The sequence below is a fragment of the Eleginops maclovinus genome, chromosome 13, assembly GCF_036324505.1.
Source record: "Eleginops maclovinus isolate JMC-PN-2008 ecotype Puerto Natales chromosome 13, JC_Emac_rtc_rv5, whole genome shotgun sequence".
In the NCBI taxonomy this organism is placed as follows: domain Eukaryota; kingdom Metazoa; phylum Chordata; class Actinopteri; order Perciformes; family Eleginopidae; genus Eleginops; species Eleginops maclovinus.
Genome location: NC_086361.1, coordinates 23,189,615 through 23,255,317, shown reverse-complemented (window position 1 = coordinate 23,255,317; position 65,703 = coordinate 23,189,615). Strand labels below are relative to the sequence as shown.

Below are 65,703 nucleotides of genomic sequence, written 5' to 3'. Positions count from 1 at the left end.
AACCTGTTGTTTATGTTGACATTTTGCTGGGTTTTTTGTGAGCACCTGCAAACACAACACTGCAGTTCCTTCTCCACATTCCTCCCAACGTGTCATGGTCTCAGGTGATTTCCTGTTTCTCCTGCATTCTGTTTACCTACTCCGATGGAAAACCAACAGAGAATAATGCATGTGTAGCTCTGAAGCCCAGGTATCAGCCTGTTGGTTACTGGTTCTGACCCCGGGACACATTTTATACGAGCACCCAACTCATCTCTCATTCATAGATTCACCTTCAGGTGCAGAGAGGGCACAGGTAACATGATTAAATTCATGAAGCACCAGCACACACACACACACACATTATCAGTTCTTAATACGGCTGGTTATAGCGTCCTGAGGGAGTTTTTAAGCAGCTTGTTATTGATGTAGTTTAGTGAAAAAGCAACTACATTTATGACATCCAGGCTAATATGAGCGATGTCACGCGCAGTACTTTCTAGTTTCTCCTTTTTATGTGTGTTTTTATTGTCAGTCGTCCCAAGCTGAACATCTTTCCCCAGGGGTCAGCATGACAGCTATAACTGCTATGCTGCACAACACTCTTTAAATCTTGTATCTCAGAGCAATTCAGGACCCTTTTATTCCCCAATAACAGTCCGTCTCTCGAGCTGTTTCTGTCTGCTGAATACCAAAATCTCACAAACTGCACGCCTCTAACGTGGGCTCATGATTTTATGTGCAATGCCTGCAGGCAAAGAAAACATGAGCATAGTAGGCCATACATTAAATGAAAGGCACAATAGAAGCATTTTGTACTCTTTGGATCCCGAGTGCTGCACATTAGCTTTGAAAAACATGCATGCTGTCTCTCTGAACACGCTTAAGTTTGTAGATTTAATAGATAGTTCAAAAGGTAAGCGTGCTAACAATTGCACTGTAGAATCAAATGCAAAAAAGGCCTGCAGGTTTATGGAAGTGTGCAAGTTTGACCCAATGATTGCACTTTGAAAAGTTAGTTTTGGAGAACAGAGGACATGGTTTGCTCACCATCTGACTCCCATAAAGTCCCGATTGTAATCGATACTGGAGAAAAAATCAAGCAGGGAGTTTCAGACAAGTACTTGGGTAATGATTGACCATCTGCTGTCATGGGAAGACCAAACTGAATATGCAATCTGTACGTTGTTGTGTCCTTGGGCAAGACACTTCACCCCAAATTGTTCCTGTGGGGACTGCGCACAGAAATGAGTGTATGTTAGTCGCTTCGGATAAAAGCATCTAACAAAAAGCATGTAATTAATATGATTGTCGCCATGAAATCGGAGATATAGGGTCCCTGGATTTAATCAAGTCAGAGTGAAGCTCGCCTGTGCACCTGTCAATCCTAACAGTAAATACAGATCAAGATCAAAAGCACACAAGAGGGTCTTTGAGCTGGTTCCTCTCATTGATCGTGATGTAATGTTGTTTTTCTTGCATTGTCTCTTAATATCTGTCCACCTACAAATCCTCCTAATGGTCTACAGAGCCATCAATCACACTGGCCCCACTTTCCTCCAGGATCTGCTTACCGAACAAGAATCCAACCCCCCACTCACGCTCAGGTCTGGCTGCTCCAGCGTGGGAGACGATGCTTTCCCCTCCCTGGGTCTGGATGTAAAGACCTCTGACCACGCTGGGTTTTTAAGAGAAGCCTTAAGACCCTCCTGATCCGCACCACGTTTCACTGACTGTCCTGGTTTTCTTTTCACTTTGTATGTTCTGTTTTTAAAATCATTTTTAACTATACTATCAACGACTTGTGAAGCACCTTGAGATGACGTGGTTTTTGTAGTGTGCCGTACAAATGAAATGCATTATTATTCTGTGTGATGGTGTAAATGGAGCAGGTGTGATGTGATGCAAGTCAAATTTCAGACTTGATCTGAGCATTTAGGTAATATCGTATCGTGCTCAAGTTAAAAAAGGAATGCCAGACTGTCACTTTCAACAAAGACTTTGCTAACACCATCTTGTTCTCTGACAGGAAGACAGATGTGACGCAGTGAAGACATCATGGATCTCAGAGAGGATCTGAATGAGCCGGATCAGAATGCATTTTGCTTTTAGGTGAGGAAGATATAAATAACACGTGTTGCTGTCGGACTAAAGGCAGAGAGATTGATGGCTCTGGATCCGGGCTTTAATGAGACTGCACTAACTGGATTAGCAGATTGGAACAGGAGATTCTTGTTCCTACTACCGGCGCCTTGCTTTTGCCAGGTTAATGGATTGGTCACGTCTCCAGGTCAGATACGTGGGAACGTAGAGATTAACTTTACACGAGAAACCATCGCAAGCCACCGCAGCCTTTAGCGTGACCCTAATAATAACTAGGTATAGGAGAAAAATCAATATCAGGCTCCCTGGAGAGTTTCCTGCAGCAACACGAACATACAGCTTCTGTTTCAGGTCAGCGGGGAAGCCACAAAAAAACTAGAGTAAAGATCCCTTTCAGAGGGGAATTACTCCGTGCAGCCATGAGTGCTTTGGAGGCTGCAATCCAACCAGTTGAGGTCGCTTTCAGGGAATATTTCAGGCATTTTTACAGAAGAAATATTGATATTGTTGTTTTTCTGCTGCTTTTTGACAACCTGACATGATGCTTATAGCTATAGAAGGGTGGTACCAATCACATGTCCCTGTAAGTATCATCGTAGACCGTACTCACGTTTAATTAAATACACATTTTATCCTAGGCCCAGAGAAGTGAGTAAAACAAAACCTCAGACACACTGCGACCATGTCTGAAGACGCTCACTATTGGTCAGCAGTTCAGATCAGCTTTTGATTTCCGTTTTCTTGAATAATCTAAAACCATTTGTACCGCACACACACGTTATTCAAACGGTCTTCATTGCTATAGGACAACTTAACACATCTGTAACGTTAGGAAGGGATGGACCAACATGCATGTGAAATGTGACCAAATTAATCGCGTTGTTCCAAAATATTTTGTTGTGTTAAAAAGGATAATGTATCATCTAAAGATCACTCACGCTTTGTCAAATACAAGTATTATCCAAGACAAGAGAAGAGAGTAAAACAAAACCCTTTAACCACAGTTAAAGCCACAAAATACAGACATTAAAGATCACCCTCCTACGGGAATCACTCTGTGAACCACAAGCGCTATGGAGGCTAGAGGTGGCTTTCAGGAAATATTGCAGGCATTGTTGAAGAATAATACTCTTGATATCATCGTTTTTCTGCTATTTGATAACTCAACATCGCTTTAAACACAAGAGAAAATAATCTATCCCACAACATTGTACTCTACTCTGAAATGCATTTAATTAGTACCATAAATGTCTCCGTGTGTGTTATATCTTACCCCAATGTTCGGACTTAGCACTGTAATGTTTTGGGACCACAGATTAAATTAAATTCGGTATCACATAAACTCTCTTCCATTACATACTTAAAAGTATATTACCTTGTAAATACTTTGTTTAATGTCTACTCTAAGGCTTCATCACATGTCTCTGTGTTATAAAACTAAAGGAAAGAAGTGAAATAATATTGAAAAGTTGAAGCCTCTCTTTAATAAGACATTTTAAATGCTTCAACTGTGCAAAACTCCCATCATCGATCACCATCCTGCAGAGAAGTCGTTTATAAGCTGTACACCAAGTATGACAAGTCAACTTTTAACTGCATTTTAATGTGTTAATTGTAATAAAAGGCAAATCATTAGTTAGTGTATCCCGTCCCTGATTCCTTTTTAATAACACCATAAATGCTATTTCGATTTTTGTGCACAGCTTGCATTTTCTTTATCTGTTGGATATTAGAACTACTTACTACTAAAGTTGTGTTGCATGTTATTAGGATAACTACTTTAACCTTTACAGAAAGCTGGTTGAAGATTCACTCGGGCACTGCACAGGGTAAAAGAAAGAGTACAACAATATGAGACATACATACAGTATGCATGGAGCTAAACTCACCTAAAATGAACTGTAAAAATGGTAGGTATACAGGCCTGGAAAAAAACAAGAGACCACTTCAGCATTATCATTGTCTCTTGTTCTATTATTTATGTCTTTGAGTTAAATTACTTTTTAAATAGTTTTATTGTATTCTCTAAACTACTGACATTTTTCTCTGTGTTGGAATTCAACAGACTCCGGAATGGCTGCATGTAGAGATAAAGGTTATAGAATATCTGGAGTGGTCTGTTGTTGTGTTCCGGAGCTGTATTGTGAGTATAGTAGGCCTACAGGGTTAATAAGTGTCACCCTCCCACATTTCTTTATTTGTACGTGTCTTAAAAATAATTTCAAATGTCTCCGCAGTATAAAGGAAAACAGTGCTACAGATGGGTTGTGATTAACTGCTGTGTTTATGATCGAGAGGTTGTTGCATGTTTGTGTATAGGAAACTGCAATGTCACGTTAGCGGCTAACGGCTAGCGGGAGCTTATGCTAATGTGACGGTAAAACACAGTTCAATATGCTTAATAGTTCGCGGTTTTGATCAATGTGTAATGTTAACTGGCTGTGAGATGTAAAGAGAAAGTGTAGGCATACAGTATACGCCACATTTGGTTTAATATGCTTCTGTAGAGTGTTTATTATGTTAGCAAAAACGCTAACAAACATTAGCAAAAGCGCTAACTGACTTTGGAGTTAGCTAACGTTGTAAAGTTAATGGCTTCTCCCTGTAGCTTTGTATGCTATTTCTGATTACTTATCCGACAATACTGTTACCTTGTGTTGGAATAATGCGTCTGGGTACTTCTGTTGTGGATTGTTGTCATGATTTGGAGAATAAATACTGCAGTCGAGCTGAACAGAAGCTAACGTTTTGGGCCTCTTTAAATACAGAGGGGTTGGGGCTGCTGCCGGCCCAGCAACACCACTCACAACTTATAAAATGATAGCAAGATGAAGTCCATTGTTAGGACATGTGACTCTATTATATGTCAGTGACCACAAGTCTTTGACCCAAAACTGAAGGAACATTATATATAAGCAAAGCAATTTGTAAATCCTGCCTCTAATTTGTGATCCTCAGACCTTTCCATTGATGCAGAATGAGTTCGGCTTTGTCTCACATGACTTGCATCTCCCCCCTATTTAATTCATCAAACTATCTTTAACCTTTAGATTTGAGTTTTGCCATTTCCTGAGCACATGCAGCAGAGTTCATAATGTAAGAGATGACTTTCTAAAGTGTATTTGAGAGTCAGGCAGCCTAGCTTACACAATCCATCACGAGTGACTGGACTCTAAGGGAGTAACCTTTTGTTCTGCAGAGGATCACCAGTAATTGCTTGTTGAATGTACCAAACCCGGTTTATATGTCCCATAGGTTGCCATAAATCAAATGTAAATGACAATGCAGTACAGTAATGACTGACTTCATGTTGGTTGCGGGTCTTTGTGCAAAGCACTTACTGTATATGAACCACTTAGTGCTGAAGCGGGGGTCCCATTCAAACTGTTTAACTGCAAAGAAATCATTTTCCTGCCCATCACCTTAACAATAAGACCCCTGGTAAGATAAGATAAGATAAAAATCAGTTTATTAAGATGATGCAACACAAAGCATGTTCATCCCCTTTTTTCACACAGATTGATGCGTTACACCATTCAGTATCCACTTTAGATTGAAAGAGAAGATGAAGTTATATGTAACTAACATTCACTGACTGATACAGTACAGAACGACACAGATAAGAGTTGTCAAATAAATCCCACAATGCTTTTGTGCAATCTAAAAACTATTTTTGAGTGTACAACAGTTCAAAGGTTTTGGAGTCAAGAGGTCGGCATAGTATTTGATATCAGAGGAGTTCAGATACCATCTCTCTTTCAAATATCATATTGCTAAACAATGATTCCTCTCTTCTATAGAAGCGCTCTTCACTGGATTGACTGCTGTCCAAAACATCTTTAATCACACAGTAGAAATCTCCACATTATTGATTCATTTATGGAAACCTTCCTTTCATAATAACCTCAGAACTGTGGCATCTAAGGTCCATCTTCTTCTTCTACAATGTTAAAGGGGAAACATTTGAGGCGATTAAAAGAGCTGCTCACCTGGTTATAGCTTTCTTAATACAAAATATGATTGAATATACTCACAACTTGATGTATGGAAAGAAAATGAGGAGATGATTCAATGTCAAACTGTACGATCAGTGTGATGTCAAAATATGTGTATCCCATGTTCAGTATTTACTACGACAAACTGATCAACCCTGACAGGTGTAGTATCGCAGTACTGTCAATGTGTAGATTTAATTAACACCCTTTTTTGCCAGGTTTATAGTAATTCAAAAATATTGATTTAAACAGTAAATGCTGCAAGAGAGAGGAATAAGAAGAGGGGGGTGTGAATAGGACGTGATGCAAAAACAATTAGCCGTTAAAAATGAAAGCAGGATTTATTATGAGTTGTGTACACACAATAAATGCGTCTCTGTTTGAGAGGTGAAATTACTCTGAGGTGTTGCACAGTTCCAAGACCTTCATTTATCATTGCTTGCTCGCTACAGCATCAGCAGAATATACATTTAGGAGTATTGGAAACACACACGCCTACACACACACACACACACACACACACACACACACACACACACACACACACACACACACACACACACACACACACACACACTGACACACACTGGAAACAGAGCCAACAAATTCATTAACATCACCGGTATTAAAAATGACATCCAGGGCGCAATTTTACAAGCAGGATGGCAGCAGAGGAATGACTTAGGATATTGTAAAACCTCGCCCGTCTGTAAATTGATTTCTACTGCTGCCATCACAAAGAGAGACAGTCTGAACTCAAAATGAATGGATGAATATGTTTTCTGACAACTAAACTAAATGAAAAATGGAGAACAGAATATGTAATATTCAACCTCGCTGTCTCCTCCGAGGGGAAAGTGAATTAAAGACCTATTTATGAAAGAGTTTTGATAGTGCCTGCCGTGATTTTACACGAGGAACAAACACTTTGATGGTGTGGTGGACATTTAATCTAAATGGTTTCATAAAGAAGAAACTTTGTTGACTAAATGTGGCTTTCGGAAAGATGGGCAAGAGTCCATGCTTTTTCTGCTGTTCTCTTGAGTGTTTACTTCATGTCTGTCTTCTTCTGCTGCTCCCTTGAGTGTTTACTTCATGTCTGTCTTCTTCTGCTGTTCCCTTGGTGTTTACTTCCTGTCTGTCTTCTTCTGCTGTTCCCTTGAGTGTTTACTTCCTGCTGTCTTCTTCTGCTGTTCCCTTTAGTGTTCACTTCCTGTCTGTCTTCTTCTGCTGTTCCCTTGAGTGTTTACTTCCTGCCTGTCTTCTTCTGCTGTTCCCGTTGGTGTTTACTTCCTGTCTGTCTTCTTCTGCTGTTCCCTTGAGTGTTTACTTCCTGCTGTCTTCTTCTGCTGTTCCCTTGAGTGTTTACTTCCTGTCTGTCTTCTTCTGCTGTTCCCTTGAGTGTTTACTTCCTGTCTGTCTTCTTCTGTTGTTCCCTTTAGTGTTTACTTCCTGTCTGTCTTCTCCTGCTGTTCCCTTTAGTGTTTACTTCCTGTCTGTCTTCTTCTGCTGTTCCCTTGAGTGTTTACTTCCTGTCTGTCTTCTTCTGCTGTTCCCTTTAGTGTTTACTTCCTGTCTGTCTTCTTCTGCTGTTCCCTTTAGTGTTTACTTCCTGTCTGTCTTCTTCTGCTGTTCCCTTGAGTGTTTACTTCCTGTCTGTCTTCTTCTGCTGTTCCCTTTAGTGTTTACTTCCTGTCTGTCTTCTTCTGCTGTTCCCTTGAGTGTTTACTTCCTGTCTGTCTTCTTCTGCTGTTTTGTCTGTTCTCCTTAGCAACGGTCTGTTAGCGAGAATTAACAACCTCTGGGATGTCGAAATTGACCAATCAGAATTGAGTATTCCATTAAAGCATGTGATAAAGGAAAAGCCAATCTGATTTCTCTTACCAGTTTGTCACTCAGTCACAATTCTGGTGCTATTTTTACAAACTTTTACTAATTAGTTAAAAACGTTTTTTGAAGAAAATATTAAAGACGGAAGTCTGCAGTTACAGGTGAGAGATGCAGAGAAAGGAAAGTGAGCTAAGGACCAATTTGTGTAGCAGTGTCTGTGGTTGATGCCATGAAAATGGGCAGCGTCTCATTAGCAGAGTGAGTTCGCGTCACTAAAGTCCAGAGGGCTGGACCATCAAAGACCGAATCTGCTCTCATTACAGGGATGAGATGCTGCTCTCTGAAACCTTACAGGAGGAAAAATGAGCGGCTCAGAAAAATCAGTCAACGCTATATATTAAATACTAAGTTTGCCCTGAGGGAGATGAAGTGTGAGAGTGGAGAAAGCTGAATTTGATTAGAAAAATGAACTCTATGAATAATACAGTAGACAACTTTATCAAAGTGTTATTTACACAAGGAGGAGGAGTCAAAGAGAAGGTGCTGGTGTAATTCATCTACGGAGGAATGCATAAATCTTGCATGAGCTTTTACAAGAGTGCACACATGAGTAATATAAAACTTCATTTGAACTCTTATGTCATTTATTGACTCAAGGGATTGTTTAACAACTTGCCTTTCATTTACAGAGAAAGGGGGTGTAGCTACGTTGCCATAACAGGGGCTAATTCAAAGCTAACGTAATGTAGTAATGGAAAGGCAATATTTCTCCTTGGAAACTACACTACAGTAGATCAACCAAATAGGGTGTCTAGTATAGCTACCAAGATTCTATGGCGCAATGCAAGTTTAATTGTGAGGCTGTTCGGAGTCACACTGCGGCTCCAGGGTAAATGCTAACATTAGCTTAGCTCGGGCTTAATTCACACGCACTTTGCTTTTATTAAATGTTAAAGAGGACATATTTTGCTCTCTTTCAGGTTCACATTTCTGAAACTCCCTCTGGAGGAAATAGGGATTCAAGCCTTTGAAACCATTTACATGCACTAAAACCTATAGAACACTAATGGAAAGGGAGAACCGCAAAGAGCAAAATAGATCCTCTTTATCAGTGAGTTTGCACTACAGCTCTCTACTATTTAGCAGGGAAACATCAGAGACCTATTGACATTATTGCCATTGCTTGCCTCTGTGCATGGTGTTTGTATCCGGGCAGAGTTAAAAAGAAAAGCCCAGGGAAGCAGCAGCTGTGTTTGCGCAGTGCGTTTTCTGGTGGGGCGTCTTAATTAAACTCATTGTGGTGTGCCTCAGTATATGAAAAGCAATGGGGGGCAAAATATGGATCCCCAAATGGCTTTAAATGTACAGTCTGGTGTGTGTTCTGTTGTTTAAATGTATTTAGAAATACCAAACAAAGCCTCAGTCAATACTGCAGGAGCCACAACATGAAGAAGTTTGATAAATGAGGCTAAAAAAGAAGAAGGTGAAGCGACCCTTGAGACTTTTAGACCAGCTGAATTTTAAAAGGAAAAGTCCAGTTAAGCAACACACAGGTGGGAGGTGAATGGAAAAGACCAATTACCTTTCTTTCTCTGGATCCAGACAGTTTAACTACAAAAGGAAACCTGGCAGGAGAGGAGGATGAGAGGAGAGTTTCTTTTGGCATACAGAGCTCTGTTTATATTGCAGTTTAGATCACTGGAATAATCTCTCATCACACTTCATTACAAGTTCATTTATCAGCTAATGACTGAGTGCTGCGTCAGGAGAGGTGATGGGAATATTTTGAAAGTGTTGCAGAAGTTTGTGATTTGATTGCTTCGGTGGGATCTTATGTACTTACAATTGTGTAATTTTGAGGTACTTTATACTTTAAAATCCACTACTTGCATCTGACTGCTTTAGTTACTTTACAAATTCAAACAACATTGAGATTTGAGACTTTGAAGACCATTTTCATGCACCAAAACCAATCAAACACACTACAGGAAGGGGAAACCCACAAAAAGCAGAATAGGGCCTCTTTAAGAAGTGTCCTGGATCAGATGAACAATGTTTGAGACAGATGTCTGACAGAAAGGCAGGATTTGCCCCGGGTTATCCCCCCCACCTACAGCGACTGAAGTCTCGTCCAAATGACTGGTTTCCATGACTTCTGCTGGGCGTGTGTGTGTGGGGGGGGGGGGGTCAGGGACAGACTGCATACAGGAGTGCCAAATTAGAGACCCAAAGGGCTGGACACACACTGCCAAGATCTATCCCAACTCTAAACAGAGCCAGGAAGAAATGGTGCAGAGTCTCTCCATCATCAGGGTTTGATTCAACTATGAAGAACTCTATGTATAAGAGGCTTTAAATCAAGAGGGACCTTTAAGACAAGTGCGTATTTCACCACCAAACTTGAAAGCCAGAAGGTTGACTGTAGTAATGACGTATAGATATGTTTTATCTGCTTTTATTACCCAGAGAAATGTAGAACTGGAGCTCGTAAGTGCCTGATTTCTTCCTTCAGACTGCATCAACTCCAACAAGGACAGAGCAGAAAATATGGCGGGATGGGGAGGAAATAAAACACCCAATTTAATTTGGGTAACATTGTTTTTCTGCTCTCACATTTTGAGAGATGTTCCAGCGATATGTTTACCTCTTTGTTTATGTATCTGTACGGGAATGGTTACACTTTCCGGTATCTTGATTACGTAATTCGGTACTTCCTGAATTGACCCTGTATAATTGTAACACTCGTGCTGCAGCGTCAACACCATTGGCTGTGGTCTCCGGTCCCTCCCGACAGAAGGCCCAAGGTTCCAGATTAGAGCCTGCCTGGCCCGACCCTCCAATCTCAGGACCCATCCTTCATCTGAGAATATTTAAACTGTGCTCAGCGATCAGGGGCTCTGACTTTGTCCGTGTCAAAGCCTCGTACCTCTACGAACTGTGATTCATTTTGAGCTTTTCTTCATCAAACAATTTTAATTGACCAAATCCAACTGGGTTTATGTTGCTTTCCCTTCTCCCCACGAGCTTAGACGTAGCTTTTAAAACAAACGGTGATCTAATGTGAGAATTCAACAGTGCACATTTCTCCAGCTAGCATCTGTGTGAAACAGCATCAGATTTCTCTCCAGGGGGTAAAACGAGTCGATGACAATCGATGCGACCGCCACATTTTTCTTCCTGTCAATCGACTCTTGATTTTGAGCTAATTCTCTAAAAGAATGTGCTCATGCAGAAGCTAATCCTGAATATGAAAGGTTCTTGGAGAGGACTTTTTAAGAAAAGGTTTTGGTGTTGATAATGTTTTAACTAAACCAAGACATCGGGCTAATTGGCTCCATTAGTGATCAGAGAGCTGCCTGCTCATTATGGATGTTTGGCAGCAATCAATTCCCCCCCCCCCCCCCCCCCCCCCCACACACACACAGCCTCCTCTCACAGGGCGTTTGTGTTTCCCTCCAGCAGCAGCAGATCAGTCACATAATGCTACAGAGCAAAACAAGCGACGGAAATCTGAGCTTTTGTTGTTTCCCAGTGTTTCAAACCACACCTACATCCACCTCAGGAGCACAACATATTTCAGAGTTGCCTGTAAGTTCACACTCAGGGAGGGAAAGCACTTTTTATGGTGGTGAATTATACTTTATACTAACTTCAATTCTGTAGTGTTTTTCAGTGTTTAAATTGACTCACTCTTTTATTTTTAATGAATGTGCAGTGCCTTGTTTACATGACAAAACTATTTCTGCGTATTTGTACTTCGTATTATGTAATTAGAAGTATTTCAATGTGTACGCAACTTTTACTCAACTACATTTAATTGACATTTTTAAACGGCTTAGTTGAATACTCGATGTTGATTGGTCAATTTAGACATTCCTGAGGTTGTTAATTCTTGCTTACAGACCGTTGCTAAGGAGAACAGACCGTTGCTAAGGAGAACAGACTGTTGCTAAGGAGAACAGACCGTTACTAAGGAGAACAGACTGTTGCTAAGGAGAACAGACCGTTGCTAAGGAGAACAGACCGTTGCTGAGGAGAACAGACCGTTGCTGAGGAGAACAGACCGTTGCTGAGGAGAACAGAGCGTTGCTGAGGAGAACAGACCGTTGCTAAGGAGAACAGACTGTTGCTAAGGAGAACAGACCGTTGCTGAGGAGATCAGACCGTTGCTAAGGAGAACAGACCGTTGCTGAGGAGAACAGACCGTTGCTAAGGAGAACAGACTGTTGCTAAGGAGAACAGACCGTTGCTGAGGAGATCAGACCGTTGCTAAGGAGAGCAGACCGTTGCTGAGGAGAACAGACCGTTGCTGAGGAGAACAGACCGTTGCTAAGGAGAACAGACCGTTGCTAAGGAGAACAGACTGTTGCTGAGGAGAACAGACCGTTGCTAAGGAGAACAGACCGTTGCTGAGGAGAACAGACCGTTGCTAAGGAGAACAGACCGTTGCTGAGGAGAACAGACCGTTGCTGAGGAGAACAGACCGTTGCTAAGGAGATCAGACCGTTGCTAAGGAGATCAGACTGTTGCTAAGGAGAACAGACCGTTGCTGAGGAGAACAGACCGTTGCTAAGGAGATCAGACCGTTGCTAAGGAGATCAGACTGTTGCTAAGGAGAACAGACCGTTGCTGAGGAGAACAGACCGTTGCTGAGGAGAACAGACCGTTGCTGAGGAGAACAGACCGTTGCTAAGGAGATCAGACCGTTGCTAAGGAGATCAGACTGTTGCTAAGGAGAACAGACCGTTGCTGAGGAGAACAGACCGTTGCTAAGGAGATCAGACTGTTGCTAAGGAGAACAGACCGTTGCTGAGGAGAACAGACCGTTGCTAAGGAGATCAGACCGTTGCTAAGGAGATCAGACCGTTGCTAAGGAGAACAGACCGTTGCTAAGGAGAACAGACCGTTGCTGAGGAGAACAGACCGTTGCTGAGGAGATCAGACCGTTGCTAAGGAGAACAGACCGTTGCTAAGGAGACTATGTGCAGTGATATCAATCCACAGAAAGAAGTCCGGTCAATTTAACGTCAGCTGTGGACAACAAACATTAGTTTTCCCAAATGCATTATGGGTAGTATAAATGAAGAGTATAACACACTTAGCTTAGCGTTGCATCACTGCTGTGAAGGAGTGTGTGAGTCTGCACAATAAAGGAGCCATGAGATGGAGCAGGTTGCAAACAGGAGCAGAACACAGGGATATTATTTGTGTTCAATCCCAGTCCTCTCGAGCAGCCTCTCCACCGCTGAAGCCGTCTGAGAGAGAAGAGAGGCTGGGGGAAAGTAAGATGAATGTGAAACACAAAGACATGTTGCCCCCGTTCATATTGAGAGTAACACCGCTGATTGATGGTGTGAAGAGGCTGCAGTGGAGAAGACCTCGTCTACCTGTCTGTTTCCATTCCTATCGAGGGCTTTTCCGTGAAAACCCTCATGGAGAATTTCTACAACGTGCAAGGCTGAGAGGAATTTGGAAAGTTGGTGGAACAACAGTTCTCTGCACTTCAAAGCTCCATCCATCTTCGGTGTTTGGGCTCTTGTGTGCTTCTGCTGTTCCCTTCAGTGTTTTATCCGTCCGTCTTCTCCTGTTGATTTCTCTGACGTCCAGCTTCTCTTTCTCTCTCTTTTAGACATCATGAGTCCAAAGTTTTGTGCGCTCAAATGTAAAAATGAATATTCGTAAAGGATCCACAGAGTTTTCTGATGGATGAACTGCTGCTACTTTCACTGCTAAGACCCTAAGTTCTGCTAATACTATTTAATGTGGTCCCTCTGTTCACACACAACTGTCACATTTTCAACTTAAGATAATATGGCGAACATTACAGTTACCATAAACAGCGAATAGTCCCTAAGACGTCTCCCGTTGGTTTGTGGACTACCGTTATGAAGCCTCGAAAAGGACATTCAAGACGTCGCCATCTTGGTTTTGCAGCTGTTGCTATCTTTGTTCTTGGGAAACAAAAAGTGAACCAAAAGGATGGAGCTAATTACAACCAGACGCATCCAAAACAACAACAACAGAAATACTGAGTGACTGTCAACCTTTTACTGCCCTGCTCATCTAACTATATCCAGTGAGTGGCTTCAAGATATAGAGGGTTTGTTCACTTCCTGTTCCAACTGCACATATAACCACCCTCTTCTCACTGTAAGAATCATCTGAAGTGCGAAGGAGAGATGTTTTTCCTCTGATTTCTGAGCGACCAGCCCTTCCTCTTTGACCGTTATTTAAACCCTGAGGACGGTGTGGAGCTCAGACTGAAAGACCCAGCCCTCCTCCGGTGTTTCTCGGTGCTCCAGCGTCATATTTTATGCCAAACAGTTTTGAGAGCAGATGTGAGCTTGGCAACACAATCAATGAGGTGACGAAGCCAGAAATCTGTGTGACTATCATCAAACGACAAGAGGGCGAGGGCAGAGCAGAGGGAACAGCGGGCGCCGGGCCGAGCACCGCTTAATGTTCCTGCAGAGCGACGGCTGTGATTTCCTCTCCCAAAACTCCCTGCCTGTCATTGTAACGGCCGGCCACTCTCTGATTATTACAGGGAATGGAACGTGTGGTTCAGACGTAGAACGTGGAGACACTGCAGACATATCTGAGCTCAGACGGAGGGCAAGCAACAACTGTATCAATATATATTTAGACTGATTAAACTCAGAGGAGGCAGAGTGTGTTGAAAGTTGCAGGAAATCAAAACAGACATGTTGTTTCCTCAAATCAACGAGCGGGAAAAATCCTTCAGCCATCCCATAAGGGTTTAGAACAGTACTGTACTTTGTACTTCACTACACTTATCCAGAGGTGGCAGAAGTACTCAGATCAGGTGCGTGAGTAAAAGTAGAAGTACTCAGGTCTTGTACTTGAGTAAAGTAGAAGTACTCAGGTCTTGTACTTCAGTAAAGGAGAAGTACTCAGGTCTTGTACTTGAATAAAGTAGAAGTACTCAGATCTTGTACTGAGTAAAGTAGAAGTACTCAGATCTTGTACTTGAGTAAAGTAGAAGTACTCAGGTCTTGTACTGAGTAAAGTAGAAGTACTCAGGTCTTGTACTTGAGTAAAGTAGAAGTACTCAGATCTTGTACTTGAGTAAAGTAGAAGTACTCAGATCTTGTACTTGAGTAAAGTAGAAGTACTCAGATCTTGTACTTGAGTAAAGTAGAAGTACTCAGGTCTTGTACTTGAGTAAAATAGAAGTACTCAGGTCTTGTACTTGAGTAAAAGTAGAAGTACTCAGATCTTGTACTTGAGTAAAGTAGAAGTACTCAGGTCTTGTACTTGAGTAAAAGTAGAAGTACTCAGATCTTGTACTTGAGTAAAAGTAGAAGTACTCAGGTCTTGTACTTGAGTAAAGTAGAAGTACTCAGGTCTTGTTCTTGAGTAAAGTAGAAGTACTCAGATCTAGGACTTGAGTAAAGTAGAAGTACTCAGGTCTTGTACTTGAGTGAAGTAGAAGTACTCAGGTATTGTACTTGAGTAAAGTAGAAGTACTCAGGTCTTGTACTTGAGTAAAGTAGAAGTACTCAGGTCTTGTACTTGAGTAAAGTAGAAGTACTCAGATCTTGTACTTGAGTAAAGTAGAAGTACTCAGATCTTGTACTTGAGTGAAAGCAGAAGTACTCAGATCAGGTGCTTGAGTAAAGTAGAAGTACTCAGGTCTTGTACTTGAGTAAAGTAGAAGTACTCAGGTCTTGTACTTGAGTAAAGTAGAAGTACTCAGGTCTTGTACTTGAGTAAAGTAGAAGTACTCAGGTCTTGTACTTGAGTAAAGTAGAAGTACTCAGATCTTGTACTTGAGTAAAGTAGAAGTACTCAGGTCTTGTACTTGAGTAAAGTAGAAGTACTCAGATCTTGTACTTGAGTAAAGTAGAAGTACTCAGATCTTGTACTTGAGTAAAGTAGAAGTACTCAGATCTTGTACTTGAAAAAAGTAGAAGTACTCAGGTCTTGTACTTGAGTAAAGTAGAAGTACTCAGGTCTTGTACTTGAGTAAAGTAGAAGTACTCAGGTCTTGTACTTGAGTAAAGTAGAAGTACTCAGGTCTTGTACTTGAGTAAAGTAGAAGTACTCAGATCTTGTACTTGAGTAAAGTAGAAGTACTCAGGTCTTGTACTTGAGTAAAGTAGAAGTACTCAGATCTTGTACTTGAGTAAAGTAGAAGTACTCAGGTCTTGTACTTGAGTAAAGTAGAAGTACTCAGATCTTGTACTTGAGTAAAGTAGAAGTACTCAGATCTTGTACTTGAGTAAAGTAGAAGTACTCAGATCTTGTACTTGAGTAAAGTAGAAGTACTCAGATCTTGTACTTGAGTAAAGTAGAAGTACTCAGGTCTTGTACTTGAGTAAAGTAGAAGTACTCAGGTCTTGTACTTGAGTAAAGTAGAAGTACTCAGATCTTGTACTTGAGTAAAGTAGAAGTACTCAGATCTTGTACTTGAGTAAAGTAGAAGTACTCAGGTCTTGTACTTGAGTAAAGTAGAAGTACTCAGGTCTTGTACTTGAGTAAAGTAGAAGTACTCAGGTCTTGTACTTGAGTAAAGTAGAAGTACTCAGGTCTTGTACTTGAGTAAAGTAGAAGTACTCAGATCTTGTACTTGAGTAAAGTAGAAGTACTCAGGTCTTGTACTTGAGTAAAGTAGAAGTACTCAGATCTTGTACTTGAGTAAAGTAGAAGTACTCAGATCTTGTACTTGAGTAAAGTAGAAGTACTCAGATCTTGTACTTGAGAAAAGTAGAAGTACTCAGGTATTGTACTTGAGTAAAGTAGAAGTACTCAGGTCTTGTACTTGAGTAAAGTAGAAGTACTCAGGTCTTGTACTTGAGTAAAGTAGAAGTACTCAGGTCTTGTACTTGAGTAAAGTAGAAGTACTCAGATCTTGTACTTGAGTAAAGTAGAAGTACTCAGGTCTTGTACTTGAGTAAAGTAGAAGTACTCAGATCTTGTACTTGAGTAAAGTAGAAGTACTCAGATCTTGTACTTGAGTAAAGTAGAAGTACTCAGATCTTGTACTTGAGTGAAAGTAGAAGTACTCAGATCAGGTGCTTGAGTAAAGTAGAAGTACTCAGATCTTGTACTTGAGTAAAGTAGAAGTACTCAGGTCTTGTACTTGAGTAAAGTAGAAGTACTCAGGTCTTGTACTTGAGTAAAGTAGAAGTACTCAGATCTTGTACTTGAGTAAAGTAGAAGTAATCAGGTCTTGTACTTGAGTAAAGTAGAAGTACTCAGATCTTGTACTTGAGTAAAGTAGAAGTACTCAGATCTTGTACTTGAGTAAAGTAGAAGTACTCAGATCTTGTACTTGAGTAAAGTAGAAGTACTCAGATCTTGTCCTTGAGTAAAGTAGAAGTACTCAGATCTTGTACTTGAGTAAAGTAGAAGTACTCAGATCTTGTACTTGAGTAAAGTAGAAGTACTCAGATCTTGTACTTGAGTAAAGTAGAAGTACTCAGATCTTGTACTTGAGTAAAGTAGAAGTACTCAGATCTTGTACTTGAGTAAAGTAGAAGTACTCAGATCTTGTACTTGAGTAAAGTAGAAGTACTCAGGTCTTGTACTTGAGTAAAGTAGAAGTACTCAGATCTTGTACTTGAGTAAAGTAGAAGTACTCAGGTCTTGTACTTGAGTAAAGTAGAAGTACTCAGGTCTTGTACTTGAGTAAAGTAGAAGTACCAGAGTGTAGGAATACTCTGTCACAGTAAAGTATTCTAAATGTTCCTCCAGTGAAAGTAGAAAGTACTCTCCTCTAAATGTACTTAAGGTAGCGACAGTAAAAGTAGTCATTGTCTGATTGGTCCATTTCAGAATAATATCTCTGATATGTTTTATAATGATTGATCATTAAAGTGTTCTCAGAGCTGGTAAAGGTGCAGCTAGTTTGAATGGCTTTGTATACTGCAGGGTAGCTGCTGGATTTACTGCAGGTGAACTACAGTCTGATTTAAGGGAGATTATATTTACCATCAGTAATCCTAATCTGCCTAGCAACTAAGGGATCAAATACATGTAGTGGAGTAAAAGTACACCATTTACCTCTGACTTGTAGAGGAGTAGAAGTACACAGTAACATAACATTGAAATACTCAAGTAAAGTACAAGTACCTCAAAATTGTACTTAAATACTTGAGTAAATAGCCGCTCAGCTGGACAGAGTAGAGCGTGAGTCCAGCAGCAGGGACCATATGTCCCGGCACTAAACAGATCCAGCTCCTCTGAGAGTGTGAGGGGAAACCAGGCAGCAGATGATGTGTCTGGACGCCTCCCTCCTCAGCCTCCATCTGCCACCTGCCGATGAAGACGCTTCCAGGAAGAGAGAGGAGAGCTCTCGATCTGCAGCTGAACAGCAGAGAGGGAGAAGAGCACCTGCTGCACCATGAAGGGGGGGGGGGGGTTATATCCAGGGTATTTTACAGAGAGAGGAGTAACGGCTAGAGGAGATGTGTTCAGAGACATGCATCCCATACTGAATCAACACATCCAAGGGGCTGTATGCAGATGCATTACAGATGAAGTGTCTTTAGTCCACTGCCTCTCCAATAAATAATAGAGAGTATACTTTTTAAAAATATATATAATATTTAAATATATTTGGATAGCAAAAGGATTTATTTAAAAAAATAGGGATAATACTTAGACATGATTAAGAAGTAAAATAAATGATAAGAAATAATACAACTTTTAAACAAAATTAAATAAAAAATTGAAATTACAATAAAAGTAAATTCATATTAAATGAAACACTGAAATACAATAGTGCTAGGGAAATAATTGGGTATATAAAATGTAAGTGGTAAATAAATCGAAAACAGAATATTAAATGAAATAAAAACCTCACTTGATTTGACATAAACAACCAGGAGTTACATTATGTCAAACATGTTGAACCGTATTTAGAGTAACAAATCAGTTTTGGAATCTCAACCAGAAAACACAATCAGTGACATTAAATGAAACCTAGTCATACTTACATATGTATTCAGTAGAACACAGGATAGCAATCCGGTGTTCTTCAGGAACCAGCCGACCAGAATCCACTCCCCTCATTTGAGGTGAACACCTATAGAGCGTTGAACAGCCGGAGCTCCGGTTAATTGCCTGCAGTGTTTCTGCTCTGTGAATCAACAATGATGTATTCAGTAAACAGAGAGAGAGAGAGCAGCTCAGCTTTACCGCCGCTGAACTAAAAATCCAGTCATTGATTTAAAATAAATGCCCTGTTCCTGCAGCGAGACAGTCAACAGCAGCCGAGATCACAGCTCACAGAAATACTAACTATTCAGCAGTTCCAAAAACTTCCAGGACAGGGGGGGGGGGGGGATTCTTCCCAGACGTCTCCTTTATCTGTCTCTTACTGCCTATGCTGCAGCATCGCTTTTCACCCTCTGTCTGAAACCAGAGGCCAGGCAAGGCTCGTTTTAAAGTGACTTGTTCAGGTTTTCTGTGGTACAGTCATCTGGTCCCAAACAGCCTGGGTGAAAATGACTGACACACTATAGACATTGTAAAATGCTTTCCTTTACTCCATTGGAACTTTACCCAATTGACATTGTATGTTTTAGTGCATATAGGATCAAATTTGACACACTGACTTTCTGTGTATTAACAGGAATGAAGTAAAAAGTCTGAATTTAAAGAGTTTTATAAAAAAAGAAAAGTATTCTACAAGAACAAGTGTGTTTTGTTTTTAATCTGAGAAAGAAGGTGAAATTATTTAGTTAAAATATATATATATATTCTCAAAATCCTGAGAAAAAAGACAAAATGTTGAGAATTTCAGAAACGAAAATGTTTTGTGAGAAATGTCCGGATTTTAAGAATTTCAGAAAAAAATGAAAATCTATTTTTTTAGTTCTGAGAAAGAATTGTGAATCAGGAGTATGTTATTTCCACATAACTTATGCAGCTTCACACATTAATTATTGACGCTGAAGTCTACAGGTGCAGGATTAGCCTCAGGTTGGCAGCTCTCCCCCTTTGACCGAGACAGTGTGGGGAAAAGACTGATGCCACCAGGGCTGAGATGCACCCTGACATTCAACAGTCCAGAGTGTTCCTCAGGAATCAGCACACTCTGTTTTCATCTGGGGTTTCTTTTCCCTGCAGGGGCAACAGAGGAACTGTGGTAGGCTGAACTCTAACAACTGCGTGTTGGAGTGCTTGCTTTTTTAATTATCCATGCCTCTTTTCAGCGACTCCATGCTGCATGTATTGGTTCAGGAACTGAAGTTGCCCAGTGAAAAGCCACTGAGTAACTTTCATGCAGAGCAGCTACATGATCAGGGGTTAAGTGTCCTTTAATCAAGCTAGATAATTACACATTGATTATAAAAAGACTCCATTACAAGTTATAATTAAGAACACTCATCCTTTTTGGCCATTAAAGCATGGAAACATGTCGCAGTAGAGGCTCCAAATACTCCTAAATAAACCTGGAAATTAGCTCAATATGGCCCCTTTAAACTGTGGCCTGTCCTCCATTTATTGCTGGGATTGAGTCCCATTGTTGTGCAGCTTGGCAGAGAATGCAGAGCGACTGAAAGAACCTGTGGATTGTCCAACACAGAGAATAATTAATCAGAGTTTGGAGGAAATTTCTCCTCCAAGAAGTAATTAAGAACTGCAAGGTGGAATATCTTCAGAGGGGCTGCAGAAAGAATAAAGCAAACGCAAAGTGAACTTCAGAGAGAGACTAATTAAATGTCAGAGAGGCTTTCTGGACAAACAGATGAATTACACAAAGAAGGAGAAGTTATCTCACGCTCTGAAAGGAGGTGAAGTGTGGTGGACAATAAAGATCCAAAGGATGTGTGTGTGTGTGTGTGTGTGTGTGTGTGTGTGTGTGTGGGCGGTGGGGTTAAGGTGAGTGATCTGAACCTCCTAATGACACGTGTGGTTTCGAGCGGAGGAAGTAATTGTCTGCTAAGCATTTCATTTCCCAGGAGGCACTTGGGATCCGCGTGGATGAGCGGGAGAAGGGCGTTCAGGATCAATGCCGCTTTTGTTCGCCTGAGAGACAATCCTCAAATCCTCCACGCTCACCTTGATCAACCCTGAGGACGGAGAGGGAAGGAGGCATGATGTGTGAAGACACTCGGGGTGTTAGGAAGTGCAGCAGCTAATGAGAGACGGCCGACAGAGGCTGCTTTTAATTGGATGTTCACTAACGAGAATAACATGTACAGAAATAAGATGAATGTCAATTAAAACTGAATCTGTAATGTTGAATATAACTTTCTATTTCTGTTGGTCTTCTGTGAGCGTGCCCCCTCAAACCAAAATGCAGATTCTCCCCGTAAAATGTTAAAGTGATAGGAAACAATATCTCTGCTGGTCAGAAAGGGTTTACTGAGTCCAGAGATATGGAGATGGGGTCAGATGTCTGGTCAGACGGCAGAGACAGCTTACGGAGAATAAATAGGGGATGGATGTCACTGAGATTTCTGACCCCTTTCTTTTACTCTCCTTTTTTCTGGAGAGGAAGTAAAGGAACCTGAGCTCTGGATTTATTTGTTGCTAGAGGTGCAATATATGACTCAGCAGCTTTAAGACGTGAAGACACTATTATTTTCAGCTTCGCTCTGATGCAGGATTTTCACCGGAATGTCTGACAACCCCCCAAACAATTCGCTAATGGGCAAAACCTCCTCAGGCTATTGTGACACAGAGAGAGAAATGGAAATGTAAGAAGAATAAATGGCAAGAGAGTAAAAAGCATCCATTAGAGGAGTTAAGATAACAGCATTTATTGATGGAGTGAGATGTGATCCCACAATCTGCACACATTTTTCGGACAGAAATGAATCAACTTTGGTTTCTTTCGCACAAATATGGGGTACCTTTCTCAGGTTGTGTCTTACGTGCATTTGCTAACAGGCGTGTTCCCTATATGCCTCCTGTGTCTCTTCACTATACCTGTCTGATAACTCCTGCAGAATCACACAACCCTGTTCCCTTTGCCCTCCTCTTACCTCAAACACATGGGACAAATCAAAGCTGCATGGTGAATGGAGCTGCTCGAGCTGCTTCAATAACAATGGCGCTGATTAAGTGGCTGAAGTAAAGGAACAAATGGATTCAAAGATTCAACCTCCAGTGGGGGGAGTAGAACGTGCACGTCTGCTTCAACATGCCAGCACTGATGAACATAAAGGAAATATAGCAGAGTTCATCTACAGACACAGGATCACAGCAGCAAGCAAATGAGACGAGACGGATAGCAGAGCTAAAGGTGGAACCCTGCAAACCCATTCCTACAGGAGACCTTCTGAGATTTACCTCTGATAAAGACATCTAAGTGCAGCAGGCCGAGTGCACACCACAACTCAGCCGTGTGATCGCTCCGTGCATGTTCAAAAGACTATTTGTTTTGGAGTTCAAAGTGAATACTTGTTTCACTGGAACAATCTACGAAATAAAAGGCTTGTTTCCCCAACCGGATGTTATCAATAATCCATCGTGCTGTTTTATTCAGCAGGGAAATATAGTATGATTATCACAGCCTGGCATCGCAGAGGACGAAAGGAAGTAGCTCTAGATAGAAGTACTTTATTGATCCCAGTTTCAGATTGCTAACACTAGCATGTTAGCAATCTGAAAGTCTGCATTTAAAGAATTTTTGAAAAAAAAATCAATTATATTTTTGGGATTTGGAGAAAAATGTAAAAATCTGAGAATTCCTAGAAAAACATATTCTATGTGAAAAACAACATTTGTTTTAAATCTGAGAAAAAAGCCAAAATGTTGAGATTTTCAGAAACAAAAATATTTTCTGAGAAATTTCCCAATTTAAAAAATGTCAGGAAAAAATAAGAAACATTTTTTATTTCTGAGAAAAATTCTGAAATTTATAGAAAAAAATCTGGATTCTGAGATTACTAAAAACTATTCAGAGAAAAATGATATTTACAAAATAAACTTTGTTTCATAAGACATGTAATGGAAGCAAAACCCTCCAAATGGATCTTTGCATAAAAATAAATCAAACCTGATATTTCTGCATGAAGTCTCTCACCACTCTGCATCCCTCGCTCGACTCTCAGTTTGACGCACATCAACGCGCAGCTTTGACGTTGAGGCGCGGGTATAAAAGGCGGTGGGGGTCTCGTGGAGTATAAGAGGTGAACACACAGTGAGTGCACTCACACACACACTCACACACTCTGAACTGACCTGCCTCTTTAACTGGATAGAAACACTGGAAACCCTCTCAACCCTTTTTACGCACAGCCTGATTCTTCTGCGCGTTTTGGGGGGGAACTCATCCACTCCTCCACCTGTCATCCTCCTTTCGGACCTTTCCCCTTCTTTTTCAATTGTGAAAGTACGTTTCCAGCAGCATGGAGCCGTACACGGTCCCCGGGGCGCAGCTCTCCCTGTCCGACCTCTACTCGGTCATCCCCTACAATGTCACCTTCCCGGACGAGGGTTTCCTGCCGAACAACGACACCGAGCCTCCGGTTGCCGGGCCACGCAGCGCCGCGGGGCTGATCATCGCCATCTCCATCACGGCTCTGTACTCCGTCATCTGCGTGGTGGGGCTGCTGGGAAACGTGCTCGTGATGTACGGGGTGGTCAGGTAATAAACTCTGTGTTTCATTACAGGCATTAGAAGCGCGGACATTGATTGGAAGCACCAGTTAGAGCAACATCTGATGGGAAATCTGAAAGCACTGGTTTTAATGTCATTTTAGTGTAATTAAGTGTGACTGTCAGACAATACCATGCATAGTATGATGTGCATGTTGGGCTGCAAGTGTTGACAGTTGCTTTATTTTCCAGTGCCAAAGACAGATTCCAGTTTTATGCAAATGTAATGGAGAATAAAGTAGAGTGTGAAGCAGAAGGGTTCAGGAGGATTCCTCAGGACAGGTTTACTCATTTAAAATGCTATCATAAGTTTCAAGCTTGTTTTGTCTGTTGCTATTTGCACCATTTATGAAAGTATTCTCAAAATGATGCTTTAAATATACAAAATATCTCTGATGTAGGGGCAGCAACTTAGAATTATTATTAGTCTGCTGATTATGAACATAGATGTGTCTTTTGACGTATAAGATGTCAGAAAATCGTAAAAAATGACCTCCCAGTCCGAGGTGACGCCGTTTGTCGATGCAAAATCATAATATCCACTTTAATTTGATACAAAAGAAAGAAAAGCATTACATTTAAACTTTACAAGGCTCAACATTGTTTTTATTAATGCATAATGATTTAATACCAAAGCAATTTCCTATTACTTCTTAGTCTTTTAACTAATTAACTAATCAATAAATCAATTAATCCTTGCGGCTTGACACTGAGATTTTCTACACCATTTGCTCAAAGAAATAGGTCATTATTGTTATACTTTTCTGCAGGAACCTGTATGAATGTAATGCATATACATATATGTACACCTTAGGATGGGGTCTGAATGTTGCATTAGCACTGGTCTCCCCATCGTCAGCCTGGTTGATTGCACATTAGTCTCTACCAGTGTGAGTTGGGAAGGTGGAGCCATGCTTGCTTGCAAACCAGTCTGCAGTGTGTGTGAACTGCGTGCATCACAAACAAGCCTCCCTGCATAAAGCATGAGATTGTCCTGTCATTATTTCCACACGGAGGAACAACATGGGCAAGTCTTCAGCTAAAAGGGTTAGTGACAGTCCCAGAATCAGCTGGGATTAGAGTGCTTAAAACAACATTTAGTGTTTAAATATGTAAAGTAAGTTATTTGAGGCCAAAACACTGAACAGATGTTGTGCATTAGTGCATGTTCTCAGTAGGATTGTCAGGTCCCAGCTTCAGCTCTAAAGGCATTATAATAAAGCTGACACTCACATTGTCACCAGATAAAACCCCCCCTGTCATTTTCCCTGAAGCCATCCAGCCCTGACCTGTTTGCTTATCAGGAAAAAAAGCGTCTCGAGGCGGCAGGAGCTCTCATCATGTTAATTATACTAATCTCAAACACTCTCCGTATACGTGTTCTCCCCGCCAATATCAACTGGAGCATTAATTGCTGCAGCTGGGCCGGCAAATTAAAAAAGCAGGTCATTTGGGAAGGAAAACAGAAAGGGATAAACAGCCTGACACTACAGGGTAAAAGGTAAGGTGGTCAACAGGTGCAAACACTTCCCTCAGGAAGAACGAACTTCAGCTTCAGAAACGATGCAGAAACATCTGCAGCAGCTCTTCAACACATGCAGCATCTAGAGAACTTTCAGCAGAGGAAACATGAGCAGTTTACTGAAAGCTGCAGAAACCAAACGCTGCAAGAAGCTCCAACACAACGGAGACCAGGGGACACTAAAGAGAGACGCACACAGCTGGAGACCAGGGGACACTCAAGAGAGACGCACACAGCTGGAGACCAGGGGACACTAAAGAGAGACACACACGGCTAGGGACACTAGTCTCCAGCTGTGTGCATCTTTCTTTAGTGTCCCCTGGTCTCCAGCTGTGTGCGTCTTTCTTTAGTGTCCCCTGGTCTCCAGCTGTGTGCGTCTCTCTTTAGTGTCCCCTGGTCTCCAGCTGTGTGCGTCTCTCTTTAGTGTCCCCTGGTCTCCAGCTGTGTGCGTCTCTCTTTAGTGTCCTCTGGTCTCCAGCTGTGTGCGTCTCTCTATAGTGTCCCCTGGTCTCCAGCTGTGTGCGTCTTTCTTTAGTGTCCCCTGGTCTCCAGCTGTGTGCGTCTCTCTTTAGTGTCCCCTGGTCTCCAGCTGTGTGCGTCTCTCTTTAGTGTTCCCTGGTCTCCAGCTGTGTGCGTCTCTCTTTAGTGTCCCCTGGTCTCCAGCTGTGTGCGTCTCTCTTTAGTGTCCCCTGGTCTCCAGCTGTGTGCGTCTCTCTTTAGTGTCCCCTGGTCTCCAGCTGTGTGCGTCTCTCTTTAGTGTCCCCTGGTCTCCAGCTGTGTGCGTCTCTCTTTAGTGTCCCCTGGTCTCCGGCTGTGTGCGTCTCTCTTTAGTGTCCCCTGGGCTCCAGCTGTGTGCGTCTCTCTTTAGTGTCCCCTGGTCTCCAGCTGTGTGCGTCTCTCTTTAGTGTCCCCTGGTCTCCAGCGGTGTGCGTCTCTCTTTAGTGTCCCCTGGTCTCCAGCTGTGTGCGTCTCTCTTTAGTGTCCCCTGGTCTCCAGCTGTGTGCGTCTCTCTTTAGTGTCCCCTGGTCTCCGGCTGTGTGCGTCTCTCTTTAGTGTCCCCTGGGCTCCGGCTGTGTGCGTCTCTCTTAAGTGTCCCCTGGTCTCCAGCTGTGTGCATCTCTCTTTAGTGTCCCCTGGGCTCCGGCTGTGTGCATCTCTCTTTAGTGTCCCCTGGGCTCCGGCTGTGTGCGTCTCTCTTTAGTGTCCCCTGGTCTCCAGCTGTGTGCGTCTCTCTTTAGTGTCCCCTGGTCTCCAGCTGTCCAGCTGTGTGCGTCTCTCTTTAGTGTCCCCTGGTCTCCAGCTGTGTGCGTCTCTCTTTAGTGTCCCCTGGGCTCCGGCTGTGTGCGTCTCTCTTTAGTGTCCCCTGGTCTCCGTTGTTTTTTAAGCTTCTTACAGAGTTGTGTATTTGCAGTTTTTGGATAGTAAATGCTGCAATCTAAACGGTTGCTTTACTTTAAAATACGCAATGAAATGGAGAGAGAAGAGACTGGTGTATTAAATCTGTTCATATGCAAAGTAAGGTACTCTCTGAGGTCATAGGTTGGGTAGGAAGAATGTTGGGTAACAGGAGGTTGCATAACAACATCTGGATACGTCAGGGGGCCTTAGGAACGGATACGTGTCACTTTAGTGGGGCATACATTGTCATTGATCACCTCCTGTGAGCACCCACACTTTGGACACGCACACACATTTTCTCCTATAAAGTGTATGCACAAAGAGAGTTCGGGCGACTTCCACAATTGGCTCAGGGAACCTGGTATTGCCCGTGTTGGTGTATGATACTATGCTGTTTGTAATAAACCTTATTATATACAAGCTGGTGTCTCCGGGGACTTCTTCATCATCTTCACAAACATCGCTACAAGATAAACCTCAAGACGACTCAATATATGCAACATGGAAAGAGCCACAAGCAAGCTGCAAGTTTTGGCCATTAAACCAAGAAAGAAAGTCATAAATATTTACAACGCTGCATATCATTTTCCATACAGGACTTGGGAGTGAAAATAATTGGCCAAACAAGGAGAAAGACAAGTAAAAGAAGGCAGGGAGGGAAATAAGGACGCAGGGAGGAGATGGATGGGAGCTCGGGGACGAGGCAGTGAATCAAACAGCCATCCTTCGTCTGGTGAGTGTTTGTGAGTGAGAGGACTCATCACTGATGCAAGGCGAACAGAGACGAGGCGGAGGAGAGACTGAGAGCATTAACCATCCAAGACAGAATACATAATCTCCTGCGGAACATCTGCACACTCTGGAGGGAGCGCACTCAGAGAAGAACAAAGATCTAGAGCTGTAATTCACTTCATTTAGTCCTCGTTCATATTTCTGTAGCTTTTCAACCTTTCTGTGATCCACCGAACAATGATCTACATTAATGTAGAGTCTGTACTTTAAAGAGTCCTCTCCTGCTGATGTTCAGGTGTATATCAGTATGTAGTGTCTCTACTTTAAAGAGTCCTCTCCTGCTGATGTTCAGGTGTATATCAGTATGTAGAGTCTCTACTTTAAAGAGTCCTCTCCTGCTGATGTTCAGGTGTATATCAGTATGTAGTGTCTCTACTTTAAAGAGTCCTCTCCTGCTGATGTTCAGGTGTATATCAGTATGTAGAGTCTCTACTTTAAAGAGTCCTCTCCTGCTGATGTTCAGGTGTGTATCAGTATGTAGAGTCTCTACTTTAAAGAGTCCTCTCCTGCTGATGTTCAGGTGTATATCAGTATGTAGCGTCTCTACTTTAAAGAGTCCTCTCCTGCTGATGTTCAGGTGTATATCAGTATGTAGTGTCTCTACTTTAAAGAGTACTCTCCTGCTGATGTTCAGGTGTATATCAGTATGTAGTGTCTCTACTTTAAAGAGTCCTCTCCTGCTGATGTTCAGGTGTATATCAGTATGTAGAGTCTCTACTTTAAAGAGTCCTCTCCTGCTGATGTTCAGGTGTATATCAGTATGTAGTGTCTCTACTTTAAAGAGTCCTCTCCTGCTGATGTTCAGGTGTATATCAGTATGTAGAGTCTCTACTTTAAAGAGTCCTCTCCTGCTGATGTTCAGGTGTATATCAGTATGTAGTGTCTCTACTTTAAAGAGTCCTCTCCTGCTGATGTTCAGGTGTATATCAGTATGTAGGGTCTCTACTTTAAAGAGTCCTCTCCTGCTGATGTTCAGGTGTATATCAGTATGTAGAGTCTCTACTTTAAAGAGTCCTCTCCTGCTGATGTTCAGGTGTATATCAGTATGTAGTGTCTCTACTTTAAAGAGTCCTCTCCTGCTGATGTTCAGGTGTATACCAGTATGTAGGGTCTCTACTTTAAAGAGTTCTCTCCTGCTGATGTTCAGGTGTATATCAGTATGTAGTCTCTACTTTAAAGAGTCCTCTCCTGCTGATGTTCTGGTGTATATCAGTATGTAGCGTCTCTACTTTAAAGAGTCCTCTCCTGCTGATGTTCAGGTGTATATCAGTATGTAGCGTCTCTACTTTAAAGAGTCCTCTCCTGCTGATGTTCAGGTGTATATCAGTATGTAGAGTCTCTACTTTAAAGAGTCCTCTCCTGCTGTTGTGCAGGTGTATATCAGTATGTAGAGTCTCTACTTTAAAGAGTCCTCTCCTAACAGAGGCAGACTGAGATGTGGGTGCTCGATGACCTTGAGTCTAGATTTTCTAGCTCCTCTTTCCAATATCACCAGTGAATCAGCCTGCCTGAGTTTCGACAGAGCCGGTTTGGTATTTAACAAATTATAACTCACCCTTGTATACATTCAAAGATCGCCAAATAACAAAGCAACTGTGTTTGCAGTAAATAACCTCCGTCACAAGGACAGACACAGGAAACATTCCTGCTGCAATAACACGCTCTCTGGCAGAGAGCTCTGCCAGCCAGAGAGCTCTCTGCCAGCCAGCCAGCTCTCCGCTCCATCGCTTCTCTTTCTTTATTTCTACTCTTTTAATTTCTACTGATGTGTAATGCCTTGTTTTGATTCATGCTGCTGCCACGCAAACATATTCCAGTTTAGGATCAATAAAGTACTTCTTATCTTGTCTTATCTTGAGACAGAACTAGTGGAACCTGTCTCACAAAACACCCATTTATATTTAATACTCTGATGATATTGAACAGAGAAAATCATCAAACCTGTACATTGTTAAAGCTGACAACAGAAATTGTGTGATATGTTTGTTCCCAATATATAACTTGAAGTGATGACTGGTTGCAACAGGTGACAGGTGTCGATTGCCTGATCATTCTAGCATTGAATACCAACCAAAAGCCCATTTTAAAGCACCTAAACACATCCGGTAGACTTAACAAGCTATTATTTGATTCTTATTCTCAAAGAAAAACCCTTGAATGATCTCTGGGTTTCCCCAATCATTTCAACACTGATTACAACCCAAAGGCCCATTCAGAGATATACAATTCATGATGTTATCTGCTGGAAACACCTTACTTGACCACTGTTTTCAGCAGGTATTAAAGCCCATCTGAAATCACCCCTGTATGATTTATGCATTCCTTCAACATCGCTCAGCTTACGGATGGAGCAAACCCTCCCCTCAGATTCCTGGATAGAGGCGCTCGCATGGACACAGGCTGCATAGCTCATCTCTCCGCTGTGGAGTGACAGAGACACTTCGGTCCGGAGAGGACGGGGCTTCAACTCCTCTTATCTTCCTCTTCCTCAGATCCCCCGTCCTGCTGCCTCACCTGTCAGATAACACCTGCCTCAGTGCTCTCGATGTATTATCAGGTGGCCTCCATTTCTGCTCCGAGTCAAACGATGGTTTATGGGGGATTTTGGTTCCATATCTTGGACACATTTCCTGTATAGTGTTTGATGGTATTTTATGTGTGTGTGTGTGTGTGTGTGTGTGTTTGTGAGAGAGAGAGAGAGAGAGAGAGAGAGAGAGAGGGGGGGGGGGGATTCTTAACACAGCTTCTTATCTTGAGTTATTGTTCTGTTCTTAATTAAGGAATTATTAGGTAACAAAAACATAAAACTGCAGGACTTATATTTAGTTTGTATTCGTTTCCTTACGGAGGAGAAATTCGGCTGAAAATATGAGCCTGTTGCCATTGTTACAAATCTATCTGTTGGTGTTTTATTCAGATTTTCAAGGATTATGATTCCATTTATACCAAGAAAGCAGATCTTGGACCAAAATCTCATTGTTTATATCGGTATTTTGTGGAAAAAAACACAACCTGTAATTCTAATATTTGAGGAATTACATTTGTATTTAAGTGTTGTGTTTTGGTAAACATGCAGAGAAGCATCAGTTTTTGGACCAAATCATCTTCCGAATAGATCACATGACATCGGATTATATCCCGTTATTCTGTACACTCATTCTGATGATGTATGCCGGGAGGCAGGAGGAGTTATTAGGGATAAAGGTGGCTATAAAGAGGATACGCCTGTGACTTCAGACAGGATTCTCATGCTGTAAATAGTCTGAAATAATAACATGATTCAACATAATGTAGTGTACATGTTTTGGTGAAGACAGAAGGATAAATCAGTCGTCACAGCTTGAGGAATATTGAACATTTGGCTGAAAAAATCGTAGCCAGTTGCCATTAGCATGTGTGTGTGTGTGTGTGTGTGTGTGTGTGTGTGTGTGTGTGTGTGTGTGTGTGTGTGTGTGTGTGTGTGTGTGTGTGTCAGTCTGTTTTTTTCCTGGGCTGAGTCAACATGGCTGCAGTGTCTCACAGCTTGTCTTCTGTCTCACCCAGCAGTGTTTGTCAGAGTCAGTGTGTGAGTGTATGTGTGTGTGTGTGTGTGTGTGTGTGTGGGTGTGGGTGTGGGTGTGGGTGTGGGTGTGTGTGTGTGTGTGTGTGTGTAGCATATTTTCTCGAAAACAATAGTAGCTTAACAACCATAGCCTTCCAGCGAGCTCAATCAAGCTATCTGTATTGATAAAACTACACTTGCTAGTAAAAGTCCGAATACATATTTAAACGTATAGCACTTTTCAAACCCTCAAAGATGAAGGTAATAAAATCCATCCATCCCATAAACTGTGTACCACTGTAACAGTATAAGCTTCGGCTATCACTGAAAAATGTGGCCTCCTACCCATTAATCGAGCTAAGTTTTGAGTATGGTATAACTGTATGTGTGTTTACTTCTAACTATCATTAGCCAGCTAGCTTCGTTGGCTAGCTACAGTTGCAGGAGTTGAATTGCTAGGCAGTGTTGAATTGCTAGGCAGTGTCCAATAGATGAAACATATCCTGTAGTTGATGTACCTTTATGGCTAAATGTAGCATGTAGCTGGTTACATGCTGCTATTCTGACATACCTCTACTCCGACATTGACGTCTAATTGTCGGAGTAGCGGCCCTTTACTTTTTTTTCAAACATCCCGACATGGTGCGTTGGGTCTGCATAGCTCCACTTAAGTAGAAGCATTCAGAGCGGTAGTTGACACTGTCAGACACGCAGGGCTCCCCTCCTCCGTCATGGACGCTTCTGATAGCCCTCCCGAATCCACCGCCACTGCCCCTCCAAGTCTCTCCATCGTCATCCCGTCAGCTCCGGCCTACAGCTCCGCAGAATTGGGAGCAGCCTCGATGGCTTGCATAGCTTTAGCTGTCTTTGAGCGACTCCCTTGCAGATCGGATGCAGGGCGATCGGACAACAACGAAATTGAGTGTCAACCAGTCAGTGCATCCATTACAACAACAGGCTGTATTATATTATACAAAATAAACTGAATATGTTCAAAAGACACACAAACAAAAATGAAAGACAGACGATGCCCCGACGCGCCTGTGTAGACTGTCGGAATAGGAAGATGTCAGAATAGGGAGATGTCAGAATAGGGAGATGTAGCTATCAGTGATTTCTGTTATTTCACCTTTCATATCAGGTTGTGTTACCTAGCTAGTTAGCTTTTCAGAGGGCTTAAATGTCAGAGTCAGGTGTATTGAATGTATTCATTGTTAGCTATCGCCTGTACAGAGGAACAAACTTACTTAGAAAATGCTAAGCTACGATGCTAGGAAAGGACTACATTCAGGTCTTTACGCATATTAACAGTTTTACTTACTGATGCATTAAATCCATTCTTACTGCCTTCACAGCTCTATAGATCTGGTCAACACTCAGTGAAGTCCCTTCTATGTAACTATGCTAATTACATGGGATTTACATTGTGCTGAGCTAGCATCGTTAGATCAACGACACCAGGTGATCAATGGTAATCTATCTAGGTTCCCTGCCAAAAAAATAATTGAAATGGTGTACAAAACCCAAGAGGTCAAGATGGTCAATACTCGCGTCCATCAGAGGAGGCTACACATCACAGCTGCTTTGAGTCTTTATTTCCTTCTGACGTGGCACTAAACGACTCGTGTGAGGAGGAGAGGATTCGACAGCCATGTCTACGCTGCCGGGAAAACCAACATTAAGAGAGAAAGTGGACAAGTGTGAAAACCGTTGCTCACAGCAACGAGAAAAAGGACGTTCTTGACACATAATTGCTTCTGCCAGCCGAGCTAAACAGATGTGTATTTCCTGCTTTATCTGAATCGTACACGAATCAATTAACCAGAACATGAACCTCAGGATGAGCTGTGCGATGGAAATGGCAGAACAAGTTTTGCTGTCACAGTTTCTGTCACTGCTCGGTGTGAAAAGAAAGACTTGTAATGCGGTTGTCAGCTCCTGAGAAGAGGAGCTCCGGGTTCCTGCATGATGGCATTAAAAACAGCGTCCAAGTAAAGGAACTGTTTGCCTTCTTTAAGGCCCACTGGTTCTTTGGCATGCTCATAATCCAACCATCTTGATATATATTATCTTGGGGCCATAAAAGCTACACCTACCTTCTTCCTTTTCCAATTATTTCTGATGATTTGCAGCACTTTTCTGCACAAACAAACCCCGAGAGACTGCAGACTTGCTTTATTTTGACTCCCCTTTAAACCGTTTTGTTTCTAGTCCCCAGATTGTTGTACAAATTGCTGTAAATTGTGGGCTTTAAGAGCCAGTTGGGAGGAGGTGCAGGAGTCATTGTGTGCGGGCCTTTCTTGTCAGTTCAGATCACAAGACTTATTTTGAATCACACTTCAATTCTCAAAGTGACTCCGGCGGTAAACACACACTAATCCTCGGCCCATGTGGAAAGCCAGGCTTAAGGTGCTTAATCAAAGGCTTCAAACAGACTGAGCTGCAGAAGCAAACGGATAACTGTTTGGTAACTTGATCAGAATACTAGCCCTCTATGAGTGGTGCAGTTCTACATCATCACAGTGATATTATGCTTTCTTGCACAAACAGCGAAACTAATACATGAAACGGATTACGATGATCAAAGGTCTGAGGGGAAGATCAAAACCAAAGCGGCTGACTTCGCCGTTTCCTTTTGCTAGATTATGAAATGTGTGCAACAGAGTCAAGACCACCTGTGTGTTGCAGACTGACAAAGCTAGACCTTAGACAGACAATAGGAAAGGGTAGACATGTTTGACACAAGCAGAAAACGCTTTGATGACAATACCAAGCACCAACAGGAGGTGAGGAATCAATGGATCCTTCAGGGATTTAACTCATCATTCAAGAGGGTATTAATACCATCTGGAAATTACAGACGTAGACACTGCAGGAACCAAAGTCCTTCACCTTCTCAGAGTCATTTCTACATCAAAATACATGAAAGACATGCAGTATGTGTCCGTCACTGGTCCGTCACTGGTCCGGCAGTGGCTCGGTCAGTCGTGGCTTGGACTGGGAATCGTAATCGCCGAACAGATGCATAATAAAGAGCTTCTTATCCTCTAATTCTACTTATTAAAATATGTGACTTAAACCTAAGGCTGATATCCTTATATGCGATATCCATCACCCATGATCCTGCTAAGAAACAGAAGAAAAAGAGGCTTCAGAAGTTGCCTAACAGTCTTGCCTTTAGCATCGAAGTAATTCAGTGATCCGTTCGCACTGCTAATGGCTAATTCATCTTACTTTTAATGACGCCAATCCATCAAAAAGTGTTCAAATGTCAGCTAAAAGGACAGAGCGGAAAAGAGAAAGGCAGTCCGTTGGTAGCGCCCACATTACAGAGCTAAACATTTGATTTGCTGTCCATGGCTCTTGCTCCCTGACAGCTTAAATTTGATTTCATGTTGGTGTTAGCACGTGACCATCAGCTTAGCAAAAAAACAGTGGCTATTCATCAACCCCCCCCCCCCCAGAGATCCAATTTTGAAATACAAGGAGGTTGCTCCTGGTGGGATTATGTTAGAACCCCCCCACCTTCCTTATATATCAGTAAATCAGATCCTGATGGGGCTCAAGGTCCTTTAAGTGTCCCAATAACACCAGTCATATTATGGATCCTGCAGCTCCCTGGTAACGGGTTCCTAGCAGCCAATAAACTGACGGTGAATAACGGCAGAGGGTCTTCGTCAGCAGTGGGGGTTATACTTTCTGAGTCCTCATCAAACTGATTTAATAGATGAGACAAAATGTCAGCACACAGTTTGATCGCTAATAAAACACCAGGGTACCAACTCTCCTAATTGTCAAATGATAGACGTCAACATTTAACCAAGGTGTGGCATGAGTTGAGAATTCACAAATACAACACATTTGCACAACAGGGTCACATTAGAACAGGGTAGAGCCACTTATCTCTGACTAAATCCACTGCTGTTTATATTGTAAGTCTTCCATAAAGTGACTTGTTAGAGAATCTGCTGCTCTGCTCTTCTGATAGGATCACATTTTATCAATTGAAGACATGGTACTACTGCTTTAAGGCAAAGTCAAAGGATATTGAGACCGAGACAATAACCAACTTTGAGGATTTGAGAGATATTCAAATCCCACACTTCATTACACACTTAAAAATGAACCATGCTAAGCATTGGGTTTCTGCCAATTGATCGGCAAATCCCTCTTAAACTAAACGCCGACAGAAAACCAAAGATCTCCCTCAGTTTTCCTCTCTCTCTGGACCATTTACTATACACAGTACATGTATTTATGTCTTATTGTATGACGAGAAATGTCTTAAAATGTCATGCAGACGTGAATTTAGTGTGAGAATTGTCCAAACATGAAATTGATTGCTTGCATTTGAAGCAGGGAGTCTGACATCCAATCAAAGACAAAGCACGCTTAAACGGATTGAGTAAGATCCACGCAATCTTAGTCGTGACCGGGCAAAATCAAATCCAGGACAGGACCTTAAAAAAGACTGAGACCAACCTTTGGTGTTCTCTCTAATCTCTAGTGCTTACAGCTCTCAAGCATGTAATCCAGTCCACCGACGAGATGCATTGTGTTAAGATAGAAGTCAGCCTCTCAGTGGTGGCCTGGCTCCATTAAGACCAATAACTTTATCCTTAGAAGGGTATGAAAAGTGTCTCTGTGTCCTTCGAGAGGCTTGGGGTTTATTCTAATGAAACAGAGCAAAGATTAAAACACTGAAATGAATTCTCATTTTCTTTTTTGCCATTCCAATGTGAAACATGGGGTGTTGCGCAATCTACCATTCATTCAGCCACTTCTTTAAAATTGGAAACATAATCATGAAGTGTATTCAACATTATATCTTAATGAAATGTTGGTTCTCTTCTGCTGCCATTGCATGTTATATTGTGTATATCTTCTAGGAAAATCAGCCAAGCTTTTTTTTTTATTTTTTTATTTTACCTTTATTTTACCAGGCAGATCATTAAGAACAAGTTCTTATTTACAAAGATGGCCTGACATAAAACAAAAATAGGTGACACTTAAAAAACATACAAAGACATAGAAAACAAGGATTGGTTATACAAAATCATTAAAACCATTAAATCAGCGGGCCTAGGTGCACAAATGGGAGACTGAGCTGAAGGATTAGACGGAGGGGAAACACTTGCAGGGATCAGTGAGATGGTGTGAGATGGAGTGTTTGAAGGCCGGAATGGAAATGAAAGTGACCAGTTTGAGGTGTGTTTGTAGTGCGTTCCAGTCTGTGGCAGCAGCTGACTGGAATGATGCAAGGCCGAGTGAGGATCTAGTTTGAGGGGTTGTTAGCAGGATGCGAAGAGAGGACCGAGTGTTATATGTGGTAGGTAGACGATGCAGCAGGCGGGACAAATAGGGGGGTGTCTGATGAAGGATGGTCTTGTAAATGAGAGTGAGCCAGTGAATATGACGACGAGTATGAAGCGATGGCCAATTTACCAGAGAGTAAAGACTGCAGTGATGAGTATTTAGGGGGGCGTTTGTAGCAAAACGGATGGCAGAGTGATAGAGTGTGTCCAGTTTAGCAAGAGTGCCCTTAGAGGCAGTTCTATAGATAGTGTCACCGAAATCAAGTGTGGGGAGAATAGTCATTTTTATAAGCGTGAGTTTAGAAGAGGAAGTGAAAGAGTGGCGGTGGCGGTAAAGGAAACCAAGTTTAGCCCGCACCTTAGACTGTAACTGGGAGATGTGATGTGAAAAACATATTGTAGTGTCTAACCAGATACCCAGGTATTTGTAGGTGGAGACTTGCTCCAAGATTGCCCCCTCACAGGTGGAGATGTTTAAGGGAGACGGAGAGGGTACACCCTTCCGATGAAACCACATGGCTTTTGTCTTAGTTGTGTTGAGTGACAGTTTCAGTTGTGTAAAGGCATGTTGTACCTGGAGAAAGCTATCCTGGAGCGTGGATTGGACAGAGGAGGGAGAAGGACCAGAGGCATATAAGATGGTGTCATCGGCATAAAGGTGAATGAGTGAATTGCCAGCAGCTAGGGGAATGTTATTGATATAGATGGAGAACAGTGATGGGCCAAGTATAGAACCTTGAGGAACACCCTTTGTGACAGAGAGGGAGTGAGAGAGTGAGTTATCGAACCTTACGCGTTGCACCCGGTGAGATAGATAGTGAGAGAACCAAGCCAGCGAGTGACCTATGACCCCAATACTACTCAGCCTGCTGATGAGGGTGGGATGGTCAACAGTGTCAAAGGCCTTTGCAAGGTCAATGAAAATAGCAGCACAATGTTGTTTGGTGTCTAGCGTGGATGTAATGTCATTTAATACCTTTAAAGTGGCTGTTGTGCACCCATACCCAGCGCGGAACCCAGACTGTGCGTCAGAGAGTATACCAAAAGTATTAAGATAGTTAGTGAGCTGATTGTTCACAAGCTTCTCAAATACCTTGGACACACAGGGCAGGATGGAGATGGGTCTGTAGCTATTTGGATCTGACTGCTCACCACCTTTAAACAAGGGCAGGACGATGGCTTCTTTCCAGTCAAAGGGTATTTCAGCCGTATGGAATGAGTGATTGAAGAGTTTGGTTATGGGTGCTGCAATGATGGGAGCTGCAGTTTTAATAAAAAATGCGGGAAGGTTGTCAGACCCAGCTGATTTTTTGGGGTCTAGAGCAGACAGTTCCTTTAAAACCTCCCCCTCTGTAAGAGGCCGAAAGGAGAAGCTGTGTGTGGGAGGGTGCAGGTGTGGGGGGCTTAGAAGACTATGGGCTGTGGAAGGCGATATAGTAGGGCCTTTGGACAGTGTGTTCTCAAAGACAAAGCCAGACTTTACAAAGTGACTATTGAAAGTATCTGCCATTGCAGTCTTATCTGAGATGACAAGATCATTGACTTTGAGTGAAACAGGCATGGCTGAGGGCTTGTTCTGAAGTTTTCTTACTGTTTTCCAGAAAGCACTGGGATCGGAGCTACATTGTGTGAATTGAGCCTTGAAGTAACCAGATTTGGCCTGGCGTACGGCTTGTGTAGCCTTATTGCGGAGTTGCCGGAATCTGAGGAAGTCTGTGGGAGACTTTGATAGACGGGCTTTTCTCCATGCAGCATTCTTTTGATGGAGAAGAGATGTGAGCTCTTGTGTGAACCAGGGGCTGTGACGATTTTTCAACCGTTGTTTCTTGAGGGGGGCATGCTTATTGACCACAGCACTAAGCTGGTCTTTGAACAGAGACCACGCATCATTCACAGAGGGAACCAGGCTGACTCTGTGCCAGTTAATATTGGCCAGGTCATGGAGGAAAGCTTGGGTGTTAAAATGCTTTAGACAGCGCTTAATGCTGATGGTAATGGGCTGTTTGGTGGCGATGTTTTTGCGAATGCAGGCTATAAAACAGTGGTCACTGAGGTCGCTGCAGAACACACCAGATTGATACATATGGGGAGTGTTAGTAAGAATTACATCCAGCAAGGTAGCTTTCTCCGGACAGTTGGAGTTGAGCCTGGTTGGTTGGGTGATGATTTGCTGGAGATTAAGGGAGTCTAACTGCTGTATGACTTTCTCAGGAGGCCTAAGCATGTCCCAATTGAGATCACCAAGCAGAACAAGCTCAGACTTAGTGAAAGGTGCCAGTGCTCTACTAAGAGCCTCAAGAGTACATGCAGGGGCTGAGGGGGGGCGATAACAGCCGGCCACTGTAATACAAAAATTATTCGATAGCCTTATCTGAATGATCAAGAGATCAAACTGTTTCGGAATAGACTTGGCAAGTACCACTGAGCAGTGTAGTTGTTCTTTAGAGTAGATTGCTACTCCTCCACCTTTAGATGATCTGTCTTGGCGGAATAGATTATAGCCATTAATGTTGGTATCAGGATAGGAGACAGAATTACGGAGCCATGTCTCAGTCAGGACAAGGACATGGGGATTGGAGGATTCCACCCAGACTTTAAGTTGGTCCATTTTTGGCACCAAGCTTCTTACATTTACATGCAGAAAACCCATATTGTTTCTAACACAAAAATCATGGAAACAGAGATCATGTGACTGAAAACCATTGAGGGGGGGAACAGTATCAAAAGGACCAGGGTTAACATGAACATTACCAGAGATTATGAGTAGTAACACAATCAGAGCACGGCAAAGGGAGGATGAGTCATTGTGTTTACATTTGTCAAGTGTAGGAAGATTAGAAGGTAAAATAATCATATTGCTGAGAAGACTCATAACATAACATGAAGACAGAGGAGGAATAGTAATGTTTACAATTGATGGTGACCCCAGAGACAGTGTAAACAGCAGGGAAGCCAAGTCTCTATTATAGATGTTGACTGAGTCAGTTTGATGGTCAGGCAAATGAGGGGGGTCGAAGAATATCAACTTCCCCATGTGCGCAACTGATGAGGGGGGCGAGACAGTAAGGAGGAAAGCAAGGAGAAGGAGGACATTGAATAGTTTGAGGCAGGCCATGCTAGGTTCGAGGAAAAAAAAAGTTGCTGCTAACAGTTAGCACAGTTAGCTGGATAAGTTAGGTCACACTCACCCACAAGTTGTATATCCACAGTCACGGACTTGTTAGTCCATAGTCTACATGAGTGTTAGAGCAGTGTAGCAGCACGCTATAGGCAGCAAGCAGCAGTGAAGCAGCAGATAGAATTACCACAGAGCAGTGTAGCAGCAGGCCTCAGGCAACAGTGAGGCAGCAGGTAGGATTACCACAGAGCAGTGTAGCAGAGCAGTGCAGCAGCAGGCCTCAGGCAGCAGTGAGGCAGCAGGTAGGATTACCACAGAGCAGTGTAGCAGAGCAGTGCAGCAGCAGGCCTCAGGCAGCAGTGAGGCAGCAGGTAGGATTACCACAGAGCAGTGTAGCAGAGCAGTGCAGCAGCAGGCCTCAGGCAGCAGTGAGGCAGCAGGTAGGATTACCACAGAGCAGTGTAGCAGAGCAGTGCAGCAGCAGGCCTCAGGCAGCAGTGATCAGATGACTTTGGTCTTGGTGTACGCAGCCTGGGTCTCTGCGATGGTCTGGTCGAAGTTGGCTCGGGCGGCTAGTCTCTGAGCCAGGCTCTCGTTGACTCTACTCAGCTTCTCTGTGAGGATGCGGATGTCGTGCTGCAGCCGGTGGTTCAGGATATCTTGGTCGCAGTCAAGAGATAGGTGGGGGGCATGGAGGTTGTTTACCCCGTAAACAGCAACAACAACAACAACAGGCCTCCTCTGGATGTTGGCCCAGCGAGGCTAGCTGCAGCTAACGCAAGCTAACGGCTAAGAATGCCAATGAAACGGTTACGTTCCTAGTGTTTAGTTTACAAGAGCTGACCTTTTTATTTGACATATGTTTTACAGCTATTGATGAAAGCTTGTTTGTTTTGAATCAAGTGACTGTAGCTAGAAAAACTTGTTATGTTTTTTATGTTAAAAAACGCCATGACTGGCTGGTGTGAGTGATTCCTCCATCTGCCTCCGTCTGGTCTTGCATCATGTATTCAGTGACAGAAGTTTACACCTTCCATGCTAAGCAGACTTAGAAGAGTGTGTTAGCAGACCACTAAAGGGCAAAGAGGTAATGGTTTCTGTGGAGAGAAGCTTCCTTATGCCTCAGAGGAACAATTCTGACCTCAATAAGCAAAAAACTCTTCCAAATAATAATGAATTCAGCGCTGATAGCCATTATTATTTATTCTAGAACAAGATAAAACACATCGTCCTCACAAACTGAAGGAGAAGCTCAGCCCCAGCACATATAATATACATGAATTCAGTCTGTCTTTTCACAACTCTCTCGTGCTTTTCGTGCATGTAGGCTGCAAGATCTCCGGCCACTTATAGCAATTATCTCAAATCACTCATTTACAAATGGGATAATCGAGTTGCAGATCTATAGCATGAGGGGGATAAACCAGATCCCACAGCCTTTAACACTCAGCTGCTCTTTCTCCAAACACTATCTCTCCTCTGCGATCTCGACCAGATACACCAAGATGAAGACGGCCACAAACATCTACATCTTCAACCTGGCCCTCGCCGACGCCCTGGCCACCAGCACGCTGCCCTTCCAGAGCGCCAACTACCTCATGAACACCTGGCCGTTCGGGGAGGTCCTGTGCAAGCTCATCATCGCCATCGACTACTACAACATGTTCACCAGCATCTTCACGCTGACCATGATGAGCGTGGACCGCTACGTGGCCGTGTGCCACCCCGTCAGGGCGCTCGGGTTTCGGACTCCGGTCAAGGCCAAGATGATCAACGTGCTGATCTGGGTTCTGTCCTCGGCGATCGGGGTGCCCATCATGGTCATGGCTGTGACTAAAGTGAAGGATAACGGTGAGCTGGTGTTGCATTGTTCCTTAAAGTCCTTAAATAACTTGTAACCGTCCTCCAGGATTAGCTGAGCCCTCTGACTAACTGAAACCTCACTAACGTGCTTGAGGACAGACACCTGAAGAAAAGAGCGTCAACATGTTTTGTCCTGCATGATTAAACCGTAGAAGATCATTTATTCTGTTTCTTGGAACTTTTATCTGAGCTTTTATGTCAAACAAAAGGAGAAGCAAGGCTAAATTGTTTATGTATGCAGTCCGGCCCCTGAAGGATTCATCGTGGGTTCTCAGAGTGAGTGGAAAAACCTTCAGAACGGTAATACATAGTCAGCGAAATCCAAACACAACATTTCAAACCCAGGATAATATTCAAATGTTATATCCCTCCTGGATAGAAGGAAGGTCACACATTATTAGATGTATTATTTTTCCATCAAGCAGGATTTATTTATTTGCATTTTATGAAATTATTTACAAAGCATACATGACAAAATCATCACTTCTAGGTACATAAATGAACTACATAACAGTTGACAAATCCGAGATGAAATAATAATAATAATAATATTAATAACAACAATAATAATAATAATATAATAACAATAATAAAATAGTAATATAATATAATAATTATAATTATATTATAATTATTATAATTATAATATAATATATTATTATTATAATTATATTATATTACTATTTTATTATTGTTATTATATTATTATAATTATAATTATAATAATATAATTATAATTATAATTATAATTATATTATTATAATTATAATTATAATTATATTATTATAATTATAATTATAATTATAATTATAATTATATTATTATAATTATAATTATAATAATATAATTATATTATTATAATTATATTATTATTATTATAATTATAATTATAATATAATAATTATAATTATTATGATAATAAAATAGTAGATCCAATATTAATACTATACATCTTCATTAGAGTCTTCTATACTTTACCCATCTTTCCTCAAAGACATGCATCTGGTTTCTAATTCTCACAGATTTCACTGGATCCTTCCTTGTTATTTTTTAATTATTGAAATACATCACACATTTCTAAATCCTTTTCCCAGGTAAGACCGTGTGCATGCTGAAGTTCCCCGACCCCGACTGGTACTGGGACACGGTGACGAAGATCTGCGTCTTCATCTTCGCCTTCGTGGTTCCGGTGCTGGTCATCACCATCTGCTACGGCCTGATGATCCTGCGTCTGAAGAGCGTCCGACTGCTCTCCGGCTCCAAGGAGAAGGACCGGAACATGCGACGAATCACCCGGATGGTCCTGGTGATCGTGGCCGCCTTCATCATCTGCTGGACCCCCATCCACATCTTCATCATCGTGAAGACCATGGTGGAGATCGACGTCAGGAACCCCTTCGTGATCGCCAGCTGGCACCTTTGCATCGCCTTGGGCTACACCAACAGCAGCCTGAACCCGGTCCTCTACGCCTTCCTGGACGAGAATTTCAAGCGGTGCTTCAGGGATTTCTGCCTTCCCTGCCGGACCCACGTGGAGCAGCACAGCCTGACCCGAGGACGCAACACCACCAGGGAGCCGGTGTCCGTCTGCGCTCCGTCGGACGCGGGGAAAAAGCCGGCATGACTAGGCATGGAGTGGGTCCCGCACAGCTCGCGCTCCAGGAGGATCCAGCAAGACCTGCAATCGGAAGTGACCCAGATCTCCACTACAGAGTTCTGAAAAGACCTTATAGAAGACAAAAGTCTGCCGCTTATTCTCACTAATTTGGAGCCGCTAAAGCGAACAGAGAAACTGTTCACTCTGATGTTACTTTTCCATTAAAGATCGGAAAACAAAAAGGGAATGTTTGTTGTTTCTCCTCAGATGAGACTCGGTGCAAAGGCAGTGAGAGTCAATGGGGTGACAGCCCAAAGAGTGTATCCAAATGTCAAAGGGAAGATCATGAAACAGAACATCCCCAGCTCACGATTCGTCTGCCCGATGGACCGGAGACATGACTTTTTGAAGATGGAAACAGGACAGGTTTCTCTCTCCGCGAGCAGAGAATGCTTGTGTTAGATTGCACTGTTGTAAACCAGACGGACAGTCAGGGTAAATGGGCTGTTCTGTTCAAAACCCATCATTTCTCCGAGGGAACACTTGCCTTGACGTTCACCGAACAAAAGGACAGGTTGGTTTTGAAGGAGTTTTGACATTTCTCATTTGTTTCTCCGACGTAAACACGAAACAAATGAGCCTCGCAGAGCAGCGCCCCTCCGCTGATACCCACCGACAGCGGCATGATGAATTGCAGCACAACAATGTGGACCAATGGAAGAAGTAGAGGAGTCTTAATTGGTGTTCTGTTTCTTTGTTTTGATTTATTTACAGCCAGATATATGTGTGTGTTTCCCCTTTAGACTCCGCTACCATCAGCTGTGTTTATGTGGGGCACGATGTTCCCCGGACTTGAAATGGATCTCATTGAATCCTAATGTAACACCACAATGCTTTTGACTCCAAAAAGGAGCATCAAAGACAACGATCCCATGCTTGGAAATTGCTTTTCTGCTCTGCTTACAGATTCAGCAATTTGGCAGCGGGTTGAGACGAGCAAAGAGACGATACATATTCACTACGCTGTGCCGGAGGTTTTCCTACAAAGCCAGTGATCGTTAAAAAGTGTGCTGTGTATATACTCGCTTCTCTTTGACCATTGGCTATCGGTAGTTTTGCTAGTTAGTTTTCCAACAAAGACCCGGTAAAAGGACAGGTGTTTTGGGGCTCGAATGAGGATAAATCCAGACGGTCCGAAACCAGTGAAGCTTGGATTTCTTACGGACGTCTTTCCTGCTGCTTGACTTTCATGAGCATTGTGAAGCCTGCAGCCAGCTTCTCAGCTGATCAGGGGAAGAATAGAGATGCAGCCTCTGTAAAAAACCACAACCCACTGTTTGCAGTATTTCCTTCCCCTCCTTGATTCACTGTTTGAAATGTGAAGTCGATGGACACTTCTGAAACTCTTTCGGAGAGCGTCTTCATCCCGAGAGACCTAATCTTTCAACAAAGCTTCAAGGAGAGTATTGATGTGTCGCGTGGAATATATGAGGGGCATTACGGACTTGTTGAGGGGTAATTTGTCCTCTGGGATTTATGGACTCCAACAGATCCTGACACCAATCAAACCGCAGGCATCAAGTTGACGATGGTTCCAGCTTTGCAACCCAGATGATGTGTGTCAGATGTAATAATGGAGAAATCGTTTGAGTTTGCCGTCATCTGGATGGATTTTGAAGGCTGAAGACGTGCAAACATGTCAAAGTTATGATGAATGTGGAAGAGATAAAACACAACCAAGCTGAATATAAATTGAAGATGATGAAGGGAAGAAAAAGCCCACTTATATAAACATAAACACGGCTGCCAGACGGAAGGAAAACAGTGAATAATTGTGCATTTGTAGATAGTATGAGCACACATCGGGCTTCAGTTAAATGGACGTGTCTGTGATTCTCTATGCTGTCTTTACACTCTTTAAATTTAGTGAAAAAGGGAATTAGATGCTTTTGAAATGGCTTTCTGCTCCATTGCTTCCACAGCAATCTATCTGTGAGTCGATCCACGGAGAAAGGGATCTATTTTGTGGTGTGATATTTTCCTCCTTCGACAGTGGTGATTTACAGTGTAATGTATATTAGTGCTTTGCTTTTTAACAGGATATCTCTCAGCTTGCATTGTTTCGCAGACTCAAGGACACAAGAAATGTAAAGAATTCGACTCCAAGTAAGAATAATAAGGCCGCACGAGCTTTCATATTGAATCAAATAAACACAAGCAGAACAAGAGTTCATTCAGGGTTCAACTTTTAGTTTTATTATCCAATTAGAGATGCCAATTAACAAACTGTCTCCTGGTGTCATTTGTCATCTGTGCAGAATCATCCTCATTATATATACTTGGTCATTCCTTTAGATTGTAAGTCACAGGTGAATAAAAGCCGGAGTATGTTCAGCCCATTCCTTTTCTTTCTTTCTTAAACCTGTACACAGAAAAGTGTCTGAGAGGTTTTTTTTAGGGATTTCTTTGCGCTTGCATTAAAGCACTCCAGTATCCGGCTGAAGGAACGATGATAATATTATAAAGAGGGGAATTTAAGAGACTCATGGAGCCAAGAAAACCAATGTCATTGAGGTCTGTAAATCCAGTAAGCCACATATGGCTGTGTCTGAAATAGACCTCATTGTTAGGGGATTTTGAATTCTGGACTCTGATGCCTCTCACACGCTTTTCCGTTTACAGGTTTAATAAAGAACTAATGATACATGGACCAATAAGACATGTCCTTTAATTGTCAATGTTTTTCTGTCCAAAAGAAGCAATCAGTCAAATCTCACCACCTCGTAGCATAAAAAGACAATGAGGTAGCAGAGGCATCGAGGCGTTACTGATCAATACGGGTCGATCCATTTCTTCCTCATGGCAACAGAGGACACTTAACCATGACCCGGGAGCACCACCTGGATTTTGACATCTGCGGTAAAAAGAAAGAGTAACAAGCTTCACAATTTCACCAAATCATCCCATAGAACTCTTGGTTAGCTTGGTCCCATTGCTGAGGAACCCGAACAGGGACTATTTGCTGTGTCACCCCCCTTGTCTCCCCCTTTCAACACTGCCAGTTCACTTAAGGACCTGGTTCAACAAGTCCCTCCACAGTAGCAGCTTTCCACCTCAGCCTTAATTCAGTTTATTTTTACCCTGTCGACGACTCTATCGCCACCAACGTTTGGCCATCTATAAAGCATAACAGAGTCAGAAGAGAGGAGGCTGAGGAAAAGTCGGCAGGTTAGAGACATGCATCACTGTGGTCCATTTGTTAACAAGAGGGATTGCAAACCCCCCTCTCAGAATTGCCTTTCATCCATCAGGAAAAATCTCCCCAGGCACGGAGAACTGCTCCAGAGGGTTTCTGTTTGCAGCCGTGCTTTCACTGGTGAGGAAGAACTGTCTGAGAGCGTCTTCAGACTCCTTCCTGCTCAGGCTCTCTTTGTTTTCTTAGCAACGGTCTGCTCTCCGTAGCAACGATCTGCTCTCCGTAGCAACGATCTGCTCTCGTTAGCAACAGTCTGCTCTCGTTAGCAACAGTCTGCTCTCCATAGCAACGGTCTGCTCTCCTTATCAACGGTCTGCTCTCCTTAGTAACAGTCTGCTCTCCTTATTAACGGTCTGCTCTCCTTAGCAACGGTCTGCTCTCCTTAGCAACAGTCTGTTCTCCTTAGCAACAGTCTGTTAGCGGAAAATTAACAACCTCTGGAATGTCCAAATTGACCAATCAGAGTCGAATAATCAACAAAGCCGTTTTAGCTGCTCAACAGACTCTTTTGCCTCCCTTCTCTTTCCATACTAAACCACCCTGAGCAGGTGATCGCAGCGAGGTTAAACAAGCTCCGCCCCAAACTCCAGAACACGCCCACCTCACAATAAATAGAAACACATAAACCCCAAACCTGGCTCCTACAAAGCCCTTACATGTATTTCTAAGCCTGACCAACAACATTAGAAAGATCACGTATTCAAACAAGGTTGAAGATACGATCATACATGTTGTTGGGGGTCATCGGAACTCCTCCTATTGTAATGTTGAAGTATAAGGACGTGCCAAAATGCCAAGAGGAAAATAAGCAGAACAGAAAAGAAAACAGAGGATGCTTCAGAGGAATACGACTGAATGGGAGCGGTTAGCATAGTAGCTAGCACGTTATACCCACAATATCCACGTCACCAAGACACGAAAACCAAATAAATGAAGGTCCCTGCACCAGCTTTCGGTGGTGCTTGACAATAGAGATAGTTTGGGGCTTTTAGAGTGAATTTACACCTAAACGTGTCTCGTGAAAACAAAAGTCAAACACTTAAAGGGAGACTTCAGTTTTCTACACGAACCTAGATTTTCTGTAGATGTTGGTCACAGGTTTACAGTCCATGTTTTGTCTGACATCAACGATCAATGTGAGTTTTGGCAGAAGGAAACTTCAGTCATTTAATGAATGGCAGGTTTGTAGTTTTCCATCATTTATGGTAGCTAATTCACTGGGTAACAGTCCATTTAAGGAAGATGGGAGGGGAAAATCTGCTGTCATGCACACAAGATCGAGTTCCTATTCATTGCAAATGGATGTTAGTCAAGAGTTTCAATTACCGGCTGCTCCTTTAATCTTCTGCCTTCATTCAGCGCTCCATCTTTTAGCTCTGCTTTGTAATTTGCCTTGTGTTTTTGTTGCATTTCACTTAGCTGTATAAGGCTTCTCAGCAGAGTGAAAGGAGAACTGAAAGGCCTCTGTAAATATGTTCTTTATTTTGCAGTCTGGTGATTCTGGTGTAGATGTTCTGAAGCAGCAGCTGTGTTTTCAGCCAAAATGAACAACAAAATAAAATGAAGCTGGGAGGAAATTGCACGAGTAGTCTCTGATTTTGTTTACTGGAAATGAGGGGAACTGGATGGCACAATATTTGCGTAACAAATGATCGGGCTCGGAATGGAATAATCCATCTTGCATGACCATGATTCAATTTGAGTTGCGGAGAGTGCTTCAAAAAAAATCGTCTTTCGTGACACCGGGTGGCAAAGTGCCTTTCCCCATCGGCTCTCAGATAAACAACCGAGAGATGGTCTGCAGCGAGTGTGATATCCACCGCTATCAGAAAATTTAACTCCAGTGCAAATTTAGACCTGCATCCTTCAGTTTCCCTGGAAACCTGCAGCAGCACAGAGAAAGAGACGGCAAGTTTCTATTAAATTACCGAGGTTTCCTTCAATGGCGGCCACTTAACAATTATCCTAATTGCTCTCTGCACAGCAACAGAGAACCCTCCCTGCAGATTAACCGAGGGCCGGCCACTCGGAGAGCCGTGGGGGAGAGGCTGGGTCTGTAATGTGATATAAAGCATTTTGGTAAATGCAGATACTGTCCCTGCTGCTGCCGTCACTCCCAAAACCCTGATGAAAAATCATGCCTTTTGGTCATTATATATAACTCCCACACATCCAGAAGTCTGAATATTTGAATTTTCTCTTGGGTAATTGGCTTTTCTCCAGGAAGACTCTCCCAAATAACAGAACACCTCTTTTTCAACTCAATTTTAAATGTCAAATAACAAATTCTACAAAAGGTAATTGGTTATTGAATGTCTTTAACCCGTAAGGACCTCCAGCTGAGCCAAATACTTGTAAAACAGCCCACAGAAGTGCTGAAATATTTCACGTAAAAGTATGTTCTCTTGGGTTGATCGGGCAGAGCTCCAGCCCAACTCCAACAAAGAACACAACGCACAAGTCTGTCTTTGCATTTATCTTTGAATGCTGAACAACAAATTCTCCAGTAATAACTGGGTATCGAGTGTTTATAGGACCTCTAGTTGAGTCAAATGCCTCTGAGAGAGCACACAGACGTGTTATGTGTTCCCTACAAAATATATTTGGCAAACCCAGTATAATAGTGAGTGTATTCTCCATGGGATGTTGGTTTTAGATGTGGATGGTCTTGTTGTCTCCAGGCAGACTGAAGGACAAAACATGCAAGGCTTGCTCAGCTCAGTTTTGAATGTTCAATAACAAATTCTATAAAAGATTGAGTGTTTTTCACGTGTAAGGACCTCCAGCTGAGGGAAAGGGTAATAAAACAGCCCACAGACGTGTACTTTTTAACATAGCATATATCCTCTCCGGGCAGTGTTTACAAAAGACAAGTTGGTATTTCTCTCTGTTCAATTCAATGTGGATTGTAAAATAACAAATTCTCCAAATAATAATTGGGTATTGAGTGTTGTTCCCTTTAAGGACCTTGATCTGAGTGACGGCGTGTTATAATGTTTCCCCAAAAAGAATCCTCTTGGGTTAATTGGACAGATCTCCAGACAGACCCCACGTAAGATCTTATTCAACTCAATGCTGAATGTTGAAGAACTAATTCTCCAAATAATAATTGGGTATCGATTATTTTTCCACCTGTGAGGGCCTGAGGTTGAGCCACATTTCTGAAAAACTTCACAAAGAGGTTTTCTTTCTGAAAGCAGGCGGATGGGAAAGAGGATGCAGCGAGGGGCCTTGAGTCTCAGGTACACACTTGTGATGTTCAGAGACATAACGACCAAACAAGCAATCAATAACGTGCACAGGGGAGGAAGTTACGCTCCATTCACTGAAGGGTTTGTAAAGAAAGGAGAGAGGAAGGAGCAGAATGAGATGAAAGGAATAATGTAAGAGGACGAGGGGGAAGTAGAGGTGGTGAATATCGTATATCCAAAGTATGTAGAGAGTAGGAATACATTGGACACACAAAGAGTTCTCTATCTGCTACTTCTTTACAAGTTACAGCTACACACAATAATCAATAGACCCGTGGTTTTACTATTCATATGCATTTGGTTGAGTAAAATGAACACTTTGATATGAGTCTGGTAACTATTGACTACATTTCTCCCAGATTTTGAATAAAAGGAACGTTGTTTAGAGACTTTATTTGCAGAAAATGGCAAATACTCTTTCCTCATCTCATCAGTGTTGGTGTGAATGATTTGAGGTCTATAACCAATGCATCTCATTTGTGGTTTGGCCCAGGTTTCATTTTCTGCAGACACACTTTTAGTTTAAATGATCTCCAAATGATGATATTTTTGACAGAAATGTTGTCAGTAGTTTACATAATTACACACATGTCCATGTCACTCAAACACTTGCTCACTGATAGTAAAAACCAGACTACGTTTGATTATATTTCTCCCAGATTTTCAACACAAATGTTATTTTAGGGTTCGCACATCCGCAGCGTCTGGAACTGGTGGATGAACACCAAGGTTAGTGTCATTGCAACGTCACAAACACCCACAGGTTACCGACACATTTCATCACAAAGCCTTCTGCATCTGATCCAGATTCCCAGCGATGGATCTGTAGAGTCCCAGGGTTTAAACTTTTGAATAAATACACCTTCATCCGACTCGTAACCTCAACTTAAGGCCACCGCTCCTGAGTGCACAGAGTTGATTAAACACTTGAAACCACCAGAGAGCCTCGTCAGCCACAACACCAATCAGTAGGTGTCAACCCCGTGTAATTGCAAACAGAGAAATCTATAGTTATTCATCTTGGTGCATTTGTTGTTTACACGTCTGGGTTCTGTGTCAACATAGGTGTTAATTGTCAGGAATGAATTTGTGCCAGAGGAAAATAAAAGAAGATGTAAACAGAACATGAGCTCCACTGTTTCCTCTGATTACAAAGTGAGTTTAGGGGTATGAAGTTTACTGAAGACATACAGCTTTATATTGACTGTATAATAAACTACTACAGCAGGAGAGGACTCTTTAAAGTAGAGACTCTACATACTGATTTACACCTGAACATCAGCAGGAGAGGACTCTTTAAAGTAGAGACACTACATACTGATATACACCTGAACATCAGCAGGAGAGGACTCTTTAAAGTAGAGACGCTACATACTGATATACACCTGAACATCAGCAGGAGAGGACTCTTTAAAGTAGAGACTCTACATACTGATATACACCTGAACATCAGCAGGAGAGGACTCTTTAAAGTAGAGACTCTACATACTGATATACACCTGAACATCAGCAGGAGAGGACTCTTTAAAGTAGAGACTCTACATACTGATATACACCTGAACATCAGCAGGAGAGGACTCTTTAAAGTAGAGACTCTACATACTGATATACACCTGAACATCAGCAGGAGAGGACTCTTTAAAGTAGAGACACTACATACTGATATACACCTGAACATCAGCAGGAGAGGACTCTTTAAAGTAGAGACACTACATACTGATATACACCTGAACATCAGCAGGACAGGACTCTTTAAAGTAGAGACACTACATACTGATATACACCTGAACATCAGCAGGAGAGGACTCTTTAAAGTAGAGACACTACATACTGATATACACCTGAACATCAGCAGGAGAGGACTCTTTAAAGTAGAGACTCTGCATACTGATATACACCTGAACATCAGCAGGAGAGGACTCTTTAAAGTAGAGACTCTACATACTGATATACACCTGAACATCAGCAGGAGAGGACTCTTTAAAGTAGAGACTCTACATACTGATATACACCTGAACATCAGCAGGAGAGGACTCTTTAAAGTAGAGACTCTACATACTGATATACACCTGAACATCAGCAGGAGAGGACTCTTTAAAGTAGAGACTCTACATACTGATATACACCTGAACATCAGCAGGAGAGGACTCTTTAAAGTAGAGACTCTGCATACTGATATACACCTGAACATCAGCAGGAGAGGACTCTTTAAAGTAGAGACGCTACATACTGATATACACCTGAACATCAGCAGGAGAGGACTCTTTAAAGTAGAGACTCTACATACTGATATACACCTGAACATCAGCAGGAGAGACTCTTTAAAGTAGAGACTCTACATACTGATATACACCTGAACATCAGCAGGAGAGGACTCTTTAAAGTAGAGACACTACATACTGATATACACCTGAACATCAGCAGGAGGGGACTCTTTAAAGTAGAGACACTACATACTGATACACACCATTGGATGTTGGACATTAACTAACATGGATTATGTAAATATGTCCCACTAAACCCACTGAATGTATGTAAATCTAAACTGGATTCCCATCCCATGCAGGCTCAGGCTCCAACACACCGTATCTAAACTTCAGAATTACTGCTCGAGCTCCCTGCATGGGCTTTTCAGGTTGTCATGACGACAGATAGCCGCCGCCAGCACGCGTGGCGGCACATCCAGATGCCTGGACTACAGAGCGCTTTCATCCACGGGGGTAGCATCTGTGAGGGATTGCAATCCCAAAAGAAATGGCCTGATCGTTGACAGCTGGTGGACATCCTGACAGAGCTCGCCCTGCAGCTTACATTCAGCCGCCGCCTTATCAGCCTCACACAGGGTGTTTCTGCGGAGTGTGTGTGGCTGCTGATGCTGATAGAGGCGGCTCACACACACTCTGCATGAGAGGCTGTGAGGACGCTGAGACAAAGTGATGCTCAGCAGAGGAACGCCTGCCTGTCCACCTCTGCACTGTCAGAGGCAAACCAAAGCCCCTCCTCTGTCCTCCCTCTGTTGAGCCTCGATCAAGACATGCCAATAGGTGCAGGAATCGGTGCTGAAACAGAAAAAAGACTAAAGAGATTTCATCTTTTTGTTCTGCAAAACAGATGAGAGCCCAAATTGGATTAGGGTCCTTTGTCTGACTGGACATTATCCATGTTGTCTCAGTCGCCCTTTGCTCCAGATAGATCAATATCCCTGGAAACAAAAACCCTTTGCCTTTTGGATTGTCCCTTTCCTGTAGTGTGTTCTCACTTTTAGTGCATGTAAATGGTCTGCAAAGGCTAAAATCCCAAAGTTCTGGTAGTAACATCGCTATGAAACACTTCCTATTGGCTAACACACGTCACATTCAACCTAAAGAAAGCCTAAAACATGGGCTTTTGTTCAATGCTCAAAGCCAGTTGATAATACCTGATGCAATCAAAATCAGATGGTGATTTTTAAAAACGACGGACTGAAATGTGGTCAGACTGCCGCCCAAAAGTTCCTACACATAAACATATTTCATGTTTACCGGTCAATAAAGCTGTCTCACACACAGACGCTATAAAAAGCACGAACCAATCTAGAATGGGAGGATGAAACCCTCTTTATTAGTCACATACATGCACACAGCAGAGCACACACAGTGAAATTGGTCCTCTGCATTTAACCCATCCTAGTACTAGGAGCAGTGGGCAGCTATTGTGCAGCGCCCGGGGAGCAATGGGGAGGGGGGATTGGAGGTGTCCGGTGCCTTGCTCAAGGGCACCACAGCAGGGTCTAGGAGGTGAACTGGGACCTCTCCAAGTAGCTTTCCATATTTTTCAAGTCTGTTCGGGGACTTGAACCGGCGACCCTACGATTCCCAGTCCAAGCCCCTACTGACTTACTGAGCCACTGCTGGACAATCTGCAGCAGTCAGCGTTACAGAGGGCAAACACTTCACCGACAGCTGCTGACGAATTGAACACATTTGAAGTGTTGTTTGACACTTGTGTTAATTTACAGCCATCTTTATGATAAATCCTAAGTTTCGGAGCCATGCTCTCCGTGCTTTCCCACACTCCTTTAGACGCTTGATTATGTAATTCCAGTTGGAGCATTTACCTTTGATTTCCTCCAAGTATTCAGTCAGGCTGATTTTTGCAGAGTAAGCATACCTGCAACTCCCAATTACACGTGCAGGTGTAATGGGAAACGACAAGTGCATTCCTCCCCAGGAGGGCTTTACTCCTCGCTGCCGTTAATTACCCTCAGGGGGAGAATTAGTGGCACCTCTCAGAGCAGAGTTTTTATTCTCAGAGAAGCAGAGAGACCGACAGACATCTCGCCTGCAGCCCAAAAGACGAGAGGAATAATTGGAAAATACAACCATCTTAAACTTTTGAATGTCAGAAATGTGAGAAAAAAAATCTGATCTTTTCGGAAAACATTTAGAAAAAATAGTTGGAAATTCAAAAAAGTCAAAATTGAAAAAGTTTGAAAAAAACATCAAACGAAAAATATTGGGAGAAAAAAAGCATGCATTTTTAAAACTAGATCATTAGGACCACATGAGAGGGAGTTAGAGCATGAGAAAATAGGGGGTCATTTTATTTATTTTTAAAGCTGAATTTTTAGGAAAAACTGAGTTCAAAAAATAATCTGACATTTTTAAAAGACAACATTTAGGAAGAAAAAGTCAAAAACGTTTTAAAAAGTCCGATTTTTTAGGTTTGTGAGACAAAATGTTAGAAGATGGTTAGGGCCACATGAAGAAAGAGCAGCTTTAAGACACAAACTATTATTTTCAAATGCAGGATTTTCTCCAGAAAGTGGGCGGGGCTTATTTTTGAGTCATTCTATATTTTATGGATGTGGCCAGCACCGGCCCTGGCTGTCGAACTCCTACACAATAAGTGTGTGCGTGAATCAGAGGCAAACCCAATATTTATTTATCCTCTGCAGTACTTCGAGGGCGGTGGTGAAAAAGTCCATAGGGTCTTGGCTTGGGAACCAGAAGGTCACCGGTTCAAGCCCCACTACCGAGGTGTCAAGGCAGGCACCGTTCCCTGCACTGCCCCAGGGCGCCGTACATAATGGCAGCCCACTGCTCCTAACACTAGGATGTTCATTTAAGGGTATATCCTTCCTCTTTATTTAAGAGCTGAAGATGATCACAGAGAATAAATTCAGAGACACTTCTCTTTGTTGGTTTCCCAAATGAACCGCTAATTTAAATTCTGCTCTGCATTAAAGACTTAATAGATGCGAGTTAACTTCAAAGCCATCTACCTGAAAGCTTTTCCTTTTCCCAGAATCATTTCAGATTTCCACTAGCCTGATTATTCTTTTATGTTTCCCCCAAAAAACAACTTAATGGATCCCTTTAAAGACTCACAAAAGGCCCAGTTAATTAAATGCGTTGCTCCATTTGCATTTTAATATTTCAGATTTCAGCTGGCTTCCCCGTTGTGATTAATAACGATTTAATTCAACATCCAGTGGATTTCACTCCTTCATGTGGCTCGCAGATGAGAAAGGAAGATAATCAAAGTCACAACATCTAAGGAAGTAAAGGATTTAGATGTGAGGCGAGAAACATCCACTTTATTTATTATGAAACAGTCAGAATAATGGATCCAAACTCGAGCAGTTCGTCCAGACAGCAAAGTCTGTTAGAAGCTATGAAGTATAGTAAAGCATATAAAAACATTATAATACATTTAGAATTCATGAAAAGGTTTATTCTCTTTCTTGCAAAGTTAATTGAGAAGATATATACCTCTAACTCTGACCAATTCAATACATATTTTCACACTTATTTGCAGAATTAGATGTTTGTTTCTGAGTCAGTTAGCGTACCGGTTGTGTCCTTAAGTGATTTTATTAATGCATGCTTATTTTATTGGTGGCTTCATCGACTGTTCCCTTTCTGATGGAACAATCTAAATGTCTCGTATACGTGTGAGTTTTCTCGGAGGTTTTCCATTTGACCTCTCATTAACTTGTCGGGCTAAAGGGTCATGTGAAGATTTCCCTCCAGATGTGGCCTTTAAACAGCTGATGGATGCAAATGACAAACAGATCAATGCATCTCCACGCGCTCAGCATATTGAAGAGGGCCGATGGGTAATCCTGAGGAGAAATGAAGGAGGTCACATGACCACAGAGCGGCGGGAAACTGCAGCAGTTTGGGGGCTGTTATTTGGGGAGTTTGGTTGTACGAACCGGGTCATATGTGTGTGGTTTTCTGGATAATTTACACTTAATAAGATGTTCTGTCTTGTTGTTTTATAAAATGTGCATAGTTTACTTATTCCTGCAACTCACTAATTAACATATTATATGTGAATTGTTTAATTATTGCACATTTAGAGAACTAAAAATACCAACCGTCTTCAGCCATGCTAGTATTTCTGCTGTGCAGCAGTGGCTCAGTCAGTAGGGGCTTGGACTGGGAATCGTAGGGTCGCCGGTTCAAGTCCCCGAACAGACTTGAAATATGGAAAGTGGACTGCTACTTGGAGAGGTCCCAGTTCACCTCCTAGCCCTTGAGCAAGGCACCGGACACCTCCAATCCCCCCTCCCCATTGCTCCCCGGGCGCTGCACGATAGCTGCCCACTGCTCCTAGTACTAGGATGGGTTAAATGCAGAGGACCAATTTCACTGTGTGTGCTCTGCTGTGTGCATGTATGTGACTAATAAAGAGGGTTTCATCCTCCCATTCTATCTATCAATGCTCACGATAGCATGCTAGCACACCACAACATGGAGACTTAGAGAGAACTAAGTACAGGTTTATCCGATCAAAGCAGGCAGATCCAGTAACTCCAACAGGTGAACACTTAAACCCGTTTCATGTTAAAAATCTGTGCTTTTTTAATACCTTTTTTTGCAAATAAAGGATACAATCAGTGCTACCGCTAACGTTAGCTTAGCTTGTTTCGCTGATGACTTTAGATCTGGACGTCTGCAGAATACATGTTTTGCTACAGAATTAAATACAATCAGGGTCTAAGAAGGGCTCGCTCCAAACGTGTCATAACACTGTGATGAAAAGACAATTAATGACGGCTCCTCGTGGAAAACCACGACACTGACGCAAGGACATGCAATGCATTGAAGGCCATGAATGAAACACATGTTTGGAAATTGCATCCAGGAAAGGAAAAAAGTTGTATGTCACACTTTTAAAATCCAACTTTGCAGGGAACAGTGATGCAAGCAGATACAAGGAGCATTGGATTGAGACAGGTTTTTTGTGAAGTCTGAGAGCTTATGAGGCACTGCGGAGGTTGATCATCAGACATGATTGCACTCAAGGAGCGATACCAATCTCCGCTCTCCGCTCAAACTAATCTCACGCTGCTTCATTAGGCCTGTCTGGATCCTCCTGCTGCTTCAGACGAGGAGGAATCCCCGGTGGAAATAAACGCTACTACCTTAATGAGCAATTGGACGGATAGTAATTTCTCACGATTGCATTTGGCTAGCATCTTCCCGGCTTATGTGTCTTCATCTTTAGTTCTTTAACAGTGGAGAAAAGGAGTGTGAGATATGTTGGGCAGGGCAGCCTGACATGCGGCTTTGTAATTCAGCTTGCAGTGGTTATTATTGCTGTTTGTAGGTTTCCTTCTTCGCCCCTCGCTGTGAGGGGACAGAGCTGAGACACATTCTGCCCTCCATCAGCGGCACTGTTTCAGAGTGTTATTTTTCCTCGAGGCGTTCTGTGTTCTTCTCCCACTCTCCCAAGAAATGCAATTTAGTATTTGCACTGCCCTGACATTGGGGGAGTAGAATAATGAAATCAAAGCGGGAGAGGCCGAGATATCCTGGTCTTTTTTCAGGTTCAGCTAAAAAAAAAAAAGCTGCTTCATACATCATGCAAGTTTCTTTCATTAGACCCTTCCCAATGTTATCTTTAAAGAGCCCCTATTTTGCTCTTTGAAGTTTCCCTCTCCTGTACTGTGTTATCCAGGTTTGAGTGCATGTAAATGGTCTGCAAAGTCTAAAATCCCTTGGACTTTTGTCATAATACTACATGATAGAAAGTCATTTTCAACCACTGGTGAGTTTACATTTAAATTCTAAAGCAGTAAATTAGAGATCTTAAGAACTATGTAAATCCCACTTCAAATACCCAGATTTCACTCATAATCAGACACTTGGCTGGGAATTTGTCTCGCCTCCCACTGAGTAAAAGAAATGCAACCAGACCAAAAGGCATTGAAGACTCTAAGCCTCCACACAAATAAGACCGTAATGCGGTGCTTTGGGGGATTTTTGTATTTGGGAGTTCAGGAAGAAAGACTTGAAACACTGTGCAGCGAGGCGTGGACATTTTTACTTAAGGTAATTTTCTGAAAGGTAATTGGGTAAATCCAAAGCCTCTTCCTCTTAGTGCTCCTGAAGAACAGGGATTTTGCTTTCCACAATTCAACACAAAACACTGAAAATTTGAGCTGGAACTAAAATATATCAAGCAGAGAAGAAGAAAAGGGGGGCCGGATGTGAGGGAAATGACTTTTAAAGGTTTATATCCAAAAATAACATGTACCCATCATTTGTGTCACTCATCCAGAAACGCTGAAGGGAGATTTGTTGTGTTTTGTCGAACTTTAATCCGACTTTAACCTGCTTTCATGTATCTTTTATTTAGAGTCTCCTAAATCAGTATTCCTGGGACCGGAGCGCTGGGTGAGGTTCAGGGTCATAAAGCTGGTCTCTGTCTCTGTTGTTGGACACTCGTGTGATCACATCACTCCTTCTGATGTCACTGCAGATCTGCTGGAAGCTAGCTCGCTAACCTTCAGATATCCTGACAAACACTTCCAGTTCTGAGACAGACTCGCTCTGAGACAGACTCACTCGAGACAGACTCACTCGAGACAGACTCACTCTGAGACAGACTCACTCTGAGACAGACTCACTCTGAGACAGACTCACTCTGAGACAGACTCACTCGAGACAGACTCACTCGAGACAGACTCACTCTGAGACAGACTCACTCTGAGACAGACTCACTCTGAGACAGACTCACTCGAGACAGACTCACTCGAGACAGACTCACTCGAGACAGACTCACTCGAGACAGACTCACTCTGAGACAGACTCACTCTGAGACAGACTCACTCGAGACAGACTCACTCGAGACAGACTCACTCTGAGACAGACTCACTCTGAGACAGACTCACTCTGAGACAGACTCACTCGAGACAGACTCACTCTGAGACAGACTCACTCTGAGACAGACTCACTCGAGACAGACTCACTCGAGACAGACTCACTCGAGACAGACTCACTCTGAGACAGACTCACTCGAGACAGACTCACTCACTCTGAGACAGACTTGCTCTGAGACAGACTCACTCTGAGACAGACTCACTCGAGACAGACTCACTCGAGATAGACTCACTCTGAGACAGACTCACTCGAGACAGACTCACTAACTCTGAGACAGACTCACTCACTCTGAGACAGACTCACTCTGAGACAGACTTGCTTTGAGACAGACTCACTCACTCTGAGACAGCTTTGTTATGTCTCATTTTCTTTGTCAATTGTTTTGGTTGCCTACATTGTCTTTTCTCATAATTTTCTCCTTTTGTTAGGGTCAAATATCTGCAGTGACATCAGCAGGTGTTTCTGTGTGAGTTCTGATTTGTGTTTCTATATCTGCATCCTTTCTGAAGCTGCAGCACGTTCCTCCTGAAGGAAGAGGTTTGGACCGTAGCTCATTTGCACCGTAGTTTCCTGCATGTAAGCATCTGTGAGCTCCTGAACGTGAAAGTATTGCTTTACTAAAAACAGAACCAATAGCAACAGGATGACATTTTCCATTGGGGAAGAGAACTGTTATATTAAAGCCTTTCTGACCTTTTGAAAAACCTGGTATGGAATTGAACTGTAAAAGATAAATTTTCCAGAAAACAACAAATATATATTCATACTGAAAAAAGCACTTTTCTCTCTGGTGCTCAAAATGAAATTCCACTTTCACTCCTTGGCTTTGAGATGGTAACGATTTCAGGTGCAGTGTAAGAGGCTGCTGAATGTTAATGGGCACTTTGTAGATTACTTCATCGGTGCTCGAGATATTTTTTAAAGATGTGGGTGACGTAGGGCAAAGGTAATAAAACAGTTAAAGGTTTATAATATGACATACTAAATGGAAAATGTGCTGCAGGCAATCCTGCACACTGGATTGGAAAAGGAGGCAATCTCTGGATTTAAGTTGTAATGGTTTTTACTGGTGACTTACCATCTTTAATGGGAGACCATTTTTTTATTAAAGGGTCCCTATTATCCCTTTTTCATGTGTGTATCAGTATGTAGTGTCTCTACTTTAAAGAGTCCTCTCCTGCTGATGTTCAGGTGTATATCAGTATGTAGAGTCTCTACTTTAAAGAGTCCTCTCCTGCTGATGTTCAGGTGTATATCAGTATGTAGTGTCTCTACTTTAAAGAGTCCTCTCCTGCTGATGTTCAGGTGTATATCAGTATGTAGAGTCTCTACTTTAAAGAGTCCTCTCCTGCTGATGTTCAGGTGTATATCAGTATGTAGTGTCTCTACTTTAAAGAGTCCTCTCCTGCTGATGTTCAGGTGTATATCAGTATGTAGTGTCTCTACTTTAAAGAGTCCTCTCCTGCTGATGTTCAGGTGTATATCAGTATGTAGAGTCTCTACTTTAAAGAGTCCTCTCCTGCTGATGTTCAGGTGTATATCAGTATGTAGTGTCTCTACTTTAAAGAGTCCTCTCCTGCTGATGTTCAGGTGTATATCAGTATGTAGAGTCTCTACTTTAAAGAGTCCTCTCCTGCTGATGTTCAGGTGTATATCAGTATGTAGAGTCTCTACTTTAAAGAGTCCTCTCCTGCTGATGTTCAGGTGTATATCAGTATGTAGTGTCTCTACTTTAAAGAGTCCTCTCCTGCTGATGTTCAGGTGTATATCAGTATGTAGCGTCTCTACTTTAAAGAGTCCTCTCCTGCTGATGTTCAGGTGTATATCAGTATGTAGTGTCTCTACTTTAAAGAGTCCTCTCCTGTTGATGTTCAGGTGTATATCAGTATGTAGAGTCTCTACTTTAAAGAGTCCTCTCCTGCTGATGTTCAGGTGTATATCAGTATGTAGAGTCTCTACTTTAAAGAGTCCTCTCCTGCTGATGTTCAGGTGTATATCAGTATGTAGTGTCTCTACTTTAAAGAGTCCTCTCCTGCTGATGTTCAGGTGTATATCAGTATGTAGTGTCTCTACTTTAAAGAGTCCTCTCCTGCTGATGTTCAGGTGTATATCAGTATGTAGTGTCTCTACTTTAAAGAGTCCTCTCCTGCTGATGTTCAGGTGTATATCAGTACGTAGTGTCTCTACTTTAAAGAGTCCTCACCTGCTGATGTTCAGGTGTATATCAGTATGTAGTGTCTCTACTTTAAAGAGTCCTCTCCTGCTGATGTTCAGGTGTATATCAGTATGTAGTGTCTCTACTTTAAAGAGTCCTCTCCTGCTGATGTTCAGGTGTATATCAGTGCGTAGTGTCTCTACTTTAAAGAGTCCTCACCTGCTGATGTTCAGGTGTATATCAGTATGTAGTGTCTCTACTTTAAAGAGTCCTCTCCTGCTGATGTTCAGGTGTATATCAGTACGTAGTGTCTCTACTTTAAAGAGTCCTCACCTGCTGATGTTCAGGTGTATATCAGTATGTAGAGTCTCTACTTTAAAGAGTCCTCTCCTGCTGATGTTCAGGTGTATATCAGTATGTAGTGTCTCTACTTTAAAGAGTCCTCTCCTGTTGATGTTCAGGTGTATATCAGTATGTAGTGTCTCTACTTTAAAGAGTCCTCTCCTGCTGATGTTCAGGTGTATATCAGTACTGAGCCACAGCCTGCCTAATTAGCAGATGAGCACTAATTGCACGTGCACCATTTGCTAAATCGACATTGTAGGACCTCTTTCATCAATATAACAGAGAGATAATGACTGGAATAAACTTGGATGTAAATGTAGTTTGTGTTCAGGGACGTATTTAAACCGTTAGCATTGCAGAGTCAACTTTTTAGCTGGTCGTCTGAGCTCAGCCTCCTGATAAGAACTTCTGCAGTCCTGGCAAACTTTGTTATCAGTGAGGAGCTCAGCCTGATATTAGGGACACACACAGGGTTGATAAAAACAGCAGTAAGAAAAGTCAATTTCCTGAAGACACAAAAGGCAATCAGTCAGTTTTTCCCTAACTTCATCCTGAAAGGTCTCCGTTGGGTTGTGTTATAAATCTGTGATCACTTCGGCTTTAACACAACTTTGTGTGGTTTGTTTCCCCCAACATTAATCCCAGTGGCGGTTGTGATAAGAGGTGGAGAAATAAACCCTTATCTTCTGCAGCCTGGGAAACATTATAAACCTTTAAACCGTTGTAATTACTTTGTATACTAGCCATTTTTAAACGGTATCCGTTTTCTGAAAGTGGCTCTATAAATATAGTTGAATAAAGGTCCGCTATTATGCAAAATGCACTTTAATACATATAAATGTCTCCCCTGTGAGTTCATAGACTCAGAACGTGTCAGCGTTAAAGGTAATCTCTTTCCCTCCTGGTCCAAGTGTGTAAAAGCTGCTCAAAAAACGAGGTTTCGGGTTCATACGTGACGTCATATGTGGGTTGTAAGGTGTTATCAACAACCAACCACGGTAAGCCCCGCCCACCCTCTTACCTGAAGCCCCTCCCACAGCACCTCAGTGTGTTTCCAGCCCCGGTCTCAGAAGTGGCTGTGATGTTATAGGCTTTCCTAAAAGGGGCGTGGCCACCAGCGGAGGGGCGTGGCCATCAGTGGAGGGGCGTGGCCATCAGCCGCTCATTAGCATTTAAAGCTACAGAATCAGCACTTTTGGAACAGGGCTGAAACAGAGGGGATTATAGGATGCTACAATGATCTGTTTCAGACAATCAGAGACATGGTCTGTATATATCTGGAATATATTGTTGAAATCTCTGTATAATAAGTGACCCTTAGGATTATAATTCCACCATCGCACTGTTGCACCATAATACAGCTACATGTTGTTGTTTTGCAGATGCTAAATTGAACCCCTCTAAGATGTTATTTCGTCTTCCTCTCTCAGGGGAAAACCTCAAGTCGTGGCCACAAGAGACAGAGTGAATCAACAGGATTGTATTCATCTGTTCAGCCCCTCAGTGAGGGTGGCATATTTGTGTTTGACTCGCTCGGCGTCCTGGTGGATTGAAAACCCAGCTAAGCTTGGCTAATTAGCTCAGATCGCCAGGCGTGCTGTGATGGCACTCCTCTAATTACTCCTCCGTTAGCATCACGCTTGTTGGCTCAGCCTCCTCCTGCAGCTCCCATCTGTGTTTTAAAGCGAGGACACACACTAAAACACACAGCATTATTTAACAGGAAGGTAATCAGGTAAATATGAGGCAAAAAATTGTACCGTGTGTTTGAAAAGGGTTTTCAGGAGGCAGGCTACAGTTCTAGCCTCATCTTTTTCTGATTACCTCCGAGGCAGAATCGTTTTTCAATGTTTTCAATCTGTGCTGCGGGGGGACAGAGTGTTCCCCGCCTAATAACACAGCTGATAGGTTGTCATTGGAGATCCATTTGGTTTGGAAGTAGCAAAGGACTACTTCATTCCTGGCCCTCGCCATGCTGTGCTCCCTCTTCCTGACCCCCATTGCTTTCGCCGTTCTCCGAGCAGCTCCTATTTTCTTTTATAACACAGTCATTTTTTCACAAGGGCTCCCAGAGCAAAGTGCCCGGTGCAGGATGGGTTTGCTAGAAAATGGAAAAAGAAGGAGACGCCATTGAGAAGCTTGAAGAAGATATGTTTGCAGACTGGTTGCATAAAGAGCTTGCAGTAAATGTTAAGCCTCATATATTTTGATATTGTATGATGTGCAATCGATATTCGTAGCTAATTTCTTTATATCCTTTAGGTGCTTCCTTTGGGAGGCCAACCCAGAAGATAGCGTTGCAATGGTTCCTCCCACTCAAAGCTAATGGGATTTACTCACTGGTGTCCAATGGAAGCTCTGTGGCCAACACACTCACACTGTTAATTCAGCAGGATAATGAAGCATTAGAGGTAAAAAGCTAGGCTAAAGGAGCAGGAATGAATCCTAAAACCTGGAAATAAATTGTCGGCATACCAAAATACTCGATTTAGACAAACGTGTGCATCACTGCCTTCAGATATACAGTCTGTGATTACAGCTCCCACTTACAGAAGATAACTCAAACACTGTGGTACTGTATAATTAGCTTCTGAAACGCTCTCCACACAACAGCTCTGCTGATGTGTGGAAGCACTTAATGCACTAAAAGCCATATTAAAGCTAAAAAAAAAAAAAACGAGCAATGAACCACAAAACGCCCCTCCGAAGAGGAGGTTCAGGGCAAAGAGTGACGCTGGGCTGGTGTAGTGTTTCTCTTTTTCTGGGTAATGAAGTCATTTGACCTTTTAAAAACAGGAAACAACAACATCAGCTATCAGGTTCCTGCTCGGGTCTCCTTGGATTCATTTAAAAGTCAAACATCGAGTAACCTTAGAAGCTAATCACAGTAATTGCAGTGCTGGAGAGAAACCGAGTAGATTTATGGGTTGCAAATAAGAAAGAATGGTATTGTGACCCATATCTGCTTATTCTTTTCTGTTTGCCGCTGCCTTTTAATATATAATGTGTTCCTGTTGCAGTAGTTCCACCGGTGGATGTACAGAGCCAAACATTAGCCTCCTTTAGCTTAGCGGGGTGACGTGAAGTCATGTGACCGTGCTGTAGTTCCTCTATAGCCCAACATTAGCCGCCTTTAGCTTAGCGGTGGTGACGTGAAGTCATGTGACCGTGCTGTAGTTCCTCTATAGCCCAACATTAGCCGCCTTTAGCTTAGCGGTGGTGACGTGAAGTCATGTGACCGTGCTGTAGTTCCTCTATAGCCCAACATTAGCTGCCTTTAGCTTAGCGGTGGTGACGTGAAGTCATGTGACCGTGCTGTAGTTCCTTTATAGCCCAACATTAGCCTCCTTTAGCTTAGCGGTGGTGACGTGAAGTCATGTGACCGTGCTGTAGTTCCTTTATAGCCCAACATTAGCCGCCTTTAGCTTAGCGGTGGAGACATGAAGTCATGTGACCGTGCTGTAGTTCCTTTATAGCCCAACATTAGCCGCCTTTAGCTTAGCGGTGGTGACGTGAAGTCATGTGACCGTGCTGTAGTTCCTTTATAGCCCAACATTAGCCTCCTTTAGCTTAGCGGTGGTGACGTGAAGTCATGTGACCGTGCTGTAGTTCCTTTATAGCCCAACATTAGCCTCCTTTAGCTTAGCGGTGGTGACGTGAAGTCATGTGACCGTGCTGTAGTTCCTTTATAGCCCAACATTAGCCTCCTTTAGCTTAGCGGTGGTGACGTGAAGTCATGTGACCGTGCTGTAGTTCCTTTATAGCCCAACATTAGCCGCCTTTAGCTTAGCGGTGGAGACGTGAAGTCATGTGACCGTGCTGTAGTTCCTTTATAGCCCAACATTAGCCGCCTTTAGCTTAGCGGTGGAGACGTGAAGTCATGTGACCGTGCTGTAGGTCCTTTATAGCTTAGGTTTTACTTCAAAAATCATAAAGTGGAGTTAATATGTGGAGACTATCCTGCTGAACTGAACGTGTAAGATTTTTTAAAATTTATTGTTCCTATACCTCGGCTCGCTGCCTCGGAGTCAGGCTTTTGGTAATTACAGTCTCCTGCTTCCCTCTACTAGTCCCCTGAGGAGTTTGTAGGCTCCCAGGGGTCTCTAATGATTCAGTGATGACTCCCGCCTGCACAGAAGCCCCCCCTCTTTTACAATCCATCTCCGGCTCGTTTCCTCCGGGCTTCTGTCAGTGAGTTTTTACGCTTCACTAGCAGTCAGGGGTCAGGCCAAAGCCTTTGGTTCTTACTCTCGAAATTATTATAACCCTATGTTAATACAACCTGATATCTCTTAGTTCACAACTCTTGCATTGCATCATGGGCATTTGATAGTGATGTGGTTGGATAATGAATTGCCTCTAATGGATGTTTGTTATCCAAATGTGTCCAGCTGCATCGATTAGCCCCCGGAAGACAAATTGGACGTTGAATCTTCTTTGCCCCGCTGCAGTCATAAATATTCAATGCTCAGGATTTCTGCTTTATTCTGTACATGATAACTCACCAATGAACAGCCTCTATCAGCATCTGCATTTTTTGCAAGAAGACACATGCTTCCTCCCGTCTTTCTTTCGCTAATGCACGTTTCAGTGAAATTATTCAGCTTTTATTTGGTGCTTCATCACTGCCTTACTAATATTGCATGATCATGTATTAACTTGTAACCTTGACTTGCCTTCCTGATGTAAATTAAGGATATAAATCATATGTGTTGTCAGGGAAGGTGTTACTTATTTATGAATGAATAAAAAATGCTGTGGTTTTACAACAGAAAGGACCTTTTTGCAGAACACAGCTTAAGAAGGGGGGCAACATTTGAAAAGGAGTTATTAATGATGAATGAGTATTGTATAGTACACAAATCAACAGGCAGAGGATCCAAGGGAACATCTTTTTGCAGCTTTC

At 42.5% G+C, this 65,703-nt stretch overlaps 1 protein-coding gene across 1 annotated transcript; it reads left to right on the top strand.

The window, feature by feature from the left end:
- Positions 1–23,110: 23,110 nt before the first annotated feature.
- Positions 23,111–42,662, top strand: oprd1a (opioid receptor, delta 1a). Its single transcript, XM_063899503.1, has 3 exons — positions 23,111–23,478; positions 40,671–41,026; positions 42,133–42,662. The coding sequence occupies exons 1-3, from the start codon at positions 23,240–23,242 to the stop codon at positions 42,660–42,662; spliced, it is 1,125 nt and encodes a 374-aa protein (XP_063755573.1). The 5' UTR covers positions 23,111–23,239.
- The last annotated feature ends 23,041 nt before the right edge of the window (positions 42,663–65,703 follow it).

Excerpts from the sequence above, each read along its gene's own strand:
- oprd1a (XM_063899503.1), top strand. The coding sequence starts at position 23,240 with ATGGAGCCGTACACGGTCCCCGGGGCGCAGCTCTCCCTGTCCGACCTC. Across the intron at positions 23,479-40,670 it reads GTGATGTACGGGGTGGTCAG|ATACACCAAGATGAAGACGG; the intron begins GTAATAAACTCT and ends GATCTCGACCAG. Across the intron at positions 41,027-42,132 it reads GACTAAAGTGAAGGATAACG|GTAAGACCGTGTGCATGCTG; the intron begins GTGAGCTGGTGT and ends TCCTTTTCCCAG.